The following is a 64,495-nucleotide window of genomic DNA, read 5'->3' as shown; positions in this document are numbered from 1 at the left end:
ATCCCTGACCCTCGGGGAGTATGAAACCGCAAAGGTCATCCCAGGTCAAAGGTCAGGTCAAATTTAAAGTTGCTCCGATCAACAAACATCATCACCAGTGAACAGTTTCGAGCATTTGAACTGCAACTTGCGGAAAATAATCCCTGACCCTCGGGAAGTATGAAATCGCAAAGGTCATCCCAGGTCAAAGGTCAGGTCAAATTTGAAGTTGCTCCGATCGGCCTTTAACTCGGGGAAAATGATCCCGGACACTTGGGGAAACCTCAAAGGTCATCTGAGGGCAAAGATTAGGTCAAATTAAAAGCTACTCCGATTGGGCTGCAACTTGCGGAAAATAATCCCTAACCCTCGGGGAGTATGAAACCGCAAAGGTCATCCCAGGTCAAAGGTCAGGTCAAATTTAAAGTTGCTCCGATCAACAAACATCATCACCAGTGAACAGTTTCGAGCATTTTGCACGAGTCATGTCAAAGCTCAGCTGGGGTCCACCTCTCCCGACTTAATTTGCGGTCTATCAGTAGACTATCACCACGATGTGGCTCTAGTTGATAATAGTATCATGGTATCACGACTTTTCAGACACGCTGTATGTGGTAAATTCCTCCCCCGGTAAATTTTGTTTTATTTCGTATTTAAAAAATAAACATCATAAACTATAAAATGGTATATCATTTGACTTCAAACGATATCCAGAAGCGGGGTTATGGTCTGTTAAACTTTGCTCCTTCAACAAAATTATAGCTTTTACGTTTCTACATGTGTCTCTTTTTCCACATTGCTGGCAATAAATATCAAACAGTCATAATTGGCGGTCATTTCAAATCATCCCCAAGTCAACGAGGTTTAAGAAAGTTCTCTCATTGTTAATTGTTGGTTATGCATACCTATACAAAATACAATGCCTGGTAACCCACCACTTGAACAGGATTTAGCAAAAGCAAACAAAGACCATTTAAAAGCTATTAAAAGTTCGATAGCCATCTAAGGTAGAAGCTTATAATCCACTTCAACAATAGGATATTTGATTAGTGTTTCACTATCGAAATGAGATCGATGTCGGGCCAGCTTAAGTTACCGATACGACCTTCGTACACATTTGTGAGTGGACGCGGCGAATCAGCCGTAAATTCGGCAAATTGTATTCTGAGTTAAAGTGTAAAATGTATGTGGAGGTCGTATTCATAGGTGTATCAATTCGTTGCGACAAGTATCTTATCAAACGCTGTTTAAATCAATAATACTACTGCTGAAGAAGATAATAAGCTTCTACCTATTTCTATAGAATAGTTCCTGTCTTTGTTTGCTTTGGCTAAATCCTGTTCAAGTGGTAAATAACAAAGCATTGTATTTTGTCTAGGTATGTATAATCAACAATGAACAATGAGAGGATATTTCTGAACCTCGTTGACTTGGGGATGATTTGAAATGACCGCCAATTATGACTGTTGGATATTTATTACCAGAAATATAGAAAAAGAGACACATGTAGAACTGATAAAAAATACAATTTTGTCGAAGAAACAGAGTTCAACAAATCATAACCCTGCTTTTGGATATCGTTTGAAGTCAAATGATATACCATTTTAAAGCTTATGGTATATATTTTCTAAACACGAAATAAAACAAAATTGACCTGGGCCGACTTTATGGCTGATTCGCCGCGTCCAGTCACATTTTACACCGTAACTCAGAATACAATTTAGGGAATTTACGGCTCATTTGTGCTGCCGGGTCACATATTTAAAATCATGTTTTATTACAACGTATCTAATTGCAATTATAAACACAACTGCTAAATTAAGCTGAAACGAAAAAATGCTATGTTCCGGCACCATGTTGCAGCAAACACTTGATATAACATGTTTTGAAACTAATTTCAGTGCCAATTTGGCCCAAAATGACAGAATCTGTTTTTTGCCGTTTCCATGGCAACGAGCCGATTTCTGAATTTTTAAGTAGTTAACATCCTAACATGCAACATTGCACAAAATATCAGAAAAAACTTTTTTGAGGTATAAAGCCACTTCTAAAAAATTATGTTAAAAAGTCTATTTTGTTTGTTTCAATAATTGAAATTCGTAGTTGTACCTAAACAAAGCAATTGAATATATGAATATAAAAGCCACCTAAGTCCATACTTTGGCCAAATTGAGTTAAGCATGGGAAATTGTTGCTATACATAGGCCTGTCATATGCATGAAAGAACAACTCAAATTCATTCTCTGTGTCTATTGGGCATGTGAAAAATAGCATGTATGAAAGAATCACCCAATTCCATGATTTGAGTCTTGTAACACATTGATTGAAATCCAGTATGTATAAAAGTCCACTTGTAACACATTCATTGCTAGAGAATGACTTTTGAACAAAAAATGGGTTTAATAAAGGAAAGTGTGTGGTTTATATTACATGGCAGAATGCTTATCAACATTATACATACCTGTGTGCTTTATTTTGTATTATCTTACTAGTGGTAATCTCATTCTAACATTGTTGTCTTTGTATATGATTCAAAAATTTAAAATGAACCCCACGAAGTCCCTGAAATGCTAATCGTCATACCTAATACAGGTTAATCCACTCATTTGCACGTAAAACTTACCATATTGACCAGGTAAATCTAACTGAAGGAATTAAAATGATACACGGGTTTTTCTCTCAAAATAACTTCGCATGGACTTAGGTGGCTTTTGTATTCATGTATTCAATTGATTTGCACGACTTTCCAGACACGTTGTATGTAGCAGACGAAGAACATATTTTGAAATCAATAGTTTATCTAAAAGCTGTTAGTACATGAAAGAAAATATTATAAATACGAGGGGGTATCAAAAAGTTTTAGAAATCGCCCAGAATTGAAAGAGCTATATCAATGAAAATGGTCTCATACGTATGTTTACTTTTTTTACAGGTGGCACTAGATGCCAATAACCCGCTGCCCCAGTTACTGCGCATAAACCGCAATATTGAAAAAATTGAGGCAAGCAGCATTATTAAGATCCTGCTTTAGAAGGGTTGAAGTGCCTAGAAAATTGATGATAAAATGAAAGTTATCTTCGGTGGTGATTGTTATATGTCACTGTCGCTTTTTGAAAAAGGAATTTTTTATTTCATCACAGATTTTCTGATCACTGTAACCCTTAAAATGGAACTTAATCATGCTGCATGCCTCAATTTTCTCCATTTTGCTGGTTATGCGGTTACATAGGCAGGTAGTGACATCTAGCTCCTGTAAAAAAGTAAACATACTTATGATTTTCTTGAGACCATTTTTGGACCATAATGTACATAAGGACCAGTGATTGCACTGACAAAATTTCATTGATATAGCTCTTTCACTTCTGGGCGATTTTTAAAACTTTTTGATACCCCTCGTATAACATACACCTACTACATTGCTTCACTAATATAAAGACAAAAATAAAATGTTGACGGTTGATTAACTAACATATGTCTTTCGCACAAATAGCTTCACAAGTGCAATTTTCATGCATGTCAATAATTCACTTCATATTAAGCTATTTTTAAAAGCCAGAAACCAAACATAAACCACAAATATCAATTAACTTTTCATGACTCTGCGAAAATGTCCTTGCATTTAGACTCATGATTTTGCAAACCGTGTAGATATAATGTGCTTCATTCTACGATGACAAATTAAGATAGTAAGCATATTTTTCTACAATTAAGATTTCTGATGCAGATGGGTAAGTAACTTTGCTGAGTTGTAATTCAATGTTTTATCTTGATTTTACTGGAGCATTGGAAATCAACACTTCCCATTTCAAACTTATTCTTTGCATTTCTACATGCAGACTGCATTATACAGCCGAGCACACACAAGAATACTGTTTTAGCGCACTGCATACAGTTTACCTTTGGCAAATTTAACTTGACATTCCGCTTTTCCTCTAAACCAATATTTCTTCTCATGTAGATTTAGGTTTCCGGTACTTTAGTGATTAATGGTGCCCACTCTTTATAATTATGTAAGAAGCAAATCTTTTGACAATTCTAAAAAGCCATCTTTCAATGACAATAATTATGATACTATGTTGGTATACCTCATTTCCACATTATAAAAATTGTTTCCGCTTTGAGATCATGCCACAAAGTTTTTTGGTGTTTTTGCATTTAGTACGTTTGTGGTGTCATTTACATAGAAAGGTTGAATTATGTATGAATATGAACAGAAAAGCACGTCCATTGCAGCTATATGGCAGGATTGGGCCTAAGACCAAGGGCCGTGTAATGAAGGGACTGGAAACAGCTTACTGATGGCTATTGTTCTCAGATCATCTGTTACGACCTTCGATACCATGCGAGGGCTAGTTAAGCCGATGGCGCGATGTTTGAATTTTTATTATTTTGCCCTTCGCAATACAAAAAAAATCAACAAAATATTTCAAAATTTTCTAAAATTATGTTAAATATCTATACTTTTTTGACAATAATATCTATATCATTTACAAAGGATTTTGGAAAAAAAAATGTTATATTTTTTTTTTAATTAATGTAGAATGCTAGAACAAACAAATTAAAATATTTCCTGAACTGTGTACGCCGTACCCTTTCCGTTCCTACTGATTTCGATACTGAAATAAGTTTTAAAATGATGTTCTTTGATGATTTACGTTGGCATTTCTAGAGTCTTTCATTAAAAGACACGGTCCTTGGTAAAACAATTCTCTTTAAATACAAGATGTATCAAAATAAAGTATACAGTTTGAGAAATACCACTAGATTAAAAAGTATGGGGCATTTGGTCTAAATTCTATAGTTGATAGCTGAATCAACATCTTGTCCTCCCACAACTGCAAAATGCGTATCTGAAGTTCATCAAGGTCTGCAGGCGGACCTGTGAAAACCTTTGATTTCAGATAGCCCCACAAGAATAAATCCAGTGTGTAAAATCAGGAGATCTTAGGGGCAATTCCACTTGGTGGTGAAACTGTGATTTTCATGTTATTTTAATTGATTCAACTGCATTTTTACTCGGCTCACCAAAATTGCCACTGAATCCTTATTAATGGTCACCCTCCAGTGATTCTACAGTTGTGGGAGGACAAGATGTTGATTCAGCTATCAACTAAAGCATTTTGGCCAAATACCTCATACTTTTCAATCTAGTGGGCATTATTTTTACTGTATACTTTATTATGATACACCCTGTATATCAGTTCACGCTCTGGTAGTTCTGATCTTGGACGGAAAGTCTAAATAGTGAGCAACCCTGTGCTGAGTGTCATTTTGGTTACTTTCTCTAAACCACTGAACTGGAAAATGTGCAATGTATTTCAAAGAATAAGTTTCTAATACTTGACATTTTAGTATATTTTTTTGTACAAATTTGACTAATTCGGAAAAAACCCCATAAATTATTATATTCTGTCATCTACTTCTTCTTCCTACTTCATTCCTCCTCCTCTATTTTGTCCTCCTCCTCCTCCTCCTCGCGACGGTGACTCATACTTTTGATTTTGTATTATTGTATTTCAGGTTTCTTGTAATATACGATGACTTGTTACTATTGAACATCGACACAAAGTTGCTTCAATCATCAAAATTACAAGTAAGGTAATTGGTACAATCAAAATGAATAGGCATTATATGTTTCTGTTATGGTATTTGCTGATTATTTCATTTCCAGAAACTAATTCATATGATGCTCTTTCTTTCTGGGAAAATAGTCTTGATTTGCCTCCCAACCAAGATTCTTGCTTCAAAACACGTCTTTTGCCTCTTAACAGAACAGTTCGGATACGCGCGGCTACCGATACAGAATGCAACATGCGCGTTTAAACATTCAATTCTTCTCAACATGTTTATTTTCGATTTCTTACATGTGAACCCCAATACCAATTACTCTGTTTTATCTCGAGACATTCAACATGTTCATGGCACCAACGTTAACTCACAACAAATTCCAAATAAAATTGTGTCTTTCACACCCCTTGATTACTCAAAGAGTATTGTAGGTAAATCAGTAATATTTCACTTGCTGATGATCAATATTGATTTCAACATTCGTGCTATTGAAATAAAGAGCGAAGATGTTGAAATAAATATAACAAATAGTCAACAAATTAATTGTATTGTTGTTGAATATGATGGTGTTGCAAAGCTTCAGAGTACAAGATATCTTTTTGAGATCTGTTGATTGCTCCCATAGACCCAGCAAACACAAAACGTTTTCGACGTCATGCGGAAAAGGTTATAAAATGTTGTCAGAAAACGTTTAAATGTCGGGTTATATAAAGGGTATATTAAGGGTATAAAACGTTTTCATAACATTGAAAAACATTTTTTGATAATCTACTGCCCAACAAACACAAAATGTTTTACAGAAAACGTTTAAATGTCGGGTTATATAAAGGGTATAAAAACGTTTTAATAACATTACAAAAACATTTTTGAAAACATGATACAAAACATTCTAAACAGAATGTTATTTTGGGGTTGAAAAAATATTTTACGAAAAATGTTTGCCCAAAATATTTTCAATAACGTTTTAAAAACGTTTTTATGACCTTTATATAACCCGACATTTAAATGTTATTAAAACGTTTGGAAAAACATTTTAAGAACATTTCTTTGTTTGCTGGGAGCAAATATTTTAACATAATATTATTTACGTGTTGGCAAAATATTTGGCACAAATGTTTGCACAAATAGTTTACAATAACATTTTTGAAAACATTTTAGAAATATTGCTGTAGTGTGTTTTCATACAAAACGTTTTAAAACGTTTTCATGACCTTTATATAACCCGACATTTTAATGTTATTAAAACGTTTTTACCTAAACCAAAAGCCAAAATATAACTTATTTAAAATGTTTTAAAAACGTTTTTGTGTTTGCTGGGGACATGTACATGTAAACCAATTTCTGAAGGGTTAAATTTATGGTTTTGTAATTAAAATTGGGGCATTTTGGATATTCTGTGTGTAAATATTAGGTTTCTGGACCTACCAGTAGCCATAACTCAATTTTGTCGAAAGTGTTAGTTATGCCCTTTTGCCATGGGAGGGCAGAGTTCATATCACAGAAATAAAATTCACAAAAAATAAAGTAAAAACAAAACAAAACTGCATTCCGTATTAAGTTTTTTTTTTTTAACTTGAGAAGGGCTTTGAGACAAACTATTAAGATTTTTTATTAAGATGGCCTAATCAGCGCATAATGCGTCTGTTGTCATTGATAGATATTGACTCCGTGGAACGGATTGAAAATTAGGTAGTTTCGTAAAATTCTTTTCTTTCAAAAACAGAGCGGTCAATAATTGTCAAAATTAATTTAAAAAGTATTTGATAGCTGATATGTTCTTCAATACCTACAGTAATTTAATTACGGTTGGTTGATGCGTTAAAGTACCCAAAAATAAGTTTCAGACGATACAGTTATTTTAGGGACAAAACAATGCAATTCACACGTACCAAAGTATTTGCTTGCCAATTGTGCTAATTATTCTCATTTACGTTGAAAATGTTCTTGTTTTTTATATGGATACATTTTATTACATAAAGTGGACGATATTTGACCTTATATTTAAGTTTGAAGATATTCCGCAATCCTAATCCATGCCGCTTGTTACTCACAATAGACTCAATAGTCATTGAACATTATAGCAGCATGACTTTAGGGACACACTGTACGAGTAGCAGACGAAGAAAATATTTTGAAACCAATAGTTTATCTAAAAACTGTCAGTAAAATAAGGAAAATATTACAAATATAACTTTCTGAGAATCAGTTTATCACTCCTGTCATAATCATTATTTTGCATTAAAAATTCCTACTATATGGCTTTACTAAAATAAAGACTAAAATAAAATGTTGACGGTTGATTAGCTGAAATCCATTTGCATTTCGCACAAACAGCGTTTCAAGAGCAATTTTCTTGCATGTTGATAATTTGTAGTTTGTTTCATATTGAGCTATTTATAAAAATCATAAACCAAACATAAAGCATTAAATAATATGAATTATCTTATCACGGCTCGGCGAAAATTTCCTTGCATTTGGACTCAAATCGGGTATACGGTGTAGATATAATGTGCTTCATTCCCCGATGACAATTAGGATAGTAAGCATATTTCCTACAATTAAGATTTCCGAAGCGGTCAGGTAAGTAACTTGTTATCATCATGTATGTTTTATCATGATTTTACTGCAGCATTGGAAATACAAATTCCTTGTTTTATTTCTACTCCACTTAGCTGATATTTTGGTGTATGCTATTTGTAAAGCTGTTTTGTAAGAAACATAAATTAACTAATTATTATACTGTATCTCTTCTTTTTCCTACTTCATTCCTCTTCTTCTCATCCTGTTCCTCCTCCTCATTATCATCATCGTGGGCACCATTGTCATCGTTGACATTAACACGCGTCGCGTCGCGACGGTGACTCATACTTTTGATTTTGTATTATTGTATTTCAGGTTTCTTGTAATTTACGATGACTTGTTACTATTGAACATCGACACAAAGTTGCTTCAATCATCAAAAGTAAGGTAATTGGTACAATCAAAATGAATAGGCATTATATGTTTCTGTTATGGTATTTACTGATTATTTCATTTCCAGAAAGTAATTCATATGATGCTCTTTCTTTCTGGGAAAATAGTCTTAATGAATTTGAAGCAAGTTTTGATCTGCCTCCCAACCAAGATTCTTGCTTCAAAACACGTCTTTTGCCTCTTAACAGAACAGTTCGGATACGCGCGGCTACCGCTACAGAATGCAACATCCGCGTTTCAACATTCACTCCTCAACCAACTATGTTTATAATCGATTTCTTACACGTGAACGCCAACAACAATTACTCTCTGTTTTACCTTGAGGCATTCAACATGATCAGTGGCATCAACGTTAACTCACAACAAATTTTGTCGTTCACACCTCTTGATTGCTCAACTACTATTGTAGGTAAATCGTTAATATTTCACTTGTTGATGATCAATATTGATTTCAACATTCGTGCTTTTGAAATTAATAGCGAAGATATTGAAAAAAATGTAACAAATAGCCAACAAATTAATTGTATTGTTGTTGAATATGATAGTGTTGCAAAGCTTCCTCAGCGTATAAGATATCTTTTAGAACATTCTACTCTGCGTCAGCTAGCGATTCCCGTATATGTAGACATGACGACATACATGTTCACCACAGAATGCGCAATAGGTTGCGAGTGTTACCTTGGTCATAAAGGGTGGATAACACAATGCAAGAAACACGATATTAAAATCTTACTCGTTAGTAGACCGAACATAGCAGGTCTTTCCTTCTCAAATCAAGGTTTAAATAAAATTGCATCCGATTCATTTTGGAGCTTTTTGTCTTTACAAAAACTTGATCTGAGCAGCAACAAACTTAATCTTTTGCCAACGGAAATATTTCACGGACTCAAAGATTTAAGATACCTAGATCTGAGTTATAATAACTTGTCTATCATACCTGATAGCATTTTTATCAATCAATTACAGTTGAAGTATCTTATTTTGAGCAACAATGAAATGTCAACAATTGAAAACAACACTTTTGATCTTAACTTAAATCTGGTTATACTTAAACTGGATTACAACAGACTCACTAATTTAACATTAGGAGTGTTTAGAAAGTTAATACTATTGACCGATCTTCATTTAGAATATAATTTTATTACATATTTGCCTCATTATATTTTTAATGATCTTGAGAATTTGGACTTTCTACAATTGGCTGGAAATAGGCTGAAACGATTACCAAGTATTAAACAAGATATAAGCGATAACCAAGAGAACAGGATAGGTTTGAATACACAAATATTTCACGGACTCAAAAATTTAAGATTCCTAGATCTGGGTGATAATTACCTGTCTATCATACCTGATGGAATTTTTGATAATCAGTTACAGCTTAAGTATCTTATTTTGAGCCATAATGAAATGCTAATAGTTAAAAACAACACTTTTAATCGTAACTTAAATCTGGTTATGCTTAAACTGGATTACAACAGACTAACTTCTTTAACATTAGGAGTGTTTAGAAAGTTACAGCTATTGTCCAGACTTCACTTAGAATACAATTTCATCACTATTTTGCCTCATTATATTTTTGATGGTCTTAAAAATTTGAACATGCTTTACTTGACTGGAAATAAGCTGAACCAACTACCAAGTCTTAAACAAGAGCATTTGCTTTGGTTAGATACAAGCGGTAACAGGTTAGGTATGATACAATCTTTGAATACAGATAATCCTCTTGGTAGTCTTGTTAATTTAGAAGTCCTTCTTTTGTCTTCAAACAAAATATTCTGGCTATCAAATAACTCGTTTGCGTCAAATTCATACCTAAGTAATTTGGACCTGAGCAGAAATAAGTTAGTAGATTTACCACTTGGTTTATTCAGTAATCTTGCACGATTGGAGAAGCTTTGGTTGAGCTCAAATTGCATAGAAGCTTTACCTGATGATATTTTCCACGGACTTTTATCTTTGACGCATCTTGAATTGGAAGACAATTGTTTGACTTGGTTACCTTTCTTTGAATTTGAAAGTTTATTGTTTCTGTTTATAGATTATAACAATTTCACATCGATAAGAAACAAATTTTGAACACTCCACATCTGCAACAGTTGCTCTTGAGGAACAACTACATTGTTGAATTAGCGTCAGATACGTTTCATGGTCTTTTCCACTTGGAAATCCTTTCCTTGTCTTCAAACGCAATTGAAAGTTTCCCGAAAAATATTTTCGATTCTTTGGTTAATTTACTTGAATTAGATTTGTCATATAACCATTTGGTAGAAAGCGCACAGTTTTCAAATTTCAATAATTTGCAAAATTTGTTGGTGTTGAGGCTTAGCAACAATAATTTTACTACAATAAGAAACAATGTGTTTTATAATTATCCTCGTCTTCAACATATTCACCTGGATAATAACAAGATGTCAAATTTGTTTTTTGGTGTATTCAGTGGTATTCCAAAGCTCCTGCAACTCCACTTGGAAATAAATAAATTAAAACGTTTGCCGTTTAACCTTTTCAAAGGGTTAGTGGATTTAACGATCCTTGGATTGTCATATAATCATTTGACGGCGCTACCCGATTTTACGACATTAGGTAATCTTCAGTATTTAAATCTAACGAGTAATAATCTAATAGATTTACATCCAGATACATTCCGACATCAGGCACGACTTATCGCGCTTTGGTTAGATTCGAACCAGTTAACAAATGTAACAGACGAAGTTTTCGATGACCTTGTCAATTTACAGTACCTTGACCTTACTAGTAATCTTTTGACACATTTACCCAAAATCAACTCAAACTATTTAGAGGTGCTAATGGCAGCAAACAACACATTGGTCTCATTAACAAACGACGTCTTCAACACAAGTCCAAACATCGAGAAGCTAGATCTGAGTAAAAATAGAATTGATTTTATTCAATCAGGTCTGTTTAACAGCCTTTCCCAATTATTGTGGCTGTTCTTGGACAAGAACGAGATAAATAATTTGCCTGACAATATTTTTGACCATCTTGGATCACTAACCATTGTTACTTTGTTCAATAATTCTCTATTGCGCATGCCAAATTTTCATTTACAAAACTTGGAAATTTTGGATATTCAACATAACAAGATAGAAGCGATAACTACTGAAATGTTTGAAACTTCGATGAAACTTCAAGAGCTGAATTTGAATTTCAACAGGTTAGTTGACATACCATTATTCAGTAATTTAATATTGTTGAAAAACCTCTCCTTATCTTATAATCAAATTTCAACGATACATGACGACAGCTTTAAAGGTCTAAATTGGTTACAGGTTCTTGACCTATCTCACAATAATATAACGACGTTACCTGATTTCACTACTAATTTTGATTTGAAATACCTGTACCTACAAAATAACAGTCTTGTAAACTTGACATCAGGATTGTTCAGAAACCTTAAAAAGTTGTTGATACTTGATGTACAGTTCAACCAAATTGCAGATTTACCTGGCAAAGTCTTTGACAATCTAATTGATCTTGATAAACTTAACTTGTCTCACAATAATTTGAAATTATTGCCTCCTTTTACAAACACAAAAATGCGAGAGTTGGACATATCGCATAATTTTGTGTCTTCCAGGACCGTAACATTCGGAAACCTAACGCAATTATCAAAACTTTATCTGCGTGGAAACTACTTTATGAACTTACCAAGTGACGTTCTTGATCAGCTTGTGAATTTAAAAACTCTTGACATGTCTGAAAATGGTTTGGCTCAGTTACCAGACTTCAAATCGACCAAACTAAAATGGTTAAGCTTACAGGGGAATGAAATAGTCTTACTAACAGGTGAAGAATTTAAAGACCAGGTCCTTCTAGAATATCTTGATCTTTCTGACAATATGTTGACAATGGTACCTTACCTAAATAATTCCTGGAACCTTCTGGAATTAATACTTACAAATAACAAGCTGACTGAGTTCCCGTTATTTTCGTTTGGCAATTTGACTAATTTGCAAGACCTCAAATTAGGTATGAATTATTTAAGAGACTTCCCCGAAGACATATTTGATAGCCTTAACAATTTGAAAACTCTTGATCTATCAGATAACTATTTGTTCTCGTTACCTAGTTTCAAATTGGACAAATTGCTTAAGATAATTTTGGCAGGCAACCAACTGATCGCGTTGAAAGACGACACGTTTCATAACACTGTGAGGCTTGATTATTTAGATCTGAGTCATAACGATTTAGGTACCTTAACATCAGAGATTTTCAGCAATGCAACTGAATTGACTAAGCTCTTCTTTAGCCACAATAAAATTACGAATGTGCCAGAAAATATTTTCCAAGGTCTCACAAAGCTCTCACATCTTGACCTATCCAATAACCTTTTAGCTGAGTTGCCTGATGTAATATTTGAATCCAATTTGGACCTGACTCATCTTTCATTTGGACATAACATACTAATGACGTATCCAAATACATCTAGGTTGACAAAACTGATATACATTTATGCTCATTTCAACAAGTTTCATAGTTTGGGTAACAATTCGTTTGGGTCTTCAAAATTAGAAATAATCCAAATTGGGTCAAATTATTTGTCTCAACTACCACATGACTTATTTCACCATACAGTAAATTTAAGGTACCTTCATGTATATCATAATGAATTAACAATGCTACATGAAGATGCGTTTGTGAACTTGACCCAATTAAAGAAATTGACGTTAAGAAATAATGACTTAGTTGACCTACCAATAGGGATATTCAGTGATCTCCAAAACCTTGTTGTACTTTCTTTGGAGCAAAATAAAATATCCACAGTAGATGAAAACACGTTTCAAGGAATGATACACTTGGAAGTTTTGCTTCTTTTAATAAATCATCTAACTTTAATACCACCACTAATATTCAGATCTTGCATTGCATTGCAGGATTTAGATATATCGTATAATAAACTTTCTGCGCTACCTGTTGGCGTTTTTGAAACACTTGAGCAATTAAAGTTTTTAAACCTACACGATAATTTGCTACAAAATTTACAAATGGATTTATTAGGTCTTAACGGGAACTTAGAAATATTTTCGTCTTCGTCAAATTTGCTTGAAAATCTATCCGAAAATTTCTTTCACGTGACAACAAAATTACGCTTCCTACGCCTGGCGGATAACAAGATACACAGCTTACCCGCGGGTTTCTTTTCATCGCTGATTGTTTTAGAGACTTTGACTTTGGCATATAATAAGTTGAATCAATTACCACCTCTCTGTCCTTGCGGAAATTTGATGTCTCTTGAGCTTCATAATAACATGTTATCAGATATTAGTTTTGAAAGTATTCAAAGTTACGGAAACTTGAAGATGCTGACATTGCAAAATAATAACATAACTTCTGTCCCTTATAATGCATTTGAAGGATTTTTCAAACTTCAAATTCTTAACTTAAATTCAAACAAAATATCTCGTTTCGAATCAGGCGTTTTCAAAGACTTAAAGAATCTTTACTCTCTCAACATATCCGACAATGTGATTTCATTTGTTGCTGATGGTACATTTATTGCATTGAAAAACCTTGTTTTATTAGAATTGCAATATAACAAATTATTTGACTTTGACGGCGATTTGATAGCGAATTCTTCAAAGTTAGCATTCTTAAATCTGTCGCAAAATTATATTCAGACTGTTGATATAGGAGTCGAGAGAGAAAACTCACGTAACATCACCTGCGACTTAAGAGGTAATCCATTACATCTTGTGCGGCCTAGTTCCTTTGCTACCGTAGACAATTTACGTGTCTTAGTAGACACATATTCAACGTGCTGTTTTATGAACAATAACGTTAGTTGCCTGCCACAAAAAGCCCGTCCTGCTTACCTTACGTGTAAGCGAATGTTGCCTAACTTGATGTTACAATTGACAATGTGGCTTGTTGGTTCTGCTGCAGTAGTGTTCAATTCTGGAGTGTTGATAAGTAGGTTGATTACGAATTATGATAAAAATAAGGTTCAAAACAGCCTTATTATGAATCTTGCGTTGTCTGATCTTGTAATGGGTATTGATATGATTATCTTAACATCATCGGATCTGTATTTTGCCAACTATTTTCCAAGTTTTTCTGATGAGTGGATTAAAGGGCCACTGTGTAAGTTAGCCACTGCTCTATCGACATTTTCAAGTGAAGCGTCCGTTGGCTGTGTGACACTCATAGCTTTCGATAGATATTTGGGGGTCCGATATCCTTTAGGTATCCACAGAGGTCTAGGTAAAACTAGGATGCGAATTTTGCTGTCCATTTGTTGGTTGTTTGCTATCGTTATATCTGTTGGTCCGATTGTGTTAGATTTTTATTTGCCAGGATTTTTTGAAGTTTCAGAGGTATGTGTTGGGTTGCCAATTGTAAAACATATTGTAACCGTGAAGAAAATAAAATCGATTTCAGTAATGACATTCCTCTACGAAATCGATTACAAAGTCTTTTCCAATAGTATGGATTACACAATAGACGCATTGGTAGGCGGAGAATTTATATTTGCTAACCAATCCATGACTACAAATGTCATGTACGAAGTGGCAGAGATTTCTGCTCACGAAGTAGCAAGTATTATGTCGATTGTTGTGTTCATAGGGCTTAATATAACATGTTTTGTGGCTATAGCTACGTTCTATATTCGGATATTTCAGATCGCATCAGCCTCCTCTAAAAAGGTACAAAGCTCAATGAAAAAGAGAGAATTGCGAATGGCTTTTAAGATGTCTGCGGTGGTTTTTACGGATTTCATCTGCTGGGTTCCATTAGCATTTGTATGTTTGTTCGTACAGTGCGGATTGTTTGTAGTTGGGCCGGAAATGTATGCCTGGACGGTGGGTATTATATTACCTATCAATTCAGCTATCAATCCGTTCCTTTACACTATTGCTATCGCTGTAGTCGATCATTACAGCAGCTCTTAATCGGTCTCCGCTTCTCATTCTTAATTTTCTTTTATTCAAACTGCTTATCTGTCAGATTATAAGATTACTATTGTAACTAAAATGTTTTAAGATGTTTTTAATAGATATTTAAACGCAGCCTGAAATGGCAATATATTTAGTAGCCATCACAAGGGAAACGTGAAACACAGTTGAAGGATATCTTTTCATTAGTAGTTTAATCATTTCAAATGAATAACATTCTAATACTTTTATTGTTGTCACTTTATCAGTCATTTGCTGATTGGTATTTCACCGAACGCAAGAAAAGGAGTCCTATCTGATTGGCTAGAAATCGATCGCTAGATCGCTCAGTGGTGAAGTACAAACTCAAAATGGAGAGATGTATTCAATTCGATTGAAATCAATATTCTATTACTGACGCAGATAAAGAAAGTGACATAGTGTGTCGATACGTACATTGTATTATAAACTTGTGATTTAATATTCTATACAGCACCTGTATCTTAGCTAAATGGGCTAAACGTGTTGCTTTATATAATTGTAATTCTCAAACAGTTGAATATATCACAATTTTGATGAACGATTTAAAAGTCGTTATGGATAAAATGCAGTAAAATATATCCGCAGCAATTAGCAATCGCCGCTAATTAGTGTATTGCATTTTCAGTTAGTGTATTGGATACAAAACCTGGGTTTTACCTGAACAAATCGAATTTTCTTGTAATGGCAATATCATATAGGGTACTGATCATGCGCAAATCGTAAAAACGTAGAATAGAAACTCTGTGGCAGGCTCTGTGGTATCTCATATCGTGTAAATGGTATGCTCAGCATGAGTCGCTCGGCCTATCTCGAACAAAATCGCAATGCGTAGCTGTTGAAAAACGAGAGGATTCGCCGTTCTATCACGGCAATTTTTGACACGAAGATATAGGGATGATGATGCTGTGCGTGGTTTTATTTTTAACTCAATCCGGCAAAAAGGGAATGGGTATTAAATTGCGAGTATAGCTCGTTTGGAAATATTGCCAGCATTACCAGCTACCTTCAACTATATTTATAAATAAGTATTTATAAATACACACGTGACCCATGGGTATTGTAGTATCCTTTAGGTATAGTGATACTACCATGCTCAGGCTAGCTCATTTCCACGTACAAAAGCTAGGCATATACCGTATATAGCTTATACAATATGGGCAGCGTAAGCTGCATCTCTACTAATGAATAAATGTAACTCACATATATAAAATAAACCACTAATGATCTTTCTGTCTGAGTCTCTTTGATTATCTTTGTGACAATATTACAATGGCGACGAGGATAAACGTTTAAATGGCTTTTTGGAAAACTTTGGTGAAATCATCTGTTTGTGACAGAACTTCTCATTGAACTTGATTTGACTTGACTGTACATGTACAATCATGGCTAGCGGAATGCGAATCCTTGCCAAATTTGACCCTCATGGCGACTCGTCATCGTTGTCAGTGAGGTGGACAAAATGGATAGAACAATTGAAAACACAATGGTTGGCTTCAATATGACAGTTAACAAATGGAAACACGCACTGCTGCTACACTATGGTGGACCAGAACTGACTGACATCTTTGGTAATCTCCACAACACTTACACTGGTGGAAGTGCAGACTACAATTCAACTGTGGAAGTTTTAACCGCCCACTTCGCACCCAAGAAGAACAAAAGAATGAAAAAAAAAACCTCTTTGTGAACATGAAACTTTGTGAACTTTGTGAACGTTCTTCGTGATCTTAACTTCTATTCGTGGGATTATCGTTGTAACTTTGTGAACATGTTTGACGACCGTTTGTGATTATGTTAGTTACTCTAACTCAAACATGTCTAATGTACAGTGTACACTCTGTGAAATTATAGTTAAATGCACTGTTTGGAAGAAGGGAGGGTTGTAGTATCCTTAGGTATCCCAGCAAACACAAAACGTTTTCGACATCATTCGCAAAAGGTTATAAAAGGTTGTCAGAAAACGTTTAAATGTCGGGTTATATAAAGGGTATATTAAGAGTATAAAACGTTTTCATAACCTTAAAAAACATTTTGATAATCTACTGCTCAACAAACAAAAATGCTTTACAGAAAACGTTTAAATGTCGGGTTATATAAAGGGTATAAAAACGTTTTAATAAAACATTCTAAACAGAATGTTATTTTGGGGTTGAAAAAATATTTTGCGAAAAATGTTTGCCCAAAATATTTTCAATAACGTTTTAAAAACGTTTTCATGACCTTTATATAACCCGACATTTAAATGTTATTAAAAGGTTTTGAAAAAACATTTTAAGAACATTTCTGTGTTTACTGGGTTCAAATATTTTAACATAATGTTATTTAAGTATTGACACAATATTTGGCAAAAATGTTTACAAAAATAGTTTACAATAACATTTTTTGAAAACATTTAAAAATATTGTTGTAGTGTGTTTTCATACAAAACGTTTTAAAACGTTATCATGACCGTTATATAACCCGATATTTTAATGTTATTAAAACGTTTTTACCTAAACCAAAAGCCAAAATATAACTTATTTAAAACGTTTTTAAAACGTTTTTGTGTTTGCTGGGATAGTGATAAACAAACCGGCAACCCATTACCTGATATCTAATACTTGAGATATCTGCCACTGAAGTCCACGGCAAATTCACCGTGACCTTTTCAGCCATAAACCCGCTTAGTGAAGATTAAACCGAAATATTCAGTACTAAACCATTATAGTAATCGATTGTCCCATGCAAATTTCTTACCACGTGATAATATTAATCCAATGAGCGATCGAATTGTCGGCTACGGTCGACTAATCCAATCGATAATGATGCTATTGACATGTACGGGTGGAGCTCCACTGACTGAGTTTTGGGATATTTTTCACTGGTTTGCTATCATTTACTTATCAAGGCGGTCCCCCGTTATTATAAGAACAATGCTAATAATTGAAAGATTGACAGGCAGAGAATAAACCATATTTGATTGACAGAAAGTACTAAATTTGTACCTATTACGGTTTCGTGGTACCCATCTTCCAAATGCGATCAAGTCAGGGCGGTCCGGTGAAGCAAAATGTGCATTGGATTAACACGGGAGTTTGGATAAGATGTAGATTTCCTTTCTCATACAAATGTATGGTCTCCCGTTATTAATGCTTGTACCGGGTTAATAATTCAGATATTTTGAAAAGAATAAGTAATTGAAAGATAGAGCAAGTACTAAAATCTTATACTTTTTGATATATGACGCTAACTAGTTCATCTCCTATATCTACAACACAGCGCTAACAGTACGGGTCAATTGCCTATTGTGAGTGCCCCTGTGTTGTGTGCATACATGTAGTTAACAATAACTGCATGATGCAGCATCGACGTACAATCATATCAGTTTCATTATTCAGTTCGCCGCACATTAGGCCTACTTATCACATCACATCACATCAATTGGCAATTAAACGATGTTACAACCACGGTGCCGGGCATTATACGTAAAAGGGGCATTGTGGAAGGGTGAAAAATTCGCGAAACCGCTCAAAAAAGGGGTGTTTTGTCGTGTTTCCATCCTAAAAACACGAAATGTGATGCAAAACCAGGTGTTTTTAAAGAGCATGAGTACCCGCCGATACACTGAGTGCCGGAACCGGGCCCCCGAATGAACTGCCAAATTTGCCGCACATCCCCGTACCCTCATTTCCACCAAGAACCCTCCGCACGGATAACAATGCCTGAGCACCGTCAAACGCGAGTCGAAGGTTATTTCCCATGTTGCCTATCGCTCAGTACAATAATCTGAATTACAGACGTCGGATCTAACATACGGGTTAGAGGGTTAAATGCTTTTAAATGCGCGGATAAACAACGAATAGCCCCAGGCCCCATAAGGCCTGATTCATACACCCATACTTTCATATTAGTTTCTAAGCGCTCTTAAATCAAAGTCATTGTTCATTGAACTGTATGACAAAACAGGCGATAATAGTATAAACTTTTGAGATTTGCTATTTAAAGAGAATTTGCCATTGCTCATTGAAATGAGCTAGTATATGGACAACATAAGTGTGCTCTTTCATTTAATGATATAAAATTTGAAAAATATTGTAAGGATCACTCGGGGTTTTGACTTTTAAAACCTACATTTTGGTCAAAAATTGTGCTTGAATGGGTCATTTCCAAAAGATTTACTTCATTCGCCTGCTATAAACATTGAATTTTGTCATCTGTTGACGTAATGAAAAAAGGTGTTTTTAGCGGGAGTTTCTGATTGGATGAAGGGAACATTCAGGGTTGTGACAAAAAACAAGCACAAATGTCGTATTTTCCACTAGTCACCAGTTAGAAGCTCACACAGATCTTGCGATGCTATGCACTCAACAGCGTAGTGTAAACACAGAATTTGTAGAGACAAGGCATTGCTAGGCTAACTTTGCCGTATGCTCAGGTGTATCGAGGTGGAAACTGTGATACGTTTATAAGATAATCGTTTTATAGCCAAACCTTTCCATATGGTTTTTCGATGTCGAATATCCGATACAAGTATAAATGTACATAGACATCGCGAATAAGGACTTGGAACTAGTCTAATATACAATCTGTTCAATTAATATTTATCTTCTAAGGAATGAATTTATTGACGAAAACTAAATTAAATAAAAATGACTAGAAATGGATTGAATAGCGAATACGATGCAGCGCTTATTCGGCGTCGAATAGGAATCGGGCTTAAATCTAGGATTGAAAAGCCGGGGTTATTAGCATTTTAATAACCCTGCGAATAACCCTGTGCTAGGCTATATCTCAGCAGCCCTTATCTCTCACAGTGACCGTGAAGCTAGTGACTAAGTGGAGAGCCATCATCCAATTTAACCGCCGCGTGATGATTGAAAATTGGAAATAATCCTCCATAAAAGGGCTATCCCTTTATACACACGTAAAGTTTAAGGACACAATATAGGAACATCAGGGTAGGATCGCATCACGGATTTCTCTAACTTCTCTGCAACGTCATTGATAGATGGCATTATCATTACATCAGGACAGTTTGTATAGGTATTTTAAATACTCTATAACTACTTCATGCATATAAATTATTGTGATAGCTACATGTAAAAGCAGGTACTTTCGGCTACCACCACGACTCCACTTGAACACCACCACCACCACAACCACAACCACCAAGAACAGCAGCAGTAGCAACAAACAATTACAACACCAATACCGCAATGTAAGTAAAATTCGAGTCATTAACTTCATTTTGTGACTGAAGCATACTGCGATCGAATCGAACTTTTGAACTTCGATCATTATTTATTTTGATTTTGAATAGCAGATATAGATACAACGTAGGAACGGTTTTATTTACACATTATAAACTGATTTGCTATTTGGAACGAGGTTATTTATTGCTTGTTCATTTGATATCAAAGTAGTGATTGTCATCTTTGGTTATGTAGCGTACAGTTATAAATTGATTGCAAGTGATTGTTAGGTTTTAGTTAAGTATCTCTTTACATTTAATTGTAAAGTAAAAGTCCTTTTATTGCATATTTTCCCAATTTTGAATACCCAAGACACTTCACATGACAAGATCCAGACGAATATTACACTGCATTACATCCAATCATTGCTTTTCTCTTGACAGATTGAATCCGGGATTAAATTATCATGAGATTTGATGATATAATCATTCAGCTTGGTGAGTTTGGTCGATATCAGCGTCGAGTGAATTTTCTGATATGCACAGTGGCAATTTTAAGTGGATTCCACTCGCTGGTTCCGGTAAGTATTCATTGCTTTTTAGGTTTAATTTCCTATGCCGAGATATATAACATTATATAACATCAAAGGTGTCAATATAGCATTAACAAGTATTTAAAATGCATCGAATCATGAGTACCGTAAAAATTCAACAATAAGCATATGTGCCTATTAACGAAGAACGAACTTCCAGGGTAATTTGTTACTTTTCTTCTTTTTTTCAAATATATGTGTTACAGATATCTATAAGTAAAAAATGAAAAAGTTTAACAAACTACCCATAAAGTTCATTATTGTCCGCGCAACTCGTTAATAGACACATATGCTTATTATCGAATTTTTACGGTATACCATTAACCTCGGGGAATCCATTGTTTATACATTCAACCCGATGCAACATTCATTCTTTGTTGTCTTTGTAATGATGTTTAGGTGTTTTTAGCCGGTGAATCTGATCACTGGTGTGCTGTTCCTGAATTGGAAAATGAAGACTGTTCAAGCTGGCCTGAACTTACGCCAGAACTCTGTGATGATGCAAAGAGAGATGCTAGTATTCCACTACAGACAAAGGAGCACGAGCCATATGAATACGACAATTGCTTACGGTAAGACATGCTTTTGAACATTAGGCCACACAGTTTTTAACGATTCTTCTTCATAGGAATTAGGTCCACGTATCTTAGCCCGGGACCTGAGATCAATGTCTACACTTAACAAATTTGTCATATGGTCCTGATTTAAAATCATTTTTAGAGCTGAAATTATACGCTATTGCTGAGCGACAAGCGATTGGTATTTGACCAATGAGGTGGCGAGCTCTACCCAACACAGCAAAAAGCGCTCTACCTCATTGGCTAAAACCCAAATCGCTCACTCAGTTTTACAGCAGATGACCTTGTTCATTTCAGCTTTCCAGAAAGTGACTTCCGCTTTAGGTAATTATTGATTGTCATGTTGACTTTTGGCAACAGGTGTCAATGTGTTTTGCCCCTAGTGTGATTGAATGAGTTATTACGCCATTTCTCAATTGTTTCTCAGCTAAACAAAGCTTTTTTCTAAACCGGACTGATTCGTTTAAGGATTCTTGTAAATGTAAGCAATGCATCTTATATCTTGTAATGCTCATCTCACAAAGTGAAGTGGCTATGAGCCAGATACCTCTGTGTTTTCACTCCCAAAGCAAGTATGATTTTAGAAAGGGAAATTCATTTGTGTAGTTTCTACATCATGTATTAAATGCCTTTCGCTGCTGTCGGCTTTTGTACAAGTACATACATTCTCATTGTGTTTTGTGATAGATATAATTTGACGAATGTCCCATTTTACCCGGGGGTAATTACACCGCATTATACCAATGACACGCTTCGTTGCGATGAAGGATGGGTTTATGATACATCGCAGTTGAAAAGTACAATTATAACTGAGGTAATTATATTTTTTAGAAATTGATGTTCTTATTGTATTGTGAATAATGTCGTCGATCTCGTCATCATCATCATCATCATCATCATCATCATCATCATCATCATCATCATCATCATCATCATCATCATCATCATCTTCATCATCATCATCATCATCATCGTCGTCGCCGTCGTCATCGTCGTCGTCGTCTTCCTCTTCTTCTTCTTCGTTTTCTCATTCCTCTCCTTTTTTTCTCTTATGTTTTTTTTTTTACTTGGCTGAATTTATTTATTTATTTATTTATTTATTTATTTATTTATTTATTTATTTATTTATTTATTTATTTATTTTTCAGTTTGATTTATTTATTTATTTTTCAGTTTGATTTAGTTTGCTCGAAGTCCAGTTTGTCTGGTTTGGCACAGTCCATATATTTCGCAGGACTTTTGGTGGGATCATTGGTATTTGGACCTCTTTCTGATATGCAAGTATCACCTACACAAACATACCATAAACGGGGTAACTTTGCCATTTAGTGATAACTTTACCAGCTTTTGCAGGTGACTTTTTACAAGTCATAAAATTATTTTCTTGGAATCGAAATTATTTTTTTTCACAGAAAACCATTTTAAGTTAACCCATACATACCAAAGTTACCCCTTTTACTGTACTTTGTATTTCAAAAAATGTATCATCATAAGGTTCCAAAGTTTAGCCTAAAATATGTGAGCTTCTATATACTTCTTGCAAACTCATGTTTCTGATTTCCCTGTGCGATATTGCAATGCTATAGGTAATTATAGTTTCAGTTGGATGAAATATTACAAAGCAAACGCATAGTAACAATACTGTGTGAGGCTTTGTTTCCCAAATGAGAACAATAGTCTGCATATAGTTATGCAGCATTGTTATGGTAACTTATAGTACAACTCATTGTTGCTAATGTTAAACTTGTCAAAGTGATTGTGATTGTATCACACAAGTAAATGAGAGCACGCTATAGTGTCCGCTTCATTTACTTACGTCATCAGCCCGCTGCCTTGAAAATTAATTTCGCTTCAACGGGGGAAGAACACGTACGAGCCCGAACTTTACCCACACAATCTCTCTTTTTTCAGGAGAAATACGCATACAAAAATTGCAACGAGTGTCAACTTGTAATGTAATAATTATTCTCTTCGAATAGAGATAACTTGTTTTTGCAATAGACCTGCCCTTTAATCGATAAGGCGTTCGACTATGGTACGAGAGGTTGCGGGTTCGAACCCTGGCGGTACCTATAGTACGCTCTCGTGGAAAAAATTGTGTTTGCTTGAAATTCCCCTGGACAAGGAACTTACTGCTAATTTGTTTCGTTGTAACCAGTACGAAACTCGGGGAGCTGATCCTGGTTGTGAAGGTTCCCTGAATTGTTGTTTTATGGTTAATGGAATGATGTGGGACCGTAGTGGTCAGCGACAACCTGTAAAGTGTGCTGAGGCATGTGGATCAACATCTAGGCGTTATGCCTGTGCGTAGCGCACTATAAATCACTGCGTTTTTCTTTTTCTTTTTTTTTTTCTTTTGCAGGATTGGCAGGTACTACACGTATTTTCTGACAGCAGGGTTATTGTTTGCCAGTGGTGTTGCAGTAGCCTTCTCACCAAACTATATCGCTTACACAATATTCAGGTTTCTTGTAGGAGCCTCAATGATTGGTGTGTTTGTTGCACAGTTTGTTTTAGGTTTGTGGATGATATTGATTATATATTTATGTATGTATACTTGTTCGTAAAATTCTGATTCATGTCTTCTTACCAACCACCTGTTGTTGCATTATCATGGGAAATTCCTCCTGGAAGACAGAATGTTATTTAAAAGCACATTCAGTGATCCCAGCGGAAGTGTAAAAAAAGTGAATTGTTTATTAATTTTAATATATGTGACGCGATCAAGCACAATCAGTCGGAACTCGACAATCCTAGTTTTGAGATATGGGCCAAATAATGTGTGTATGGGTGGGAAAATCAAAATTGACTTTTTTCAAAAATGAGAGGGAAAAACATTCTTCACATGAAAATATTTTTTGATGAAATTCCGAAGGAAATGTCAAAAAAGTGACTTTTCCGACCCCATGCAACTTCAATAATTGCCAAAAATCATGAAATTATTCCCAAAGAAGCTCCGATTTAGCGTTTTGTTATGCCTAATTTCGTAGCTATATCTGAAACCAAAGGTTTAAGGTATCGTTGGTATTTTTAGTACCAGGCTGGTATTCAAGGTATCGTTGCTAAGTTGACTATGTATTTTTACATATATTTTAGGTGTGCTAAAAATGACTCAATTAAAGTACTCCCAACTTTAAACTTGATTTTCTCCGTTTCTTTCTTTTTAATGTACCGGTTTTCAAATTGTTGTAACTTTGCAGCCGAAGGTGGAGCTTGAAATGCAAATGTAATAATCACAAAATTAACCTGGGCCTACTTCTGACTGATTTTGCTTGATCACATAAATGTTGACATTTATATAGCGCCTTTCACGTGTATCAAAGCGCTTTACATTTATTCCGCCGTCGTTAGAATATGTCAGCTACCATACAATGCCCAAGGCATGCTCATACCTTTGGGCGGCTCTCAATGGACAATATCCCTAACATCTCCCCATTTCACCCCTGGGTAAAGAGAGGCAAGTGAGGTAAAGTGCCTTGCCCAAGTGCACAACACGATGGCACCGCCGGGGCTTCGAACTCGCAACCCTCCGATTGCGAGGTAGAGCCCGTACCGCTGCGCCACCGTGCCCCCACATCACATATTATGTATGCAAACTTCTTTTTTCATTTCAGTTACTGAATTTGTAGGGCCATCTAAGCGTATGTATGCTGGTATGGCAACTCAATTTATGTTTTCAATCGGTTATATGCTCCTTACTCCATTGGCGTATTATATTCGAGACTGGTGGATACTACAGCTTGTAATATCAGCGCCTACCATTCTACTTTTCTTACTGATACCGTGAGTTATCATGTTCTATTTGCCTCGATCTTCTCATATAACACTAAAATGTTTAATTAACGTCAGCGAGTTCATACGTGATAGGCCCTAATTAAAGCCATATGCAGGCGGCGAATGGCATGATAGAGCCGGCAACTTGTGAAACCGCCCGGTCGTATGGCATTTTCCCATATACTCGGTTCGTTTTGTGGGGTTCATTATCGAACCCCAACGGTTTTAGCTTGTATTTATATTATTTATTAACATAGGCCTATTTGTTTGTGATATTTCAAGCGTTTTAAAATTTCAAAATAATCCCATTCAATTACACGGTTGACGATGAAAATTTACTGAATTTAGAGAATGCAATGCGACCACCACCTGGCCATATGATAATATTTGCTGAGAGGACGCCCTCAATATTTTTCAAATTCTGTTTTACACGATTATATTGTACTTTATTACACCAACATACCCTGCAAAATCAAGACTCTAGGTGCCGTCGTTTTATTATTACGATGGAGTTATTAGTCGAACGCATACACAGTACGTACATGGCGTGCGTGACGACGGTGATCTACACAACTAAAGATCGTACCATAACACGAACGAAGCAGTGATACGTATTGGCGACATCGGCGCTGGTCGTAAATTCCAATTTTCTTTGCTTTGCCTAAGTTGTTCGGCTCAAAAATAAAAGTGGCTTTAAAAGTTAAGTGGTAAAGGAGCTTGTTCACAGGTCGGAGTGCTCATCTGTGTATCGAGCGATTGGACCAGACTCCTCCAAGAAATATTGCTGCATGCGTGGGATCGCTATACCTCTTCTACAACGAGTCAGGTACCTTACCGGCATTGAATAAAGCTGGTAACAATTTGTACACCTAGGTGTGGAGGGGTATATGTGAAGAGCCTCGTTGGCGCCGCGGGGATTCAAACTTAGGACCTCAAACTACCTCGCAAGTCTTAGACCGCTGCGCCACCGAGCCTCTAATTGCATTAAATCGTGATTCCAGTTTAGAGATTAAAGTTTGAAACTGAAGCACAAAAGACGTAAATTGCAATTTGCATAATTTAGTTCTTTATAATAAATATGTATACAGCCTGTCTAAAAAAAAATGGTGCAAGTGAAAAGCGCCCTCTTTGGCAATTAGAAAATACCGTTGTGGCATGATGCTTACATCAACGTCAAGGGCGTAGTCTTAGCTCTCAAATACCGTTTGTTCTGTTCAATTTGCTTTGTTTTAATCTCGAAATATGTTTAGTTAACGACGAAAGGGTAAAATCACAATTAACAATTAGGGCCATCGGTACGGTTGCCGAGGACGGCAAAGTTTGAAAGACGCCAACATAAAATTAGCAATTTCAAGCCTATATGAGAGGGGTGAGTCATCCTATTCGGGGCCTGATTAAAAGCGGCACAAGACGTTTTTCGGTCATTTTCCTTTGGGATTTTCTAAATTTTCTAATTGATTGGGGAGGCACGTGCCCTTATGACTTTACGCCATGCCCCACTGGGGGTGGGTGGCAGACGAGAGCTTTGTCGGCAAACAATTTAATATAATGAAAGACAAAGATAAAGACAATTTATCGCGTCTGACGTCACCTGTCAATCAAACTCGAGCACGGTTTGTTTACAAGTGTCGTGATGATGACTTGCTGAACGCGGATTTATAACCGGGCGCCTTATTGTTAATTTTGCACCTTTCGACATGCAAACCATCTCAAAAGTTAGGTCTTTATAGTAGGAAACTTTCTTTGGTGAAGGCACCATGTCGAAAATGCCTAGAAAAGCTGCTTTTTGCCTTGTAAAAGTACGTATTTTTCGCCATTTGCAGCTATTCCTTTTCTCCGATCAGCACCAGATAGATCGGTCTTCCTTTTACGCGCTGAATAGCCTGTGTAAACCAATCAAGGATCGTAATTGACAGTGACATCAGACGCGATAAATTGTTTTTATCTCTGTCTTTAATTATAGCCGCTTGCACCTGCTCCGGCACCGGCAATGCTGCCTATTAAATATTAATATTCTGCTAAATGATGTTCTGAAGGCTAAGATTTCATATCCACCATATCTTTTTTCAGTGTAATCACAGAATCTCCCAGATGGCTAATGTCAAAAGGCAGATTTGATGAAGCAGAGCAGATCATTCAAGATGTGTCAAGAGTTAATAACGCTAAGTTACCAGAACCCCTCTTCACAGACGAGGAAAAAGAAAAGGTGACATTTTAATATTTGTCAAACTAAAGTCTGAAAACATGAGCTCACCTTAAAGAATATCCCTTAAAAATTAAGTTATTGATTAATAATAAGCCTGTATACTGTAAAGGTTCGCCTGATGGCGCTATGGGTTCCCTTGACATTAGTGTAATTTTAGACACAACCTAAAAGTGCCCTCCCTTAAAATTCCCACCAGCAAATAAGGGCACGGAGCCATTCTTGTTGGGATTTCAGAGGAGGGAGCTCTCTATTTGCACATGAAATTTACCCCAAGGCAAAGGAGCCCAAGTGCGCCATTAGGCGAATCTTTACGGTATGAGCTGAAGGAGGGTAAAAGAATTACCTTTAAAATGGTCTTGCAATTACTTTTACAGATACTTACAGAGAAAAATGAGAAGAAACCAAATGCTATAGACATATTTCGCACACCAACACTCAGATGGAGGACACTGAATCTAATGTTTAACTGGTAATGTAATATAAAAGCTGTTATACAACATTAATTTTCATGCAAGACATGATTTTAATCTCCCACACAGGGAGTGTAGATTTTAGATGGAGTGATTCATTCAGGTAACGTAACTCCATTTGTCTTCCACAGGGGGTGTATGGATTTCAAGTGGAATAAATTGCGTACGTGTAGAAGCAGTATTGATCATTTATGACACCTGCTCTTGACTAGAAAAATAACCGAATAATTATCTATAATGTGAACCTTTGAATAGCACTTTATTAAATTGTTCAACACTGTATTTATTATAATAAATTCCGTATAATAAGAGTGTATGTGTATAGGGTGTTCCTGAAAGAAATGTATCGTCGGGAACTTAATTCTTGTGGGTATTTTAACGCATAAAGCAAACATAAATAATAATCGATGTGGTTGAGAGATATGGTATATCAACTATCACATACTATTTTGACAATTGACCACTTCGTTTTTGAAATAAAAGAATTTTACAAACCACCTCATTTTCAATCCGTTCCACCGAGTCAAATATACAGGGTGTACCAAAGAAAAGAGGCCCCTCATTGCGCCCTCTTTTCTCCTATTTTAGAAAAGTTGATCAAGTATATGTTGGTATGTAAAGAAGCCTTTACCCGTTAGCTTTAATAAACCGAAACAATTATTTCAATCGGCTCATAACTTTTGAAGATATGCCCTTTTAAAGAAATGTATCCGTTTTTCACTCTGTCCACGGAGGAGGTTTGGCTACTTTAAAGATTGAAAAGTGCATATATCATGCATGAATATAAAACATTCCTCGATGATAACTTTATAAAATAACAACTTTATTTTAGAGAATGGGCTTTACCGGTGGGCTTATGGGTTATGGATTTTGTTAAGTGTCATAAGTGTCATTAATTTGGGCGAAATTGATGTGAGATGGGACTTCTTTTGCTATACTTGCAATTACTTATGTTTTTCTCGGTTATTTTATGCCTTTTTGTTTTATTATGTTTCTTACTTTCTTACTTTATTGTTTCTTGTCTTCTTTTTTGACAACGTAAGTCATTTATCTTTTTGGAATAAAAGCTAGCCCTGAAAAGGGCTGTTTAGTTTGTCTTTGGTTCTTTTGAAGTGAGTTTACTGTGCTGCTCTGCCCTCTACCTGGTTGCCTCCTTCACGAAATACAGGTTTCAGCCCTAGTCCTGAATGTTGAGAGCCGATTGAAATAATTGTTTTGGTTTATTAAAGCTAACAATTGAAGGTTTCTTTACATACCATATCAACTTTTCAGAAATAGGCGAAAACGAGGGCGCAATGAGGGGCCTCTTTTTTTTGGGACACCCTGTATATCAATGACAATAGACGCCTCATGCGCTGACGATGCGCAGTAGGGTGGGGCGAAAAACACTTTTTTTTCTCGGATCGACTTGGAACTCTCGGAAAATTTTACTGGGGTACAAACTAGTATTGTGCTGAAATATCAGGAAGATCGAAGCATGTTTCACCCAGGCAGTAGATTTTCACAAAATCCCTACTTATTTGCTATTTCTTAGCATTATAGGGTATCATTATTGAGCATTTTCCCAGTTCTACTCAGTCAAAATTCCCAAATGTGGTATTGTTGCATAGATATGAATTGCAGCATTGGCAAAAATAAATGATATATGATTTTCGGCTATCCATGTTTTGACCAGAGATCAAAAGGTCACACAGCCTTGAAAATTACTACAAATCAAGTGTCATATGACCCTTTAACCACTGGTCAAGTCAGAACTGCTCTAAAATCATATTTCATGTATTGTTTATACTTTTGCAGTTCATATCTACCCAACAAGACCAAGATTGTGTAATTTGACTCAGTAGAACTGGGGAAATGCTGCATAATGCTACCCCTACCCCTTAATTTAGCAACTCAAATATCTTCAATATTTAACTAAATACATGTCTTTAGCAAAAAATAATGGTAACCAATTAGAGACTGCTTGCTATTTGGTGATGTTCTAGAGGGTCCAAACAAACTACCGAAATTGTTTAATTATGGCTATGATGTCATCTCAATGCCTACTTTTCCCAGGTTGTTTCTACTTACTGTTAACATAGTTCGTTTTATGCAAATCCAAGAAAAATGAAGATGTTAAACTCACATTTTTAGTGACGTTTCACCACTACACTAGTGGTTTCTTCAGACTGGCAACCCACCACATCTGACTGCTTCCTTTTATAGGCAACAGGAACCTCTAGTGTAGTGGTGAAACGTCACTAAAAATGTGAGTTTAACATCTTCATTTTTCTTGGATTTGCATAAAACGAACTATGTTAACAGTGAAATCTAACAATCCAAATGAACTTGTTCAAAGAATTGTTTCTACTTATTTCTCCGATAGAGTTATACAGGAAGAAATAGCAAATAAGTAGGGATTTTGTGAAAGTACTGCCTGGGTAAAACATGCTCCGATCTTACTTATACTTTAGCCCAGTAGTAGTATGTACCCTAGTTAAATTCTCCGAGAGTTCCAAGTCGATCCGAGAAAAAAAGTGTTTTTCGCCCCACCCTAATGCGCAGTGATTAGCACTCCGAATACAGATCATCGATTGATATTTGAATCCGTGTAAAGGTTTGAAAATGAGGGAGTTTCGTAAAATTCGTATATTTTAAGAACGGTGTGGTCAATTGTTAAAAATCAAAAAGTATGTGATACCAGATTTATTCCTCAACCACACCAGTTATTTAATGATATTTGAATCCGTGTAAAGGTTTGAAAATGAGGGAGTTTCGTAAAATTCGTATATTTTAAGAACGGTGTGGTCAATTGTTAAAAATCAAAAAGTATGTGATAGCAGATTTATTCCTCAACCACACCAGTTATTTAATTAAAATACATAAACAATTAAGTTTCCGACGATACAGTTCTTTCAGGGACATAGAAATGCTGCAATGGGTTTTTTTTTCATATAAAACGTTAAAGATATTTTCATGAATTGATCTTTATATAATCCGACATTTGGAAAACGTGTTTATAACACCTTTATAACGTTTTAAAAACATTTGTGTTTGCTGGGCAAGTATACAACAGTGTATGTGTCTTAAGTGTACAATAACCCTGACAATAATAGTTTGCTCTCTTTCAGGGCCGTCAATTCAATGGTTTATTACGGTCTTGCTCTCAGCACATCAAGTCTTGGTTCCGATCCCTATTTAGCCTTCTTCCTGTCTGCCTTGGTTGAAATACCAGCTTTAATATGGATTCTGTTTGGAATTGAGTGGCTTGGGAGAAAGCCTAATCTATGTGCTTTACTTGTTATTGGAGGCGTTGCGTGTCTTGGCACCATCGGAGCTCGTAAGTTATTTCAGTTCACTCCTAGTCTTTTTCACGAAATATCTAGGTTCACGTACCAATATATATATATATATAATAATAATAATAATAATAATAATAATAATAACACTAATAATAATAATAATAATAATAATAATAATAATAATAATAATAATAATAATAATAACAATAACAACAACAACAACAACAACAACACATCTCAGTTACTTACATGCACATATTTATTTTTTATATCAACATCCCTTATCGTTAATTTATGTCCTACAAGAACGGCAATTCCCTAATATTGCAAACACTAATAATGGACGCTTCCAGATATTTTTGGCCCTACCCCTAAAGAAGACAAATTTGACATCTGACCTCGTAAATCATAAGACAAATGAAATAAGAAAAAACAAAGCAAAGAAAGAACATAGCCAGCAGTACATAGAGTATCAAGCCTACAGTTAGCATCCTGGAAAACCGATTCTTTTGTTATGCAAGGCTCACTCAGTCATTTAATGAGGCAATACAAACGATCGAATTTGGTGTTGAAATGAGCTAAATTTTTAGTTACACCTTTTCGATGTAAAATTAATTTTCTCGGCCAAATGAAAAGCAATCATTTTCATTTTTTCAGTAAATGTCAGGAAAAATTGTAGTGCTTGATACTGTATTGTTTTTTCAAATTCTAGTGTTAAACTTAGGCGTGAAATTTATTCATTTAGTGTAAGATTTTCGATTTTGATAGCCTTAATCTCTTTCCGCGAGCCTTTTTTTTGGATCAACCTTTTAGCTTTTCAAAGTAAGATAGTTCGCTAATGAAGGATTTTTCCCAACTTTCTAACGCACATCACCGTGAGCGATATATCATAGTTTTGTCAGAATTTGCGTTTTCATTTCACCATTTTTACTGCCGGCTGACCATTTTTCAAAATCAACGCGTGAAATCTAAGGCTAATACTAGCATTGTGGATCGATATCCCTGGGTTTAATAGGAATACCGGCATGGCTACAGTGTTGCTAGAACTTCAATATAGCAAAGAAATTCCCAGGCCTATTATAGCGCTCCTACTGATCATGTTTAACCAGAACACTCAATTGGGGATTTGGGCTACCAAATCGCTGGTCGGGCAATTTGCTTTCAATGGAAAATTGACCTGGATAAACAACAAAGGAAATATCGACTATTTCTGCTGGTTGCTCTCGAGATAAAAGTACTGAGTTAGACATTTTCGGAGCATGAAGGGAAAAAGGGTAAAACAAAAACGGAAATTCTGACAAAACTATAACATATAGACCCACACGATGTGCCTTACAGGGGTGGGAAATGTCTTTCTTTAGCAAACTATATTAGTTTGAGACGCTAAAACATGAATTCCGTAAAAGCTCGCAGGCGAATTCAAGGCCTATAAAAATCAAAAATATCACACTAAAAGACACAATTTGATGCTTAATTTTAACACCAGGATTTTCAAAAAAAAATGTATATCCAAGCACCAAGTTTTTAACTGACATTACTGAAGAAAAAAAATTATTGCTTTATATTTGACCGAGAAAATTAATTTCATAGCAAAAACGTGTATCTCTGAATTGTGCTGATTTTAACATGTATCGATCGACTTTTAGCGCGACTAAGCATTTCTAAATAATCGGTTGTCCAGGTGGCTGACTGCCTACGGATTTCATCACAGTTTACCTTAGCACGCTGGTAAGCAGCGTTTGAGATGGTGTTAATCGATAGTCGATAACCGATAATCAATGATCAATCAGCTATGAATATTTAATTGGATTCTAAAAATAATGATCATGGACTCTCATGTTCAAAAGTGTGTGTGTGGGGGGATGTACCCTATATAGCTGAGGACGGCTTTTTACCCCTAAAGAAGACATGGGGAAACTCAAACTTTTTTGGGATTCCCATGTCTTCTTTAGGGTAGGTGCCGTTAATTTCTGGACTAGCCCAATACAAAGCTTTTCTGACTCCTATCGCGCTATCTTTTTAAGACATTTCTTGGTTGCTGATGTGACTAGTATCAGGTTGTCCATCTCTATTTGCGTGCCACACAATTTTGAAAACTCATTTGGTCTCAAATGTTAATGTTATTCAACTATTTTCATACACTGGATAATATATTATGGCTAGTTTGATAAAGGGGATTCTAGGTATAGGCCTAATTGCTCGGACTTTACCGTCTTTAACACAGAAAAAGGTTACAGAGCATCAGATTAGTTTTTAGTCCATGAGAGTGTCATATATGGAACACGAGTATTGCACAAAATTACGATTTATGATTTTATTTTATAACTTACTTTATATAGCACCCGGAGCTGTACTCACTACCGTAGCAATGATTGGAAAGTTTTGCATATCGGCCACTTTCTCACTTATATACATTTACACCGCAGAAATGTATCCAACTATATTAAGGTACAGATTACTATTCTAGCTATTTAGGCGAGTTAAAAGAAGAAAAGGAGAAGTACAGAGAAATACAGGAAACAATGCCGAAGCGGGAAACAAAACCGCTTAGAATACTTGGTTCAAGTAATACAACTGTCAAGAAAAGAAAAAATTTACGAGAGCGAGCTATAGACAGGAGAGAAAGAAAGAGAAGACGAGCATTCAGAGGCGTAGCAAGAGCCTCGGGGCCCATAGAGCAGTGGGGGCCCATTTAACATTCTCCTTTATCATCCCTTATTTCATTTCACTTGGGGCCCCTGAACCCTCGGGACCAATGGACTTCGTCCATCCAGTCCACCCGCTTGCTACGCCCCTGCGAACATTCAGAGAAAAATAGAGAGTGATAAATCATGTAAATAGAGAGAGAAAAGTGAAAGAGAAAGAAAAGTATGACGATTCGATCATTACATTATTTTAAAAACGAAGATGTTTACTCCAAGATAAAACAGCTTTGTTATCCTTAAATTCCAAGAACAAAAAATGCTCAAAAAGATAAATGTCTCTTAGACCAACAACATATTTTCTTTTTCATACAGAGGAGCAGGTATGGGGTTGTGTTCAATGGCTGCACGTATTAGTTCCATTCTGTCTCCTATCATACTAATCATCGGAGATTATTGGCCACCTCTCCCGCTCGTCATTTTCGGCTCTTCAGCAATTATCGCTGGTTTCTTAGTTCTGCTTTTACCGGAAACAAAAGGACGGATGTTACCAGAAACTTTGGAGGAGGGGGAGAATTTTGGAAAGTATGTGATACGTGTTGATGTAAACATATTTTATGTTAAAGTTAGCAATTTGAAACCTTATGGTTAGTAACTATTTTGAACTGTTGCGATTTAGTCGTTCGCAACATCCTGCGAATGGTAGTGACCATTTCATAGTGAGCCTGTAGGGTGAAGAATTCAATTATCACAGATATACTTCTGTAGGTTCTGTGGTTCTTGAGTTATGTTGTAAAGAGGGCTGAAACAACATTACATTTGTAAAACCTAATTAACCGTAATAAATCAAGCAAGTGTTCAAAGTATATGATTTGTTTTGTACAACAATATTGTTTACTTATAGTGTTTTCTTTTTCTTGTTATATTATCCAGAAAAATGGAAATGAACGCTCCAACAGAACAGTTTACTTCGACGATTAATCCCACATTTACCCCGGACGATGGTAAAGCTTTTGATATGTGAAAGCCCATTGCAGCTACAATGTGTCTTAATTAATGTTGGTATCACACACCTTGGAGAGTACAGCGAAAGAAAGCAACAAGATAACGTGAATACTCATGGACTTTACAGGCTGAACGCTAGTCAGTCGATGCCTATTGTTCAACAAGACCCACTCAGTCATTAAAAACTTCGGTCGAAGTTTTGCCACAAGTTTAAAAAAATAACGGTTAGTTCATGAAAAAGAAGAAGTGAAATTTAGCAAAACGCGACGAGGTTTATTTGCCCGTAAGAGAGCTCTATTGTTCCGCTATTGTATCCGCTATTGTATCCACTATTGTATTCTATTCATAAAAGCTACTGCAAGAATCGCGGCAATCCCTGATATTGCTGATGTCTACCGCCGGCGTTTCGCATTTATTAACAATCAAAATTATCCCATACTCTTACATTTATAGTCTTATTCTCACCTTTTATATAATATTAAGAAATTGCAATTATGAAAACTACAAACTTTGAAAGTGAAAATATATTTACCATCGAAAATATATCATACTTAAATTCTATAGAGTCTATAATATATCCAACCCAGAAGTGCCCATTTATTTAAATTGTTGTAATAGCGCCCAAATATCCCCACAAATATCTTATACACCATTTTATTGATTCATTTTGGGCTAAATCAAAAGTCAGAAGTAGTTAAAAAGGGCAACATCCTCACCATTACTTGCTGCTTTACAAATTATCCTCGCTTGACCAAACACGCATAGTACGTTGATCGAAAAACCTAGCGTGGTTGTCTTAACCAAGGAGCTTATATAGAAAGGAGAAGTAATAGATTACGTAACGCATTGAAACCTTGTGCCGATTTGAAATCTGACAAGCTATTCATCGAAAGGTACCTTTTATTTGGGACAAAGGGCTTCCGCCATTAAATCCGTAAGCTGACCCGACAGTGTATTAACGCTTTACCTAGCAGGCTACTGTCAATAAGTGATCAAATGCAAGTCGAGTGAAAGCGCTTAATGGAACGAAAAGTACCTATTGTTATACATAAACCCAAGGGTGTGATTGAGTAGCGGTAAGCACAAAAGGCACACATTAGCCGCTAATGCATAGTTCGTTGTCACCCAACTGACATTAGGTGCTTCATTTAAATAAATTGAATGCGCCTGCTGAATGATTACACATCAAGGCTGCCATAGTACAATAATGGTATTAAATAGCTACGTTCCCGGGAGCTACGTATGCATGTAACATATAATAAGTATACCGGTATAGGCCTATATAAAAGTTGTTTACAAATTGAGATTTTATTTTATTTTATTTTAAGAAGGAGAATGTCATAATCAATGGCGTACTGAAGGGGGGCAGCTCTTCTGTGAGAGGTCTTGGGAGGGGGTGAGGTTGGAGGAGGGATATGAAGAATGAGAGGGACTGGAGGAAGAGAGAAAGAGGAAGAAATAAAGAGAAATAAATAAATAGACGAAAATAAATAGAAAGGTAAGGAAAATGATAGGAATGAGAGGGGACAAAACGTAAGAGGGGATGGAGAAGGGAAGGGAGATAAGAAGAGGGAGTGATACTTTAGCAAGTACAGAGAAAGGAAAAGAAATGAATGACAAATAAATGTAGGCCTTATAATAATTATTATAGAAACTAAACACACCCCCCCCCCCCCCCACACACACACACATAGGCCTAACACTAATAGCACTATAGGCAGCCATTCGATGATGCCAATGCCTTTCATGCGTTACGTATTTAAAACGCCCAGTCAGATGTATTTTACACCTGCCAAGCACAAGTCACCCAATTTCGAAAATTGGACGTTGAATGTACACTCTCATGAATATTGATTGGCAACATTTTCCAATATGTCAGCGCTCAAATCGGACACAATAGAACAATAGACCATTCAGTGCGTTGGTCTTAACAATGCAAAAGAGATGTAGAGCTTACCCACTAACACTAGCTCATTTACAAAAACCTATTGAACAGTTACGTAGTCCATCGATAGTGTGGACACTCTTCACTCGCAACCCACCAAAATTCGTGCTATTTTGGCGTTGGAAAAGAAATCTCGTGAATAGAGTGCCCTCTCTACTATCTGCCTACATGTTTACGTTCTAGAAATGCCAACTAAAATCATCCAACAACTTCATTTTAAGAATTATTTCAGTATAGAAATCAATAGGAACAGAAAGAGTATGGTCTACACATTCCAGGAAAATGTTTTATTTGTTTCTTCCGCCATTCTATATTTCCCTAAAATTATCACATTTTTCTCCAAAATCCTATGTAAATGATTCTCCACGCTACGCAGAAATTATGTGCGATAAATCATACAAATTTGCCACAATTTTACATCACTTTAGACAGTATTGCAATATCTTGATGATTTTAGGCATTTTCAACGGCAACTTGAGTATATTCAGAAATCAAATATCGCGCCAAGGGATGACACTCTTATTCACGCATTCATTTACAACGCAAACTTGTATCGAATCCCGGTGGTTTGCGACCAATGAAATGTCCGCACCCCTGGACTTATTCATTCTTGGTATGAATTATTTATTAGGTTTGTCAAGGCAATAACCACGATCCGTTTTGTAATAATATAAAAGCACTTGCAATAGAATCCCGCTGAGTTCAATGAACTGCGCCCTGAAACCGATGGAGAGGTGCCCCATAAAGAAGCTATTCCATTGACCTCTATTAACAGGTCAGTGAGCTCTCCATACACAAATGAACAAGTACAATAGGACAAGGCCAGCACCTATTACCTGCTTTGTAACATGTTATTTTGAAGTCGTGAAGATTAGTAATCGTCTGTGCATATGAACTGCGCATTTATGATGCAAAATATTAGTTCTATATAATATAAAATTACAAATACTGGTATTATGATACACGGTATAGGTGATATATAAAACGACTAATAAAATCATGTCATCATGGCGTCATGTCAAAGGTTCATTATATCCCGTATGTTTGTCTAAATTCATATATATATTTGAAAAAAAATTCTACACCCATTTAATATGTACTCAGGTGGAACCTTGCCTTTTTAATTTTCATTTCTTTTTATGTAACAAATTCAGGTTTTTCCATTACGCGGGGCCGCCGGCCGCCGGGCAATACAAATTTAATGCTAACATTGAATGAACGCAGAATCAAGAATGGGCGTTTCTAGTACATACAGCGTCTGACTCTACCTGAGGACCTAGCCTAAGTCCCATGGGCTCCAAGAGTGGCTCTCCATACACACATGAACAAATACAATGACGGGTCGCCATTGCACTCCATACACAAATGATCAAATACAATGGAGAGTCCGACTGCCATGCAAATGAGCCAAGTGCCCTCTCAAGGGTCTGCTCTGTGATATCACACTGATCAGACTGATCTTTATGTTATTACAGCGAGGCTCACATACAATGTTCAACACAAAGTGAACGATGTTATAACTTGGAGGGCTAACACACCAACACCGCCAAATTCGACTGACGTGTGAACAACGTGGGATGCTATGAGGAAATTGAATACTCGTTGTCTGATCATGCATGTGTGTTTATGGTTCGGATAGCGGTTACTTAGCAACTCTCGTTCCGCCTTGGGTTTATTGAATACACTCTATATAAAGTCATCAATATGTCGTTTCCGTCCTTGGCTGAACTATTGGGTTCAGCTATTAATTTTTTAATAATTCTGTTAACCCCATAGCATTAAAAAACTAGTATTTTGATAAATAAAATAGCTGGATGCGGTATGCAGCTGATTGGGGTGGTTACGGGTCGTTAAAACCACTAACCGCGAAATATGGATATCCAACTAGTTTGCCCCTCGGAGCTTCAAAAAACCACTCACCCCGAAATATGGATATCCAACTAGTTTGCCCCTCAGGGCTACAAAGCACCATTAACCGCGAAATATGGATATCCAACTAGTCCACCTCGCATGGCTACAAAGAACCACTTAGCGCGCAATATTTTTTTACCTAAAAAAAAATTAATATCTACCAAAAACGTTTCAAAACGTAAAAAGCGGCCAAAGTTTAAAAATCTTTCCTGTGTGGCTTTTCACCCTTTTTTAAACTTGGTCCCATTTATGAAAGTTTCTAAAGACCCATACGAAGTCATCTATAGGCTACTTGTTGGTTTTCTTAGTTGTCAGTGTTTATTTTGTAGAGCAAATGAATTAATGTTCGTGCGTAATTGAAGTTTTTTTCCGTATAGACGTTATAATGTATTTTGTAGCAAATACTCACTTTGTTTAATTCTTCATCGTCATGTGCGATTCTGCGCCTTATGTACAGATGTAGGGCCTATATGTAGCAGGTTGACACACAGTCAATTTGCTAAGTATATATAATACTCTACTACTCTTTATGATCACGCAATATAATAAAACATAAACCTTGAAATGTTTTTGATAATGGTTGCATGTAAAAATTAGGACTCATTCTTCATGTTATTACTACTTTACTAAATGGGACCAAGTTTAAAAAAAAGGGTGAAAAGCCACACAGGAAAGATTTTTTAAACTTTGGCCGCTTTTTACGTTTTGAAACGTTTTTTGGTAGATTTAATTAGGCGCTTGAAACGATCGAATTCGGTGTTGAAATAAGCAAAATTATTAGTTACACCTTTTCACGCAATAATTAATTTTCTCGGTCAAATGAAAAGCAATAATTTTTATTTCTTCGGTAAATGTCAGAAGAAAATTATAATGCTTGGTACTGTATATTTTTTTCAAACCCTGGTGTTAAACTTAGGTGTGAAATTTAGGTTTCTAGTGTAAGATTTTCGATTTTTTGGCCCCGCGAGTTTTTTCTGAGGTTAATGTTTTTGCTTTTCAAAGTAACATAATTCGCTGACAAAAGATATTTCCCAACTTTCTAAAGCACATCCTAATGGGCTATGTCATAGTTTTGTCAGAATTTCGGTTTTGATTGCACCATTTTTCAATTCCGACTACCAATTTTTTTTAAATCAACTCGCGAATGTACCCATGGATGGGTGATTTTGCAAGCCACAATAGAAATATCGATTATTTCTGCTGGTTATATTAGAAATGAAGCGCTGGTTGGACATTTTGGGAGTCGCAAGTGGAAAAAGTTGAAATCAAAACGGATATTCTGACAAAACTATAATAAAATATAGACCCACACGGTGTGCCTTACAAAGGTGGGATATATCTTTCTTTAGCAAATTATATTAGTTTGAAACGCTAAAACATAAATTCCGCAAAAAGCTTGCGGGCGAAATTAAGGTCTATAAAAATCAAAAATCTTACAGTAAAATACACAATTTCATGCCTAATTTTAACTTGGTTATTTTTTTTTTAAATGGATATCCAAGCACTATGTTTTTAACTGACATTACTGAAGGAAAAAAATATTGCTTTATATTTGACCGAGAAAAGGTGTATTTCTGAATTATGCTGATTTTAACATGTATCGATCGACTTTTTGCGCGACTATGCATAACAAAAGAAGCTGTGACCAGAGTTCAGAGTGTTTACTAGTTTTGAAAACTATTATTATCATATCAACCTATAAATGCAGAAAACACCCCCCCCACACACACACACACACCCCCCCCACACACACTTCCTTAATCGTTAAAATGCACACCTTCTACATAGCGGGTGGTCTTCCTGTACATTGGAATGCAAAGACGGTAAACAACACGAGACTATTGTTCAGCAAAATTGTCTATTTTGTTTCACTTTGTGATTATATTGTAGTAAACGTTTCCGTCTGCAAATACTTTCAAAATTTTGTTTTTGATAACATAATTACAAATTCGGAATCCCATGTGTAATAATTTTGCTATTCAATTAATACTTACATTTGACGATATTTATCTAAAGAGTTCATATCCTTTTCAATGGCATGAGGAGTTGACACGCTTGCCGGTCTCGGTATATCGTGCCCATGGGTCACGTGCGAATTTATAAATACGTATTAATAAAATAAAGGTACCTATACACAGTCCGACCGCTCTCTGAACTTAATGGTGTGTGTAGGATCTGGAAGATTTAGTCAGAATTAAGCGTAAAACGTATAAAAGTTACATTACATTCCATAAACCATTTACCAAGAATTTAGGGATTTTGCTGCTTCAAGAGCGAACACCCTAGTCATTCCACAATTAACAACCAGGATCTGCTCCCCGTGTTTTGTACGGGTTACAACGAGACAATTAGGCACCACCAGGGTGCGATTTATGACCTCACCTGAGGGGGGGGGGGGGTAAATTGGTACCCACGACCAATGGTAGAACAACTTCCAAAGGTCAGGTGTAGCATGGACCGACCCGTTCGCGAAATCTATGAAGCATAGTGTCAGTATTAAAAATGCTTAAGAACAGGGTTAAAATGGCATTTTATTTTATAGCTATAAAATGAGACCAAAAGCATGGCAATACCTTCTTAATTGGCAGATATATCATTAATTAGTTTGAGTCCCATTTGGAAAAATCTGCGCCTTTTTTGGGTGGCGAATTCAAGACACATAACCCCCTACCTTCATGGGGATTTCTGCCTTGAAAGAATCTGGACGATGACATTGTGGGTTAGATGGTTATGACCTTCCGATCACCTCGACACGGCCAATGTATGAATACAAAATGTAATAATTACGTCGCTTATTGTACAACTATAGATGCCGATCGCACGAGTTTTTGAATATTGATTGGCAAAATTTTCTCAACATGTCAGCGCTCAAATCGAAATCGGATACATTAGATGAAGGAAAGCTTCAATTCGTTGTTCAAGAAATGTTTATATGGGAGAGGTCCACCCTAAAAATCCTAAGAGAATAAAAAATTAATAATTAATAATTAAGAAAGGTTCCTAGGCATAGTGTTCTTTCATTGGTTCTACTCACTACATTCAAGTTTTAGAATACAGATTTTGAACCTGGTCTCAATACCCCCCTAAATTTCGATGTTTCTGCCGCCACTGGAGCTAGAGAGTACATAGAATGGGCTATTCCAGAAATTAAAGGCAACCCCCCCCCTAAAGAAGACATGGGGTTCCCAAAATTTGTCACCATTCTTTGCTCTGGGAATTCCCAAAAAAATGTTAATTATTTTCACAAACCTAAAGAAAACATGGGAATTCCCAAGAAAAAGACACCTTTTTATTTTAGGCTTTGGAATTCCCAAAACTTTTGGCAAAAATTTGCTTGTCTTCTTTAGGGACACTGGGAATTCCCAATTTTTTAATAATTTTATTGTCAAAATGGGAATTCCCATTTTTTGGGATAAAATTTTGGTCGGGGAATTACCAAAAATTTATGATACAAACTTACATGTCTTCTTTAGTGGGGTGCCATTAATTTCTGGAATAGCCCAATGAGGATTGACAGTATGTACTTATGTAATAATATTATTATTATCTTCATGCCCTTTGATCCAGTTTGCAATAAACTAATATCAGTGTACTAGCTATACTTAAGATTAGTTTATTTAGTATCAGTATTATTATCATGATTAAGCCTATAAATGTGTTTGTATGGTGCTATTGAATAGAACAGCTGACGCTTAAGGACACTATAGAGAGATTGCATGGCAACCTGTACCTTCATATTAATTCGGTGCTTTTTACAAGAACACGCTAAAAACGGAATAATTTGCATATTTCAATTTGACGATGAAGTTTGATGATATTTTAGTTCAAATTGGTGAGTTTGGTCGGTATCAGAGACGAGCATATTTTTTCATTTGTCTAGTGGGTATTCCATGTGGATTTCAATCACTTGTGGCGGTAAGTAGACTACACATAAACACACCCGCACACATTGGCCCATCCCACCTATAAACAACCAACCAACACACCCCACCCACTCACCCCCACGCCCAACCATATACATACACATGTTACACATCCCATCACACCCCTTTGCACAGTCACGCCCCCACACCAACATTCACACCCATCATCAAGCCACACAACAACACATCACACACGCGCCCGGCACTCGGCCACGCAACTACCATCTGTGCTATCAACCATGTACGCATGGACACGCCCACCCCACCCCCCCATCATCAAACCACACCCAAACTGAGTAAAGCAAAGATGAATATTGTCCATAAGTCAACGATAAGTAGGAAGGTTTCAACGACTCTTGAATGTCTATTCATTTTAGGTGTTTTTGGCAGGAGAACAGGATCACTGGTGTGTTGTCCCTGAATTGGAAAATGAAGACTGTATACGCTGGCCAGAGCTTACGCCAGAACTCTGTGATGATGCAAAGAAAGATGCTAGTATTCCACCACAGACAAAGGAACACATGCCTTATGAATACGACAATTGCTTACGGTAAAAAGTTATCTTAAAATAAGAAATGACACAATGATAAATATTACAGTCATGATGATAAACACAGTGGCGGGCATGTAAATAAGCCCAATCGGCATTGGAAGTTTGCAATGCATTGTAGGACAGTTTTTGCAGTTTTAGGACACTTTGTCCTTTGACCTTTCAGAAAATTCAGAAATATTTGGTTTTTGTACGTACAAAATATAATCTAAAATGTTTTACAATAATTAAAACAAATATAAAAAATATTAGTATTTTATAAATTAATTATTTAGTATTTTTAATGATCAAAATTGTGACAATAATAAGAAAATTAATAATAATTACGTCAATTTTCCCGATATGTCAGAGGTCAAAGTGTCCCAAAACTGCTCTCAAAAACCGGAAGTTAGAATGGCGATTGGGCTTATTGTATCATCGAGATTTCATTTTGTAGAATAAATATAATAGACTAAGTTAATAATGATTGGGTTTTTACAAAATAAATTAGTATAAATATTATATATTTCTTAAATATCCCATAAGATTGGTTGGTATTAAACCTGTCGAATACATGTATGAGAGTTAAGAGTTCATGTTCATAAATTGGTATAACAAGAGACAGTCATACTATAATGCACAATTATTTTAAACAGGTATAATTTAACCGGCGTCCCATTTTACCCGGGAGTGGACACACCGGACTACACCAATGACACGCTTAATTGTAATGATGGATGGATATACGATACATCTCAATTCCAAAGCACAATCATAAGTGAGGTAATGAGTTGGTTATTTTACTTAACTTTTGTTTAGAAAAATCGCACTTGAGGCTTTCGGGTTTGTTCATATTTGAGTAATCTGCGCATAAATGGGTATATACGTTCACACGATTGTGTCCCATTTATCATTTAACCAAATATTTTACTCACTATTTTACTCACGGTTTCGCCTATCATGGTCGATAGGCATCATCAGAATGATGATGGATGATCCTTACTTCCGGTTGGATCTTCTCCTGGCTGTAAATACACCCTCTACAGGCAGGATACGTTCAACCGGAAGTAAGGATCATCCATCATCGTTCAACCGGAAGTAAGGATCATCCATCATCATTCTGATGATAGGCAAAACCGTTAATAGTAAAATAGTTGGTTTTGTTTTACTGAAAATTTCCTTACTGTATATCTACAAACCTGATGAATATATTCAGTGACTTTTCGAATTATCGACCCTTAGAACTAGCGGACCCACCCACTGCGTCATCATCCCTATATCTTCGTGTCAAAAATTGCCGTGATAGTACGGCGAATCCTCTCGTTTTTCAAAAGCTACGCATGGCGATTTTGTTCGAGATAGGCCGAGCGACTCAGGCTAAGCATACCATTTACATGATATGAGATACCATAGCCCTGCCATAGAGCCTGCCGCTTAGTTTCTATTCTACGATTTGCGCATGATCAGTACCACATATGGTGTTACTATTATAGAAAATTCGATTTGTTTTCAGGTAAAACGCAGGTTTTGTTTCCAGTACACTAACTCGAAAAGCAATACACTAATTAGCGGGGCCTTGCTGTTTGCTGTGGATATCTTTAACTGCATTTTATAAGTAAAGATTTTGAAATCCAAAGTAAAAATTGTGATATATTCAAGAATTTGAGAAATGAATTATACAAAGGAACCCGTGTAAAATTCAGGTGCTGCATCTATAATACAATGTTCATTATTGACTTTCTTTATCTGCGTCAATAATAGAATATCGATTTCGATCGAATTGAATACATGTCTCCATTTAGAGTTCGTACTACACCTCTGAGCGACAAAGCGATCGATTTCTAGCCAATCAGATACGGTAGGCCTCCTTTTCTTGCGTTTGGTGAAATAACAATCGCCCGTCGCTCACCGACGGAATATTAAGTTTATATTTATAACACTGGCTGTTGACACTGTGCCACCCCTTAAAGAATATACAACGCTCACAAGGGCATATACCTATTATAACATGATTCATTCTATATGTTTTCAGTTTGATTTAGTTTGCAGTCAATCTAGTCTTCCTGGCATAGCACAATCTATTTACTTTGGAGGAATCCTTTTGGGGTCTATAATTTTAGGACCTATGTCAGATATGTAAGTATTTATGTCTTTTAAGCTGAGTTTTATGATTTTCAAATAACAGGCCTTAGTTTCTTGTTGGGTGACTTACTCGCCGGATTGACAAGAGAAAAAGAAGAGTGTCGAAATAGGAACATTTTAGGCAACAAAAACGGGCTATTAGGGCATTTAGTGCCTTATGGCTATTATGGCATATATTGCCTTGCGGCATATGTTCAACAATGTTTATTTATTGGTGGTTTAAGCTCCGGTTTTCCATATCATGTCATTGATCTTAGCCAATGATTCCGGGATCAGGGTGTTTGCCCGTTCAATGTGCCGCAACATATGATTATTTTGGAAATTTGGAAAATCGAATTCTTTAAAACTATAACATGTCGTTCCTTTAAACATTCATGCAAAAAGATCACGTAAATGTTTCGTGTAAATGTGACACCGGTAGTCTACAGTGTTTTTATTAATGATATCATAATGATCATGTGACATATTGATATCAAATGAAAGACTATATTTTTCTCATTAACATATTGAAATTAGGAGTTCTAAATTTCTGAAGGTACCATTCAAAAACTGTTGAATTATAGTTGAACTATTGAAAAACTGTTGAATTAGTCTCAAACGTGGTATACAGTCGAGACTAATGCAACAGTTTTTTGATGATTTCGTCGGATATATACCGATTTGGAACGAGTGATTTCAATATGTTGATGAGAAAATAAACCTTTCACCTGATACCAGAATCAGTAAAGTGGGGGATGAGGCTGTCAATCGGGCCACCCACCTTTAATACATGTAGGCCTACATATCAATTATAAGACAAAAATGCTGTACTGGGCAGGTAGAAACCAATTACGTCGCGCCTTTGCTCTGACGTCAGACGCAAACTAGCCTTTTTAATTCGGTCTTCAATGTGTCATTTCCCGTTGCAGAATAGGACGATACTATACCTACTTCATCTCGACAGGGATCTTTTTTGCAAGCGGAATGGCCGTTGCATTTTCACCTAACATCACTGCTTATATAATATTTAGATTCGTTTTAGGAATGGCTAATATCGGCGTGTTTATGATGGCATTCGTACTAGGTATGTATAGACCGGTTTTATCAATATTATTAGGAAAGATATTTTGAAAATATCGATTGGTACGACACATTCTATCAGCTACGGTGACACCTCATGACGTCACGCTGGACAAATTGCATTCACTGTCAGAGGAGGTTCGTGGGTGTGAAACCATGAATGCAATAATTGAGCTAATACATTTGCAATTAAGGCGTGGGGTATGAACGTTTGGACAGTATTTATTTTGGGACATTAGAGCACATCAGACATATCGAATTGCATTCTGAATACGAAGAATGTCATTCTGATATCAAATAATTTTGATTTTTGAAATTCGCAATTTAATACACATTTTATGGCAAATCATTAAAAATTGATATTTTTGATATTTAACAGTACTTGAAATAAACTTTATCAATCTGATGATTTATACTTAAAGTGTATGTAGGTGGGATGAAAAGCCGACGATCAATTGAAAATTTTGACCTTTCGTATTGAAGATATGGATTTTTCCCCAAAACACCAAAAAAAAAATTAGGTCTTTTTGGAAAAAAATCCATATCTTCAATATGAAAGGTCAAAATTTCAATTGATCGTCGGCTTTTCCTCCATCTTACATACACTTTAAGAATATATCATTAGATTTATATAATTTACTTCGAGGACTGTTATATATCAAAAATTTGAAAAATATCAAATTTTTATAATTTGTCATAAAATTTGTGATTGTGATTTTCAAAAAATGAAAATTATTTGATATCAGAAAGACATGCTCCGTATTCAGAATGCAATTCGATAGGTCTGAGGTGCTCTCATGTCCCACAAAAAATACTGTCGAAACGCAATAAACGCTCATTTTAGATCCCTTAATACAGCATTGATTTGCTAAGAATTGAACAAGGCACCTGTCTCATCACACCGCTCTAATCCCTCTTCGAAAGTCACAGAGGTGTCATCGAAGTTGGAGCAGGTAATAAGTCCCTTACGGAATTGGTTAAATCTCACCATTATCTCCCTACTTTTGTAACATTTTTAACAATTAACTACAATGTGACCAAAGTAACAACTGATAAGGTGACAGATACATAATTCTGAAAAATTGGACTGAACAAGAGTATTTAATTTTAGAGATTCTCCGTCTTTGTTATACTGCCCAGGCTGTTAGACAAATTGTTTGAAGATCGATATTCCGGGTAAAGCCCAATTACTTACGCTAATCATATCCCTAACCCTAAACTTCACCCTAACTCTAACCTAAGCTCTAATCATAACCCTACATCTAAACATAACACTAACCCTAATCATAACCCTAAGCTAACATTGACTTTAATCCCAACTATGATCATTCCCTAACCTAACCCTATACCTAAGACTAACCCTAACCATAATAAGCCCTAACCCTAACATTATCCCCTTATCTTAACCTAATATAGGCCTACACTGTAAATTGGCCAGAACACATGGAACGCGTTCATTAATGTTTTTAACACATGACACGTGTTCAACTTATTTAGAGAACACTAGTGTTAATGTAGAGAACACAGGTGTTATTACCTCAGAACACTAGTGTAACATGTTCTAATCCTTTAAAAACTCTGGTGTTCAAAATTACTATCTATGAACACCTCGGACACATGAAAGAAATGTAACGGTTTTTTTAACACATGACACGTGTTCAAACATTGATTTTCAGAATGCTGGTGTTCAACCTTTATTTATACATTTTCAAAATCTCATTACTCGACAATAAAAAAAATGCATGGTAGTATAAACAAGATAATGGCGGTGTTCCGAAGAATTCCGATGAAATCAGAGAGTTTTCACCTAAGGCAAGCCCAAGGCTCGAACCCTCGTCGATTGTATCTCCCGGCTGACAGCGCAACGCATTTTAATGCGATTAAAATCGCTCGGCCATAGTCACCCTCTTGTGTCTCTCCTATGCTTGTTCATCGCTGTCAACAGATATACGGGCTCCGAGTCGCTCCCAAAGTTGCCCTGAATTTCATTCTTCTCTAAATCCTTCAAATTTACTCTCACTATCATCCCATTTGTCTTAGCGTTTCCCGGAAGCGTTTCCACGTTGCATCGCCATTGTTGTTGTTGTTGTTCTTACTTATATCCCTCCTTCGAAGGAGCACCGTGTATTTCTCGCTGACACGTCGCAGCTCTCCAACGCCTCTATCTGCTCATGCGTTCCATTTTTGAACACCAGTATTCAATATAATCATTCAGAACACTTGTGACACGTCTGATCAATACTATGTGTTCTACATTATACTAAAAGAACACTAATGTGCAAGGCTTATCATATTTTCAAATACACTAGAGTTCTAAAGAGACAATTATGAACACCTCGGACGCGTCTGAGAGGCGTCACGTGTTCGGGAACATTTGCAGTGTACTCTGAACCCCAACTTTAACCCTTGGGCGTTAATGTAGTCATTACTCATTTCCATTTCAGGAACAGAATTTGTGGGTCCGTCTAAGCGAATGTTAGCTGGTGTGGGGATACAGTTGGTCTTTTCGATCGGTTACATGCTGTTAGCTCTATTGGCGTTTTTCATTCGGGATTGGTGGATTCTACAGCTGGTCATATCTGCGCCGATTGCTTTAGTATTCTTACTAGTACCGTAAGATCAAAGTTCCCTGTCAAAAACAAATCAGAACGCTACACTTTTAACAACATACGTTCGGCATTTTGAGTAATTTTGGCAACCATATACTTAATTTTTACTTTATTTGGATATGCTGAATTCGAATACCGTATATCATCTGAAAGGTACCACTTTTCTAGGTGTTTGATAAAATGCACACCCTTATTACATATTTTATATCTAAAATGACCACTGAACGTGTTAAATAGATGTACAACATCGTTAGACTATCAATACCAATATTACCCTCATCTTATGGCCTCGTGTATATAACCCGTTGGGTTTTCAACCAATAGTATTATAGGAATAACCCAATGCATTATAGGAATTTCTAATGCCGATTTTGCTTATAGATATCTTTCTCTTTAGATTTATACCAGAATCTCCCAGATGGCTAATGTCAAAAGGCAGATTTGATGAAGCAGAGAAGATCATTCAAGACGTAGCAGAAGCTAACAAGACACAATTACCGGAGACACTCTTCCAAGAAGAGGAAAAACAAAAGGTACACAAATAAGTTTGGTAGCATGAAGATAAGAATGTGAAACGCAAGTCACCTATTCAAACGTATGTCTTATTAAGGTAGCTGTGTACTCTCAGATACGCATGTAGTAAAAGTGCCATAACTTTGTAATTATTCACGCAAGACATGTAAAAGTATACATTTTTATAAAGGCAAGACATCAATGAATCTCAATATAAGTACAGTTTTGGTGTAAAAACAACAATTATGAAGAAAATCACAAAAAAGTGAATTTTTGGCAATTTTTGTTCGGTACATCATAACAAAAAAACACTCTTTCCAAAAATTTTAGTTTTGCTTTTTTCTTAATCTTGAGGCACCATTCCAAAAACGGTTTTTTTAGTTTTTTGATATTGGCCTTATTTTTGGAGATATTGACCATATAAGGCATCAAAATGAACTTTTCAAAATTCACAACCGTCTATTTGCCTATTTGCACAAAATGATGCCTAAAATTGGAAATAGACCAAAATATAAAAAAATGAGAAAAACGTTTCTTAAGTCAATCATGCTTTTTATGATGAGCACAATTGCTTACCTATAGATGCTGTATTTATTGAGTTATCGTGTACCTAAATCGTCATTTTATCGAGAAAATGAACATTGAAATAAAGGCCGTTGAAGTTTAAAGTGGTCACATTTTGCACTTTCATCGAAGCTTACAGGAGAATGCAGCAGTTCTTGTTTTTCTACCTTACATTACGTAAACATCGGGTAAATCCACAGCCCCTTGAGAAGTTTGGGCGAAATCTATTCATATCTTGATGTTTAAATCGGGGAAAAGAACTTGAAAAAAATCACATTTTATCAGCTAAAACGGAGCCATTTGACCGCTAGGTTTTTGTGAAATCAGTGCTTCCGCGGTGTTTCCATAAGATGCGCCACGCATGCAGATAAGCGTTGCGTATGCGTAGCGTATCTGTGCGTTACCAAATTGCGCGATACGCAACGCGATGCGTTGTTGCGCGCGTGTACCCTGCTGGTACAACAAAGATTTTCTTTCCTTTTAAATTTCAAACACGAGTGGAATAGTGAAATAAATTCCTTAAAATATTGCAGTTGGAGTTTATAAATCTGGATTTTCATTCCTTGTATTTATAAAAAACATAACAAAGTACAAACATATAAAAAAAACTCAATTTCGCGAAAGAAATAGTGTCTAGAGTACACAGCCGCGTTAATACAGATTCATAACCTCGTGAATAAACGTGATACATGTGATCCAGTCATTATTTGTAAACACACTAAAGAACATGCAAGATAGCTTAAAACAATAAACAAAGCAAACTGAAGTCGCAAATTCTATAATGAAAGACAAAGATAAAAAGACTAGTTTGCGTCTGACGTCATCTGTCAATCAAACTCCGAGCACGGTTTGTTTACAAGTGTCGTGATGATATGAGTTGCTGAACACGGCGGTAAAACCGGCCGTCTTATTGTTAATTTTGCACCATAAAACATACAAACCATCTCAAAAGTTAGGTCTTAATAGTAGGAAACTTTCTTTGGCGAAGGCACCATGTCCACAATGCCTAGAAAAGTTGCTTTTTGCCTTGTAAAATTACGTAATTTTTCGCCATTCACTGCTATTCCTTTTCTCCGATCGGCACCAGCCAGATGAATCGACCTTCCTTATACGCGCTATTAGCCAATCAAGGATCGTAGAGAATTTGATTGACAGTGACGTCAGACGCAACTAGTCTTTTTATCTTTGTCTTTCGTTATAACAGATGTGTACTTGAATTGATTTGTTATTCTTCTCTTAGATATTCGAAGCTAACCAAGAGCGCCAGCCAACGGCAATAGATTTATTCCGCACACCTACTCTAAGAGGGCGAACTTTAAACTTGATGTTCAATTGGTAAGGTTCGCTGTGATGTATGTATTTCTTGAGAGTATTATTTTATTTGGTTATTCGGTTTTTGTGAATATAGAACTTGTCACGAAGAAACATTGGCCAATTAGTTCAATAGTTCTGGTATGCCCATAACCACGAACTACACTAACTGACTGTCATGCCTTTTTTAAATGGAATTTCTATTGAAAATGGCTAAAATATCTTTTGTCTCAGAAACTGTACATGAAAGTGAAATGGCACGTAAAATCTTTCAATCTTAAGCAACAGATCAAAGGGATTGACTGAGCTCAATTTTAACCGTTTTCTCCATGCGAATGTTTAAAAAGCAATTTCATCATAACTACAACTTTGTTCTTTTATTCTTAGGACTGTCAATTCAATGGTTTACTACGGGCTTTCTCTAAGCACATCTGATCTCGGATCTGATCCTTATGTAGCGTTCTTTATCTCCGGTTTAGTAGAAGTACCAGCATACATATGGGTACCAATCGGTATTGAATGGCTAGGAAGAAAACCTAACTTGTTTTCCTTGCTGATTTTGGGAGGAGTGGCATGTCTGGCAACCATCGGAATCCGTATGTATAAGTTTTGCGTTCTTGATTAATACTGCAGACGAGGTGTACCAGAATGTAACGGTGAATACCATTATCTTCAAATGTTTTAAACTATCAATAATTATCATAATTAGGAATTTAAGATTGTAAGAATTGGACTTTAATATTGAAATAACACAAAATTCCCGGGACAATATACAAAAGTTTTTTTTCAATGTTTAACAGAAACGAACTCTATTTTGAAAATCAGTAAAAACCATAGACCGGGTTCAAGATAAAATGATTTTGAAATGTTGAAATGACTTTTGAATAAGTATTGTGGTTCATTAGTTAAAATGATGCCAGTGATTGAGCCGATCGTGGTATTCTCGTCTTTGCTGCAGCGTTATGTCCAAATATATTAGCAATCTTAACCCACTTCTACGTGAAAGTGAAGACTAGAATTGCGACCAAATTTCCTTGAACAAGTTGGCCATTGTGCTATTTGGGTAACAATTGGATTAAAAGTCACACAAAGCCGGCATTTTCAATCAAAATATCAATGACTGAACTCATTAGTTGAAACTACTTGTTATTCTAGGTAGGGCTGAGTTTTCGGTACTCTAACGAGTGCCACCTTCAGAGCAACTAAATAAACAAGACGTTGGTCCTTGATGGCATGTAGAACTGTATTCATTTTTATTCATTTTTAAGCAAAGTTGAACACTGATGGCGCTATTTATCCTAAATCTTGTTTACATCATTTATAATGACATTAAAACATCATAAAAATGAGTAACATATAGCAAGGAATTTGTCAAACTATATACTTTTTATCGTGAAATGAGAGGAATAACTAATAGTGCCCTCAATTTGCACACAATAGTTTATAGAATGAAAATTACCACAAACAGGCAGAAAAAGATTTAAAATGTGATAAAAAAAAATTAGCGTGATAGCTGTTGGTATTGTAAAGGTCTAGAATTAAAAATTATGTAATGTTTTGTTAGAAACATTTAAAAAAATTAAAATTTAATTTTAAAAAAAGGAAAAAAAGTTCCAAAGCCAAACAAATGTACAGGAAGTCTTAAGAGTGGATGCCAATGTGATTGACAGGACTGCTATTTTTTGTGTTGCCAGAATCAGTGTCTCTTTGGTGTTCACTAATTCTCTTCTTCAAAGTTCCGTAGCTTAGCAGCTGTTCTCGCAGCTGATGACTACGCTGATAATGAGATTATTTTCGTCATTTGTTTGATCTTTTTTACCTCACGTCTTTGTTTTATCACCTTTTTTGTTCAGCCCCCGGAACAGCAAAAACGACGGTAGCGATGCTGGGAAAATTTTGCATATCTGCCACCTATGCAATTATATACATATATACTGCGGAAATTTATCCTACGATAGTAAGGTACACAAATATTTCGTTTTTTGTAATGATTAATTTAGCAGTTCAGAAAATATTTCATCAATTAACGACCACGGTACATGTTTCATGCACAGATCAAGTAGAAAGATTTGAAATGTTACTACATGTATACAAGCAGAACTGTGTAAAAGGAGGAAGTTATCGGGTTTGAATAGGGACAGAGTAACTACTAGCCATGTGGGTTGTGGTCTGGTTACTAAGAATATTACATCTCGTATCCGGTCTATTTTAACATTCAAAATCTGCCATCATTTAACAGGTTATGGTTTATGAAGGACATTTCAGAAGTTGATTTAGGCACCACATCCAATTTGGTCCTATAGAACTATCGGTGCCCGGTTAGGTACCGATGACTCTTAACATCACTTCCTGGAGATGTAATGAATTGGATTAAGTATAATAATTAGCAGTTGCATAGTTTTATTGCTTTTTATTTAAATAAAAAACGAATGCACTTTACAAATGTTCAGGGTACGATAAAAAGTGCCATCGGTACCTCTTCGGGCACCGATAGCACTAGAGGACCACAGCCTTACTGGGCTGATATGGCATTTGGAATTGTAGAAAAGAACAGGACGGGTGTGGGACGATGTTGCCATTCTGTAATTGAACAGTAACTAATTACATTTTAATGTTATCATACTCATTCTTATCAATTTGTTTGGGTCAATCCTTATCTACATGAGCTCATGTTCATGCTTAAAATACTTTCTATTGTCTTTGTCCACCTTGTGTTGGGCGTTAGCATTAGCCTGTGTTTTTTTTTCAACGGCATGTAATGGCCGTGTCCTGGGTTTTGTGTATGCTTTTAACCTTGTTTTGTTGTTAATAAAGTTATATAGAAGATAACGTTATTGAATAAATTTTGTTTACTTTGATTGTGCAACAGAGGGGCTGGTATGGGAATTTGCTCTATGTCTGCTCGAATCGGTGCCATCATATCTCCAATTATTCTCATCATCGGTGATTACTGGGCGCCACTTCCTCTTATCATATTCGGGTCATCTTCAGTCATTGCCGGCTTCTTAGTACTGCTTTTGCCTGAAACAACAGGAAAGCAATTGCCAGAGACTTTGGAAGAGGGAGAGAAGTTTGGAAAGTGAGTTATATACTTGTTTTAGTAGCAAATAGTCTGTTTTTTTTTTTTTACAATACGGTGGCACAATGGTACGAGTTCACAGTTGAAATATTGTGGGTTCCAACCCGGTGGTAGCATCATCATATCGTGTTGTGCACTTTACCTCATTTGCCTCTCCCCACTCAATTGTAATTCGGTCGCAGGCGGTATAAGACACGTGACACGTGACGTTCGAGGCTGGCGAAAATACAAGGCTGACAGCCCCATTCAAAATATACGGCTAGCAGTTATAAATTGAAAAACAACATACTTACAGTGTGGTACATTGTCGTACCCCAACGGTTTTAGTGTAAGATAATTTTGCTTTGACACCACATAACAAATTTAGAATTGTTTGTGAAGATTTCATGACTATGTGTTAATCCAATGGCGACGTCAAAAATGGCGAAATCGCATCCGCCACCACCTGTTCGGTTGATTCACAATACAATGCGCCACCAGCGGTACCTGGGGAGAGGCAAAAATACACAGTGCATCATGGGAAAATATCGACATCCATAGTCCGCGTACTACGAATATAACACAGGAACACTTTATTATTGCGTGTTTAAATGTCATTATAAACGAATGCACACGAAAGCAGCAATTTACAACTATAGTAGATCCATTTCATCTATTGATCAGACGGAATACTCCATGGAGCTGTTTTCAACATAATTATTATCATACTCGCGTGAAATCCAATGGTGGCTTAGAATGGCGATGTGGACCCTGGAGGTCAAAATTTGGACTTGCAAAATCAATCGCTGGCGACGCACCCGGGGCGACGCATCGTATTATGAATCGCGAGAATTGGAAGCTGCTAATTCTCGCTAATCGCAATAAGGGCGCCGCCAGCGGTTTGCGATGTAATCGTGATGTATCATGGGAAAAGGTCGACATCAAGTCCGCGCAATACGATATTACCATGCTTATTACATGTGGAACACGTGACAATATTTTTTAGTTTGTCAAAATAAAGGTGTTACACGCGAATCGATACTCAATAATACTTAATAATGTGATTTGAAATAGCATGGTAATTTTTATCTATCGATTTGCGTGTAATACCGTTATATTGACATGATACATTGTCACGATGTTCTCCCATGATATGTCGATCACGATTTACATCGCAAACCGCTGGCGGCGCCCTTATTGCGAATAGCGAGAATTACATTAGTGCTGAGAGGAGCTGCACTACGGTTGCTCCCTCATAGAAGCAAAATGATTCTGATGTATCTCATGTGGTAGCGGAATAAATTGTTGTAAAGTGCTTTCAACAAGTTGGAGAGGCGCTATAAAAATGTCGACATTTATTTTTCTTTCAAAATGGTGGAGATGAAGTATATCAATTTGTAAGCGCTCTTTAAAAAATCATAGTTCATTGAATTTACAACTGTATGACAAAACAGGCGAAAATAGTAACGTTTTGTACAATATTTGCAATTTAAAGGGAATTGGCCATTACTCATTCTAGTGACGCTAGTATATGGACAATATAAGTGTGCCTTTTCATTTAATGACATAAAATGTGAAAAATATTGTAAGAACACTTGAGGTTTTTACTTTTAAAACCTACATGTTGGTCAAAAAATGTGCTTGGATAGGTAGTTTTCAACATATTTTCCACATTCGCCTTGCTATAACATTGAATTGCGTTATCTGTTGACCTAGTGACGAAAAGTGTTTTAGGGGGAAGTGTTAGCTTTCGTTTGATATAAAACAAATTCTGATTGGATGAAGGGAACACTTGAGGTTTCGACATAAACCAATCAAAGACAATTCACTGCTTGCTTGAGAGCTCTTGGACGAAAATGTGTGCTCAGGTGTATCGAGGTGGAAACTGTGCGCATGATGGTTTATAAGAGAATCGTTTTTGTATAGAAACCTTTCCATATGAAAACGAAGAAATAAAAGAGAAGAAGCAATTAAAAGTATTCATATTATATGAATCCGTTTATCTGTCGTTTTAGCGTCATCGTCATACATGTTGATGTTGATATCAATGTTTATTATCAATGTTTGAATTCATTATTGTCTCCCATTTTGTTCTATTTCTCTGCAGGAAATCGCCTGAAGAATACGATGAAACGACATTAGCCAAAAGCAATCCAGCTTTCTCTGATGATTTCAGCAATGAAAACAAAACACCAGACTTATAAGAAGAAAAATGCTTACAATTATTACTTGTCATATAACATAAGTTATTGAAACTTGGCAAATACATGACTTGTACCAAAGTATTCGAAAGTCAAGTTGTTTTTTATGTTTTCAACCATCAAGCTTGTACATAATAAGCAGATTCACCTTGTTGAGCTGTCCTCTTATAGTTTAGTTTAGTTTAGTTTAGTTTAATCTTTATTAACGTCACACTCTCACAAAGAGACCAGCCAATTCTGGCTCATTATAAGTGACAAAACAATAATATACAATATAAAAATATAGCACATAAATAATACATATAATTAGCATATAATAATACATATAAATATAGTCACGGTTTTTTAAAAGCAACAACATGCATTATACATTTTATAAAAATAAACACATGGAAATGTTAGCTGAAACCTCATCAAACGCCCATCATGCTTTTAGGCCTATAATACCAAAAGAACAAAATAAATGCAAAAAGCCGCAAATGCGCAACAAGCATAATAAGCATGATATTGACGTGTACATGAGGAGACAGCTAAATAATAATTACAATTTATTTATCCCTTAGTGTACACAATAGATTGACGAAGTGTGAGAATTTCATTTGCAAATTTTGCTACCCTGCAATGGTTGCCATCTGACATTACAAAAATTATAAAACCATGGAACTCATCTTCAATACAATTCATATTACAAATATTACAAATTCGGTTCTGTACCTGAGTGTTGTTATGGCAATTGGAGCGCATCCACACCTGAAGAGGGCTAAAGCCCGTCTATTACAGTTCTTCATAATGGTGTTTACATACTCAGCAGTGCCATAAGTGGATTTAAAGGTGCGATACGTGCGAAGTTTATTGCGAGCATTTGGGTTCTTTCTTCGGTCATTAAAGATTGCCTCTTTCCAATGATTTTCTACAAACAATTTAGCAGCATCGGATATATGATTAACTAAGTTTCGAGTACCGATCTGTTCAGAAATACTCAGAATTAGATCATAATTAAACTTAGAACATAACGATCTTACTTTGTAACACCCGTTCTTAATACCTTTACCTGCTAAATGTTGTGACAATTGAAAAACTTTACTTGGGTAACGGTTGCTGTCTAGTTTTGAAAGACGACTCCACAATCTAGCCACTGACTGCATTTGACGCTCAAAAGGGGAAACCCATCTCAAGTCACCAAGCATGGCGTCATTTGGAACATATTTACCAACACCAAGGAAAAATCGGCAAGCCATACTGCAGTTACTGTCCGTTTTCCTATACACAATACACAGTGCTCTTTCCCATTGACGCGTGACCTCTACAAATAGCCCTACGTTAAAAGTATGGGGATATGACTAGTTAACGTCGCTGTGTGAAAAATAACCGGCCAATATTAAAAGTACTCTTCTAAAGTTCTAGAAAATATAGTTTTTAACATGTCCTAAATTTTAGCTAATTTAGATGTTTGGAAATATTCGTACTTTGGTGTTTTAGTTAATGTTATAGGTAATAGTACATTGCCTAGTTAACGTCGCTGTGTGAGAAATAACCGGCCAATATTAAAAGTACTCTTCTAAAATTCTAGACAATATAGTTTTGTAACATGTCCTAAATTTTTAGCTAATTTAGGTGTTTGGAGAGGGTCGCACTTTTGTGTTTTAGGAAGGATATGTAAACGACAGATAACACCAAAAATATGAAGAAATTATTTCCAAACCGTGTTAAGTCAACAATCATTATGTTGCTCATTTTCAAGAATGCTGGTTTACAAAAAGCACGCCATTGTCTCATTTCGTGAACAAAGGTACACATGCCATTGTTTCCTTTCGTTTCCTTTATAATCGGTTACCCAACTGAAGCTATAATACCAGCTTTATTGCGATATCGCACATGAAAACAGACACTTGTGCACAACCAGAGAAGATCCGATTTAATCAGTTGAGCTGTTTCAATGAGTGTTATCTTGGTTTAATAGCTTTTAATGGGGTTTAAGTCCTGCAAAGGTCGAGATGAATTCTACTGTAGACATGACTGCATCATGCGCGGTAGAACACAGAAAATTGGACCAACGAAAGAGTCATAAAGCTTGGTGAAAGAATTGAAATTGATACCACCCAGGGCTTTGACTTTACTGATGACCATTCCCAGAGCTCTGGATGCAGAAGCAGCTAGATTTCGGGTAGACACATGAAAATCAAGATATTCGCATGGAAGAAGAATAGAGCACGAAGTGCGATGGAATTGCAACTCCGTTCATCGATGTGAGGTCAGCGATCGTCGCGCTTGCAACATGTGGACGTAGATGGCAGCAGCATTTTTCTTTAATTAGCATAAGTCTCCACAGCACTACGCATATTTTTTTTACGTAGCTTTTAGTACCATCGTGGTGGCAGCAGCATTTTTCTTTACTTTTCCAATATGGCGCCCGCCCATGAACCAATTTGGTGCCTGTTGGCGACGCCATCGGACGCCATTTAAGCGCAGAGTAAGGCCAAAAAAATATTGTTGTGTTCCCCTCAACCGTCCTACCCTAAATCCTGAAAAATCAGGGTCTCAATTTTTTATTTTTTTTTGAATGATGATTTTTACAGATTTGTTCAAGACTAGTCTTTAATTGTTGTCTAACAGGTATCCAGAAGTCAAAATTGACAAATGTCCCCTAATTGAACAAGCATTATTTAAATGTTTAAACAAAAAATAATTAAAAAAATAATAATAATTCGACCGTCCTACCCAAATTTCCCATTTTTCCACTTGAGGGCAACACAACAATTTTTTTGGGGGGAAAGATTGGGGGAAAGCCGACGCTGTCGCCACCTTTTTGTATTGCGCTAGTATATGAGTTGCAACGGCGTGATATTCGTCAAACCAAATGCCTAAATATTTATAACCATTAACTGTAGAGATGTTAGTATCACAGCATGTAAACTGAACATTTGATTTATCACGGCTTTTAGTGCGGAAATGAACAACCTGAGTCTTGTATCATTTAAACTTCTACGCCATCTTTTAGTCCAGTTTGATACACAGTCTAACATTCTTTGAAGAGAACTTTCACTTTCAGCAACAAGTACAATATCATCCGCATACATTAGCAGATCAATTTTTGTGTCAAGCACAGGAACACCACAGTTTAATTCTTTTATTTCATTCACAATACTATTCAAATAAATGTTAAAGAGCACGGGAGAAAGTAAACAACCTTGTTTCACACCGATTTCAACATCAAACCAATTTGTCATAAAGTTATTAACCCTTACAGAACATTTCACATCTTCATAAAGACTTTTAATACAGTTATAAAAGTTACCATTAATACCTATACTTCTAAGTTTATACCATAAACAATCACGATTGACACAGTCAAATGCCTTCTTGGCATCGATAAAACAAGCACATGTGTTTTTTTTGCAAAGATTTCTATTCTGTACAATAGATGAAAATGTGTATAAATGATCAAGACAACCGCGATTCTTTCTAAATCCATTCTGCTCTTCATTGATAATGTTATTTTCTTCAAGCCAATCTGTGAGCCTTTTACGGATCACATCACAATATATTTTACATACCACTGAAATCAGCGTTATACCTCTGTAACTCATTGGATCTCTAGGATCATTATTACCAGATTTAGGTATTGGGTTTATTAAACCAAATCTCCATTTGGATGGACACATACCACATGTAAAACAACGGCTAAAGAGAGCATGGAGGACAACTGTCATAGTTTTGTTCTTAAGTAATTCTGTTACAATACCATCAACACCAGCAGCTTTATTCAATTTAGCTCTGTTAATTGCACCAATAACTTCATCAAGCTCAAGAGGTTTATTGAGATTAACTGCAGTATAATCTTTCTCAGACGAACTAGCTTCAAGATCTTTCAATTTTGTCTTTATATGTGACAAAAACTCGTCATCAAAATTATTTGCATCAGCTTTGAAAAGCAATTCAAATTCATTACACCATTTGTTTAAAACATGGTCAGTATTATCTGTAGTTTCACCAGTATCTGTTATTATCTCCATTGGTATACTACTACTTTGTTTACAACTGTTAACCCCAATTTTACCGATCTCTTTCCAAAACATAGATTGGTCACCATTCAACATATCATCAATATCTTTGATCTTACTGTATTGAAATTGTCGTTTAGCTTTCTTCACAGCTTTATCAAATTGTCTATGAGCTGATTTATATTGCACAAATAAGGTATTACGCATGTTAGGTATTTTACATCTTAGCCAAGATTTTTGTTTACAACACACCTCATCCCAAATCAATTGAAGTGATTCGTTCCACCATGGTTTAGGAGTATGTCTCATACTTTTATTGTGTTTACCACGCTTATTGTTCTTTTTCTTAAAGTTCTTTTCAACTGCAGACTTAATGTAAGTTTCAAACTTGTCATATACACTGTCAACCTCACTCTGATTGCCTTGGTTGGTATTTATTTCGGCAATCAATTCATTTGCTTTTGACACACTAGACTCATCCATAAGGCTGAGTTCACATAGAAGTATACGGTATTCGGTATTCGCTATACGAAATACGCTCATTCGTTAAGACTGCGTTCATATTTAAGTATACTATGTGTACTCAGCCTGGTCGAATGAGCGTATTTCGTATAGCGAATAGCGAGTATGTCAGTTTACCCATTTTCTTCGTCTTATCAAATGCTTGTAACTTTACTTCTTGAGGTCACATTGCATTCAATGAGGTGTCATAATGTGCAGAATTAGATAGTGCATCTATTAAAAAATGAATTTGCCCACATATGGTTTAGGTTTTTAAAATTTGGACGGTATACGCATGCACTAAAATCGAACACGCGCGATTCCCACTATACTATACTAAACGCAGGTATACGGCCTTTTCGAATAGCTCTTATGTGACCCGGTACTATGAAATTAATCTATACGCGTGCACCTGCAAAACGTGCTTCGTATACCCGAATAGTATACTTCTATGCGATCGTAGCCTTATGTGACCCGGTACTATGATATTGCCTTGCTCGATTTAACTATATACGCGTGCACCTGTAAAACGTGCACCGTATACCCGAATAGTATACTTCTATGTGAACGCAGCCTAAGAAAAGTGGACGGTATTTCGCGCAAATCATACAATTTAGCCAGACTTTTCAAGTCGACATTTGATTTATTCACAGATTTTTCATAACAAGAGAAAACATTAGTTTTGAACACCCATGATAACATTGAATGATCAGGTATAGTACTACACACAGGCACATTATACTTTTCAATAAGATCTTGAACAAGTGACACTTCAAACTGAGCAAAGTTCACGTATCCATCATATGGAACGAGACAGTAATCAACAACTGATTTACCTTTTGTTGAAACACAAGTGAAATTATCTATTACATCATCATTTCTACGGTTTAGACAACACATATTAGCACTTATACAAAAGTCAATGAATGGTTTACCTTGTGAGTTCGTACTAAAATCAATGACTTTACGAGTTTTAACTTCATCAACACCTTCAATATAATCTACACTGTCACCAATTCTGGCATTAAAATCACCACATATTTGCAACGAACCAGTATCTTTAAATTTGTAAATATCAGAAATTAATGCATCAAAAACTCTTCAGCTTGACCACCACGACTTGAATTTTCGGGAGGTAGATAACAACAGCAAACATAAAAACTTTCCTTGGCACTTTTGTTAGTAAATTTCAACCACAATATACCATCATGCGTTTTTTCCAAAGTTTTGATTGTGAAAGATTTAAGAATACGTTTATGTACAAGGATACCAACGCCACCTGAACCTTTTCTTGCTTTACAATGGAGAACGGATCTATTATGACCAAACCACATTATAGTTGGGAACATTTATAACATCATTTTCTTTCATATGAGTTTCTACAAGACACATAATATCAAAATCACACTTAACAGCAATAATATTTTTACGCAATTCACAGTTTTCTAAGTACCAACCTCCAATGTTCCAGCATCCAATTCGTAATGGATGATGACAGCCAACTCTGTCCTAGTCCGAATGATCGTGATGAGAACCCGTGTTCTCTTGAGAACCCGTATTCTCACTAGCGTTGTCACTTGATTCTTTGTACAGTTTGTTATCTATGAACAGTTTACCGCGTTTGAAAACTGTTTTCTTGCCAGCTTTATACGCGGTTTCCGCAACTGATTTCAGTCTGAACCGTTCCTTTCTGTCTGACTCGATTTCGTCGGTCTTGGTGTAATACGGGGCCTTTTTAAGTTCCTTCTTTGCTGTGATAATGGAATCTTTATCGATTAGCAAAAGTACTTTAAAAATGATTGGCCTATGACGATTCTTGTCTTGATTCTGTCTACCCGTCCAATGGGCAACCTCTACCGTAATGTTCAGCCCAAGATCTTTTTTTCAGAACTCTGTTTACGATCTCTGCAGGGACCTCATCTTTCTTCTCAGGACCATAGTTGCATAACAAGTTATGACGCCGTGAATGCCTTTCTAGATTATCACTTGAATCACGCAATTTCTTCACATCACTTTTGTGTTGATCTATTTGGTGTATCATCTTAGAGTTTTGTTGTTTTAAAGCCGAGACCTGTTTTTCTATGTCTGATGTACGGGATGATTGAAATTCAATCGATTCATCAAAATTCTGTTCGTTTTCTTTAACCATAGCTTCCAGTTTGTCTTGACGTTTTTGGAGGCTTGTAATTGACTCACGTAAGGAATTTTGACCATCAATTATAGTTCTTAAGGAGCTTCTGACACAGGTTTCGAAGTCAGGCTCTGTTTGAGGTTGAATATCAGTACTCACATCATCATCTTTCACGGGTTTAACTTTCCTGCTCCTACCTCTCAGTTCCATTGTTGGTGTTGGTGGACCCATTCCGGACACAAAAGTCACTTAAATATCGTTGAAAGTAACAAAACCAGTCAAATATGGTCCAAGTATGATCCACAGGATGCAAATATACGTCGAACTTTATGTGGTGTACTAGTAAGACCTATGAAAGTATGCATTACAATAAGTTTAGTGTGTTTGAAGCTTTGCTTTAAAATTGTTTTATGCATTATGGTGGTATGACCAACAAATTAGGTAGGACCCCCCTCAAAAAAGGCTCCAAAAAGAATAGTATGTCTGAAAGTTGTCGCGCGTTTGTTTTGTGGTGAGCACTTGTCTTGGAGAAATTTACCAATTCAATTTTTTCATCCAATTTCTTTTACAAATCAATCAAAAATCTCTCGATTTTCTTGATTGACATAATTCATTGTGCTTAATGTCAGTGTGCAAGTTACAATCATCTCAATCTTATTTTAACTGAAATTTAGTCGAGGAAAAAAGAGGGGAAACAACTTTTTTTGCCTTATTAGGCGGAGGAACAGCCAGGTTACCTTATCTACTTTAGACCAATAATTTAGCAGTTATGAGGCCCATGATTCCAGGGTTAAGACCAGCCTGAATATAAACTTAATTTTACTGTAGGCTTAGTCTTTCACATGGTAAATTTTAGTACACCGTTGGGCATTACATTAGAAATTCGAGACAAATTTAGGGCGTTGCTGTGGAGAAAATCACAT

General features: G+C 36.0%; 1 protein-coding gene across 1 annotated transcript; it reads left to right on the top strand.

Annotated features, from left to right (window-relative positions):
* Positions 1–21,092: 21,092 nt before the first annotated feature.
* Positions 21,093–56,942, top strand: LOC140157715 (organic cation transporter protein-like). Its single transcript, XM_072180957.1, has 21 exons — positions 21,093–21,206; positions 21,618–21,790; positions 22,484–22,610; positions 22,970–23,073; positions 24,159–24,313; positions 25,411–25,579; positions 27,641–27,776; positions 28,151–28,245; positions 31,357–31,565; positions 34,545–34,552; positions 43,331–43,503; positions 44,139–44,265; positions 45,515–45,618; positions 46,533–46,687; positions 49,128–49,296; positions 49,690–49,825; positions 51,610–51,704; positions 52,068–52,276; positions 53,534–53,642; positions 54,550–54,759; positions 56,846–56,942. Exons 1-21 carry the CDS (start codon positions 21,093–21,095, stop codon positions 56,940–56,942), a joined length of 2,874 nt encoding a protein of 957 aa, XP_072037058.1.
* Positions 56,943–64,495: the final 7,553 nt, after the last annotated feature.

The sequence above is a fragment of the Amphiura filiformis genome, chromosome 7 (assembly GCF_039555335.1).
Source record: "Amphiura filiformis chromosome 7, Afil_fr2py, whole genome shotgun sequence".
NCBI lineage: Eukaryota > Metazoa > Echinodermata > Ophiuroidea > Amphilepidida > Amphiuridae > Amphiura > Amphiura filiformis.
This window is presented reverse-complemented; position numbering and strand designations above follow the sequence as displayed.

Bases quoted from the DNA above. Each gene is read 5' to 3' on its own strand.
- LOC140157715 (XM_072180957.1), top strand. From the start codon at position 21,093: ATGAGATTTGATGATATAATCATTCAGCTTGGTGAGTTTGGTCGATAT. The intron at 49,826-51,609 runs GTACACAAATAA...TTCTTCTCTTAG, and splicing joins AAGAAGAGGAAAAACAAAAG to ATATTCGAAGCTAACCAAGA. The intron at 54,760-56,845 runs GTGAGTTATATA...ATTTCTCTGCAG, and splicing joins GAGGGAGAGAAGTTTGGAAA to GAAATCGCCTGAAGAATACG.